Here is a 72,089-nt window from a genome sequence, read left to right as displayed (position 1 = left end):
AACCCTTCTCTTTTAACACCCCTATTTCAAGTTAAGTTCAAATACGAAAAACAATATTGGAGGAATTTTGTCATCTATTCTGCTTTGAAAATTGAAAGCTGATTTATGAATGGACCAAAGTTCTGTTGAATCCAATGAATGGGCAAATGTAAGAGAAATCATTTTTAATCTCTAGGCGGGTACTTCACAGACCAATAGCTCACAATTTAAATCTCAGAGCATGTTTGTAAATTCACTTAGGAATTGAATTTGAGTGTATTTACACAGTTTGGTATTTGTCTGGCAAAACAATTATATGGCCAACATGAAATTGAATGAAATTGGAAAAGTGTAATTACACTTTCCAATTCTCAGGAAACTAAGAATTAGCGGTAATTACAAGGTAATGTAACTTTCTAATTTTTTTAAATTCTTCTTTTTCAAATATACTAGTACTATTATTTTTACAATATTTCTTTTTCGTTTCTCTTATTCTTATTTTTTAACCTTCCAACGTGTTATTTGTGGTGTACTTCCAGAACTTCTCATATTTTTCTTCTTCTTTTTTAATTTTCTTTGTGTTTCTTAGTTGTTAAACATGATTCGTATTTTACTAGCTTTATTTTCTATTCATTAGTATAAAATAATTATTAAAATATACCTTCTAAACTCATATTTATCTTTTCGTTATTTAAAAAGTACAACAAATCATAAATTTTATATTTTACTCATATCAGTTGGTTAAAATTTTAAATTCATAATTGAAACTTTTATTATTTATTTTAAGTTAAGATATTATTTATATGAAAGATAGTCAAGATAATGATAATTTTTTCTGATATTAATTGTTAATTTTAATATTTTTAGTTTAAATGCCAATTATACATAATATCTGGCATTTCTTATATATACATGTATTTATCAAACATTAATTAGTTAGTAAGAAAATTAATTATTATTTTAATTTTGATTAACTAATTTAAGTAGTGATATTATTTATTTGGAAGATCCTTACTACTTTTTAAAGATATAATTTATCAACTTATATTTATCTAACATATTATTTAATATATTTTGATAGGTTAATCTGAAAAAAAAAAATTATTTAACTATGTAATTTCCCATGTCCAACATAACATGACAGTGAAAATTACATTATAATTGCATTATGGCAACTAAATAGATCATTATAATTACTATACTATACAATTACCACTGTATGTAGTTACTAACCTAATAGTTACACAGCCAGAAAATTACACATTATTTTCAAAATAGACTCTTAGGACCCGTTTGGCCATAGATTTTGTCAAAATAAACTTGGATTTTATTTGGCAAACACATGTTTGACCATAGAATTTGCCTACATTTTGGCCAATTTTCTAATCCCAAAACCAGCTCAATAGCTGGTTTTTGGCCAAAATATCACTATTATATTTTTTAAAAATTGCCCCAAACTTTTGTATTTTATAAAAGAGCCCACCATTTATTATTTTATAACGATCTTGCTTCGTCTTCTCGGTCATCTGATAGTGTATCATGTAGTTCATTATAAAAATGATAATTTTGTATCAAATTTATTTATGTTCAGGACTATGGTTTGCGATAATATAATCAATGTTATTGATAATGATACTGTTGGGTATTTTTGATAGTTTTTAGAATTTGTGGGTATAAGTCATGTTTCATGTTTTTCCAAACCAAACTTCACCCAAAATAGATGTCCAAACATATTTTCATCTTCAAACCAAACTTTACCCAAATCAGATTTTTCAGAATAAATTTGAAAATTTATGGTCAAACGCTAGCTTAGTGTTACATGTCGGAATTCCAAAAATCAACACTATTGTCTAGTTAATTCATACTATGTGAAACTCATCCCCCCAAAACAAAAACAAAAAAAAGTACATAGGTATGTATTTAGAAATTTTCAATTCAGCGGGAAAACCAAATTGTTTTGCCAGACCAACTTGGGGGAATTTTTTTTTATGAAATAGATCTTCTAGACATGGCCTGAGTAGATTAAAGAATGATATTGTGGTACTCCCTCCGTTTCAATTTAGATGAGCTAGTTTGACTCGGCACAGAATTTAAGAAAAAAAAGAAAACTTTTAAAACTTGTGGTCTTAAAAGCTTAAGGGTAAAAGCTTTGTGGGGTCATAACATTTGTGTGGTTATAAAAGCTTCTCATTAAGGGTAAAATAGAAAAAATGAAGAGTTTAAAGTTGAATTATTTTTAAATTTAAAAATATATTATTTATTTTGGAACAGAGAAAGTAGCTCATGTGATTTGAAAGAGTCTGTAAAACAATTAATGTACTTCAATGGACCATATGCGTACTACAAGATACTCAAATCTAAAATTGGACACAATAATCAAAATTTGCTCACTCATGAAGTTCAGTGACCAAAAATACAAAGTAGTAAACCTTAAACTATAAAATTTATACACATCGTAGCCTGTTGAAATTTGTCTTTAACTAGGTGAATACAAGGAATCTAGCAAAGGAAGCCAAAAGAAAAAGAAAAAACAGCGACGATAATCCAAACAACCATTATATATAGTATGATGAAACAGAAATATAATGAACTATACCCTCAAGTATTATTGCTTCCTTTCTTTTGAATTTGAACGTTACCTTACTTTAATGGAATAATCATGAATGGCTAGTTGTGAATGGCTTTAGAAAAAGAAGAGAAAAAAAGACTAGTCTATGTTAATTATGGTAGGGTTTATCTGTAAATAGAGGCTAAGCCAAAATTGTAGTTTATGGATTTTGGACCAAAATTCTTCTTCTTCTTTTTTTGTTTATTGGTTCTGATAGATTATTTATCCATATTAAATAAAATCTTTTACACAAATTCATAATTGGAACCAAAGTTATTGGTTTGCTCAATCTGTAACTATAATGATGGCTCCCCCCTGCCGACAAACAACTTATTTTTTTCCTGAATAAGAGAGATAGACAAATTTCAACAGGCTACGATAGAATATTCTAGAAGAAAAAAAAAGATAAAATAATTGTCAATTGTGGTCACATTTTACTGCTATTATAACTCCAAAAATAAATGAATATTGATGTTTAATGGGTCATTGGATTATGGATAATCTTTCCTCGATTTGGAAATACAAAATAATTTTCGCTGGTGTTTGGACATAAATTTGGCTGAAACTTGAAAAATAATTTTTGAAGTTGTGTTGAAAAATAATTTTTTGAAGTTGAAGTATGTTTGGACATGTATTTTATTTGAAAAAAGTTAAAGTTTGTGAGTTGAAGAAAAATTGTCATCCAAAAACTTTCTTTGCCCAATTTTTGGGAACCTAATTTTTTCAAAAATTGATCATATTCGACGAACAAACAGTATTTTCAAAACAAATAAAATAAAAAACCGAACGGGAGCGAACTACTTCTAGACTACGAGCATATTTTGGGAAAAGAAGAACCAAAAACAAAAAATGAGACAGAAACGGACACTACTAGAAATTCGGTAAAAATCGACTAAGGTCGACCGATCAACTTTGGTCGGTCAAAAAACCGACCAAAGTTGGTCGGTTTTTCAAAAGATTTTATTTTTTAATTTTTTTTTACGAAACCGACCAACTTTGATCGGTTTTTATTTGCGAAAAAATACGGAAAACTATTTTTGGGTCCCGCAAAATTTATTTTTCAAGAAACCGACCAACTTTGGTCGGTTTTTCAATAAAATAAATAAAATTTAATATTAAAAAAATGACCAAAATTGGTCGTTTAATTCGGCTGGTCATTTAAAAAATCGACCAACTTTGGTCGGTAATTTTACTTTTTAATAAAACCGACCAACTTTAGTCGGTTATTTTCGTGCGAAAATACAATTAAAGAGTATAAATCAAATAAAAGACAGTCTTAAAACAAAATGCACCAATGGTCTAGTGGTAGAATAGTATCTTGCCACAGTACAGACCCCGGTTCGATTCCTAAATGGTGAATCTTTTGATTACATAATTAAAATACCGACCAACTTTGGTCGGTTTTTTTTTTTTTGCAATATTTGTTTTTGAATTTAATTGACCGACCAAAGTTGGTCGGTAATTTCCGACCAACTTTGGTCGATATGCCTTTCCGACCCCTAAAATACCGTCCACACGTAAATCGTCGCGTTTTGGTCAATTATTGGCCATTACCGATCAACGTTGGTCAGTCTTTTGGTCGGTTTTTACCGAATTTCTAGTAGTGAGATTAGTAGATTACCGTGAGCGGCACGTTAAATCTACTCCTAAACTTATACCACTAGTTGGGACTTGGGACTCGAGGCCTAGCAATAGTAGGATAAAAACCGTGCTATATCAAATCGTCCTAATTTACTTTGGTTAAGTGGACGTTTCGATATAATAATTGTGAAATTCCGAAAAAAGGTAAAAACAATTTCAAGTAAAAGTTACATTTGAAAAATAGAGTCGTATTTCGATATCAATACAATTTGGAGTTGTTTTTGAATTATTGTGATTGATTTGAAGTGAAAGTTTTGAAAAACAGCTTTTTGAGATTTTTCAAAATTTCCAAACATTTCGAAATTAACGTCAAGTAAAATTTAAAATTTTCATGACCGCACTGATTCCGAAAAAAAGTAAAAAAAAATTCGAAAAAAATAATTTTTTATGGCCAAACGGGCCCTTAAATTATAAATTAAGGTAAGAATATATAATATTAATTATAATTTAGTAATAAGATTGTATGTAAAGACACGTGTCATATGTTCATAAAATTGGGGTAAACACCAAGTGCAAGTAATTTTTTACCAACTAGCAGCATTCTTTAAACAAATTTTGTGCTCCATTCTATGAATAACAATGCTATTGGTTTAGCAATTAATCCGTCAGTTTTAATCGAATAAGGATGACACTTAAGTGCGCTTCGTCCAGTTTCAAATATAAAGATTTTTACAAATTAAATTTATTTCAAAGAATTTAACGTTTTAAAAAATAAGAAGTTATTTTAATTTTTTCTGAATTTATAATTACTGTTCCAATTAGTAAATATTAATCAAGCGGGACATTTAGGAGAAATAAATAGTAATTTAAATAGATATTCTTATAATTAAAATTATTATATCTTTCTTTCAAATGACAGATCAGGCAATTAGCGTATGAAGGATGCAATAGCGATGCTTGCCAAAATCAAGGCTGTCTTGAGAAACCCTAAAGTGTAGCAGACTATATATATATATATATATACTGAGGAGTCGTTTGGTATGCGGATTAAATTATTCCGAGATTCTAATTTTGGGATTATAATCCCAAGACTAATTTATACCACATGAGAGATAGGATAGATTAATCTCACATTTGATGGGAGAAGGTGGGATAAGATAGAATATTCTGGATTAAGTCTGAGATTAAATTTATATCTTATTTGGTCGGAGGTATAAATTTATAGCCAATCAAACACAGTATAAATTTAATCTCAGATCTTATCTCACCTTAACCCTCGTACCAAACGATTAGTAAAGGTTTGGTGCTGGACCTTGGTTTGTGCCTTAATCGTCTAAATTTAGTGCTTCAAAAAATACAAAAGTGTTTTTGAGCAGTGAAAGTAGTTTTTTCTGCTTTTAGGAAGAAATTATAAATTCAAGCTTTTTTCAAGAATCAGAAGCAGAAAATTAATTTTTTTCAACACAAAAATATCATTACCATGAAATTTTATTTCTTAAATTATTCCTTGTTAATGTAACCTTTACTTCTTTTTTTTTTTAATCTCTACCATCCATTTCTTCTCTTTTTTATTTTTACCATATTTTTATTCTTCTTCTCTTATTCCTATTTGGAATAATCTCTCTACTATAAATATATCTCTTCTTTTTTCTTCCGCCGTTTATTTCTTTCTTCATCTCCTATTTCTCTCTGAAATAAAAAGTCTAATCATCAAATTTGAATACTTTCTTCATAAGGTATGTTTTTTTCTTTTGTAATATACCAGTATTATATGATCTCCAGTCAGTGGCAGACGCACATGGTGGAAAGCGGGTTCAACTGAACCCGCTTCGTCAAAAAATAATACTGTGTATATGTATAAATTACGATTAAAGCTGCATAAATTTTATATAAATATTTTATTTGAACCCACTTGACAACTACTATTTTACGACTAAAGTTATGTACTTCTAAGACTGAACCCGCTTGCATAAAATCATGGGTCTACCACTGTCTCTAGTTTGTAGTTTTATTTATATTTTATTTGGCGTGCATGCATATAATATAGTTGACATAATACAATACTACCTAGTTTATTATTTTCTCAATAATTGATAGTATTATTCATACATGTAACTTGTAACCACATATGTTCCTGCCAATATTAATTGCTTTTACATGCTTATATTTTATATTGATTAAAATCTTTAATATATTAAATTAAATAAAAATAAAAAAATAATTAAATTCTTTTATAATAAATATTTGAAACTTTCTCTTTTTAAAATAATGTTAATTGTAAACTAGACTTTTATTGTCCTTTATCGTAATTTGACTCTCAAAAGTACTTTTTGGAAAGATTGATCAAGAACAATTTATTTATCAAATATCGCAAAAGGTACTTCTGAAATAAATTGGTCAAACACAAACGGTTAATCTATAGAAGTACTTTTTCGAAAAATATTTTTAAACAAAAATACTTTTTAAGATAAGTAGTTTTTGACAGTTTGGCCAAACGAGCTCTAAATACTTGTTAGGTACTGCCATAGTTTGAGCAAACAAGAAGTTATCTTTTGTCTTATTGTATGTGGCATATACAGTATGTTCTAAAAAAGAATAGCATATTTTTATATCTAAAAATAATTTATTTTAAATTTAAATTTTTAATTGACTATTAAATACATAATTTTATAGCAACACAAATATTCATAGCGTGTTTTAATCATATGCATAGTTCAAAAGTGCACTTTTTTCTCATAACTTAGATCCTTAATGACACGATTTTATAGTCACACAAATGTATAATGTGTTTTAGACTAAAATTTTATTTTTTTAGCCTCTATGCATGCATAGGGTAAAATATGTTCATATTTAATGATCGCATGAGAAAACACGTGAAGTTGAATACAGAAGACAGTCGGGCCCGGAGGCAATGATCTCACTTGTTATCAGAAAGAATGATATTCATAAAGGAAAAATAAATGCTGGTCACCCGGTAGCATTCAATGAAGAATATTCTACAACATTAAGTACATGGTCCGTTACAGAAAATATGGCATTCACTGCCCACCGTTACACATTCTTGGCCCTCATAATTGTCATTTAAGAGGGGCTTGATCCTAGCACCTTGTTCCCTAAGTGTAACTATAAATAGTGAGCTTTACCATCATTGTACAAAAAAGAGAATCTGCTGACAAACATATAATGTATTCTATCAAAAGCTCAATAACATTTTATTTTCTTGCTTACTTTTGTTGTTCTTACTACCTCCGAAAGTTCTGTGCCCGGGACTAAGATATCTATAGTTTTATCTCAATTTCAAAGCTAAGTCTTATATTTTTGTCTAATTCATTTATAGTTTTAGGATCAAATTGATTCACATGTCTATAAACTACGTATAAATTCAACTGTACCAATTTACGGGTAAACAGTTTGGCGCCCACCATGGGGCTTAGACAGTTGTGTAATTGATTTAATCCCCGCATCTATTACTAACTTGTTTGGTTCTTTGTTCTTATCAAAAATCATTAAAAATGGCCGATAACGATGTCGATATCATACACAACATTGAGACCCGAGGAAATCAGCCTCAGCATGAAGATTCTATCAGTGATACCTGCAACGAAGGGGACGAGGGCACGCCGGCTCACGACGATCCATATCCACGGAGCGTTCGAGAGACAACTCCTGATGATGTTGAAGACGAGCACGTCATTGAAATAGTAAGGATCTTGAGGGAGCAACAAAAGGTCATTATGGGCCATCTCTCGCGGCAGGAGCAGGTCATGATAGAATTCAAGCAGGCATTGTCGGGTGCTTCCAACTACACGAATGGACAAGGTCAAATTCCTCTCAGTGCTCCCACAAATCAAATAACACAAAGGGTCGATAACAACACCCCGAGGGGCGAAGTCGGCTTTGATAGGGCCGGGGGACGGTAACGGTTTCGGAAACAACAATGAGAACGATCCCTTTAAAATCAAACTCTTGCGGTTTATGATAGAAATAAACGCCTGAATAGATCAAATTTCGGGCTAACGAACAGTACTAAAAGGACTGGATTCAAAGAAATACACCCAGTTGTCGTTCAAACCAAGCGCGGCACCAGAGTTGATCCCGAAGCGGTTCAAAATGCCGGATATGCCGAAGTATGACGGGAATTCAGATCCTTAGGAGCATATCACCACTTATACAACAGCGGTGAAGGGAAACTATTTGGCTCTGCACAAGATTGAGTCAGTTTTATTAAAGAAATTCGGGGATAACCTCACGAAGGGGGCCCTGACGTGGTATTCACTCTTGCCCGAGCATTCCATAGATTCCTTCGAGATGCTCGCGGATTCTTTCATTAAGACCCATGCCGGAGCCAAGAAGGTACAGGCCCGAAAGGCCGACATATTCAGGATCGCACAAGGAGAGTCTGAATTAGTTCCGGAGTTCGTGACCAGATTCCAGAAGAAAATGATGCTACTACCGGCCGTACCGGACGAATGGGCAGCTGAAGCATTCACTAAAGGTCTGAATCCGAGGAGTTCTGATTCTTCTCAGCAATTGAAGGAAAGTTTGCTCGAGTTCTAGGCTACAACATCGCCAGATATTCACAACTGGTACGAATCAAAGATAAGAATTGAGGATGATCAGCTCGGTTTCCCAACATCAACCAAAGGTCCAGACCAGTAGAAGAATAAAGAGAAGTCAAGAGATGATTTCGACTCTGATCGACGGTCTTCGAGGGGTCGGTTTCTGCCCTATGAACGGGCCAAAGTATGCAACATAGGTTTTCGGTCGACAGTTAGAATCGCTACAGATAGGAGAACCAATCGCGATCGGAATAATAGGTCATTGCAGGATAAGGAGACATCTAGTTCTCGAGATTCCTCCTATCCCAGGCTTTCCGAGTACAACTTTAACGTTAGCGTGGTAGCTGGTGTCAGTTATGAGGAACATCAAAGAGGCACGGTTCCCGAAGCCAATGAGATCTGATCCCAGCCAAAGGGATCCTAGTTTATGGTAAGGCTGTCCAACGGGACGGGCCGTCCCATCCCGTTCCGTCCCACTTAATTTTAAACTAAGGCTGTCCAACGGGACGGGACGTCCCGTCCCGTCCCACTTAATTTTAAACGGGATGGGCCCATGTTAAACAGGACACGGGATGGCCATTTCGTCCCGTTTCGTCCCGTCCCGTCCCACCTGTCCCGTCCCGTCCCGCGTCCCTTTTTTTTGAATTATAGCCGTTGGGCAACGGCTATAATTGCAAAAATAGCCGTTCCCAACGGCTAAAAACGGCCATATTTGGCCCTCACCCCCCCAAAACACCCGTACCCCCAAACTTTTAATATAATCCCTAAGTTTATTAAATTATACTTTGGCCCTATTTTCTACTATAAATACCCCCATCCTTCTTCATTTTTTCTCACAAAAATAAATCATTCTCTCTCAAATCTCTTACATTTTATCTATATTATTCTCTTAATTTTCTCGCAATCAAGTGATAAGTTTCAAGTATTTGGGCAAATATTTGGAGCAACTTTCAAGCTTCAAATTAATTCGTCAAGTATTTGGAGAAATATTTTGGACAATTTGTTCAAGTTTCAATATTTAATCACGGTGCACTCGTTCCATCTCCTAATTTTAATATATATTTTTTGCGCATTATTTTAGTGCTTAATTTTTGTGTTTACTTTACGTGTTCTATTTTCGTATTTTATTTGTGTTAAATTTTTTAGTTTAATTTTGTATTTAAATTATGGCATCTAAAAATGTATTTGGCGTATTTAAAAAAACTAGTAAAAAAAGTAGTAAAGGTGAAAGTAGTAGTAATCCTAATCCTAGTCCTCATCCTAGACCTTCTCCTATAATTAGAAAATATATAGATGAAATGACTCATGTTGATGAAACTTCATTTTTCCAACCCTCAGCATGTTATAATATTAATTTCAGAGAACAACTAGATCATGAAACTTTACAAAGACAATTTGGCAATGATATTTTTATTGAGGATGAAGAAAATGAGGAAGAAGAATTAGATGAAACACCCACTAGTCCCGCAACAGAAGCTCCAACTCAGAGTTAATCTCGGTCTGGAGCTTTACCCCCTGTACCTCCTGTAAGGGGTAAGCCTAAGGGTGAACGTCCCAAAACATCACTTGTATGGAAATTTTTTAAACATGATAAAGTCAATCAACGTACTACATGTGAAATATGTAAGCAACAATTTGCGCACACCAAAAGTGGTGGGACAGGGGGTTTATCTAGGCATTTAGGTAGGGACCACAAAGCTTTATGGATACAAGCTAAAATAGAAGCTGGACAAATACCGGATCCTAACACCGGTACTAGCACTCCTAGTGGATCTGGCGGGGGTTCTAATTTTTTACAACAACAGCTTGACCCTGCTTCTGGTACTATTTTACGTCCCTATAACAAAGATAGAGATCGTGAGAACTTAGCAAAAATGGTGGCTGTCTGTGGCTTACTTTTTACTTTTCCTTCTCACCCTGCTTTTGTGCATTATATACAAGAAACTTATAATCCTGCTTTTTAAGATTTTTCTAAGACTACAGTTAGAAATAATCCTGCTCCTTCTACTTCTAAGTCTAGAGTAGAAGTTCTATGGGAAGATATGGATGATATAACAGGTTTTGATTCCTCTATTGATGATGAACTTGATTCTTATCTTAATCAAGGATTCTTATCAAAAGCTGAGTAAAATTTTATTTTCTTGCTTACTTTTTTTGTTCCTACTATCTCCGGAAGCTCTGTGCCCGAGACTAAGATATCTGCGATTTTATCTCAATTTCAAAGCTAAGTCTTATATTTTTGTCTAATTCGTTTATCATTTTAGGATCAAATCGATTCACTTGTGTATAAACCACGCATAAATTTTGTGTATAAACTAAGTAAAAGAGAATGGAAAAGAAACACTTAGGGTATGTTTGGTTTGTAGGAAAATATTTTTCTGAAAATTTTTTCATGGAAAATGATTGGTTTTATCATTTATTTTCTCTTGTTTGTTTGGTGAAAAGTACTTTTTTCTGAAAAATATTTTCTAGTGTCTAGTTAGAGAATATAAAATATTTTTAGAAAAATAATTTTTTATGTTATTCTCAACTCACCTTCCCCTTCTCATGTTTCCTATAATCCTCCCCCCCCTCCCCCCCCCCCATGACTCTATTTTCTTTAAAATTTAATTATTTTTTAAAATTCACATAAACTCAAAGGAAGTAATGTGCTATTTTACTTTTTCATACAAGAACAAAGTTGAAATTTGAGCTCGATAACTAAAAAGAAAATACTTTTTTTGTTGGAAAAGAAAGTATCTTTTCTACAATATGAAAAGAAATTACTCATTTTGTTGAATAAAACAAAATACTTTTTCTGCATCATGAAAAGCAAATACTCAGTTTGTTAAAATGAAAGAAAATATTTTTTCTACATCGTGAAAAGAAAGTATTTGTTTTGTTGAATTAAAAGATTTTTTTTAAATCATGAAAAGAAAGTATTCGTTTTGTTGAAATGAAAGAAACTACTTTTTCTATATCATGAAAAGAAAATACTTATTTTATTGAAAACAATACTTTTTCTATTTCAGGAAAAGAAAATACTTAATTTGTTGAAATGAAAAAAAAATATTGTTTCTACATCATGAAAAAAATTACTCGTTTTATTAAAATGAAAGAAAATATTTTTTCTACATCATGAAAAAAAGTACTCGTTTTGTTGAAATGAAAGAAAATACTTTTTTTTACATCATCTAATAATAGTACTCGTTTTGTTGAAATGAAAGAAAATACTTTTTCTACATCATGAAAAGAAAGTACTCGTTTTATTGAAAAAGATACTTTTTCTATTTCAGGAAAAGAAATATTTAGTTTGTTGAAAAGAAAGAAAATAATTTTTCTACATCATGAAAAGAAAAAACTCATTTTGTTAAAATTAAAAAAAATATTTATTTTACATCATAAAAAACATAGTAGTCATTTTGTTGAAATAAAAAAAAATACTTTTTCTACATCATGAAAAGTACTCGTTTTGTTGAAAAAAATACTTTTTTTTATTTCAGGAAAAGAAAATACGTAGTTTGTTGAAATGAAAGAAAATAATTTTTCTACATTATGAAAAAAAAATACTCGTTTTGTTGAAATTAAAGAAAATATTTTTTTCTACATCATAAAAAAATACTTGTTTTGTTGAAATGAAAGAAAATACTTTTTCTACATCATGAAAAAATATTCATTTTGCTGAAATAAAAAAAAGTACTCTATTTACAACATGAAAAGAAAGTACTCTTAATAATATTTCTATTCAGGGTGGGTGGTGTTTACCCGTAAAATGGTACAGTTAAATTTATACGTGGTTTCTAGATAAGTGAATTAATTTGATCCTGAGATAAATAAATAATTGAAGAGTTACGCAATACTTAGCCGTAAGATATAGACGAAACAGCAGAAGCAACAATTTCGGAAACACCGGACTCAACAACAAAAGAGTCGATAAATCAGAGATAAGATTGGATTGAGCTTTGGATAAAATATAGTACAAGTTTGCTAGAAAATTTCTCCCACTTACAATGACAACTGAGCTCAATATTTATAGTTATGAAGAAGGTCCTAGGGCCGTGTCCTTCTTTAATGTCAATTATCAGGGGCATAGATGAAGATGTAACGGTGAACATAAATGCCAAATTCCTTGTAACGGATAACTGCTCTTAATGCTGTGAATATTCTCTATTGAATGCTAGAAGAATATTTATCACATCTTTATGAGCATTATTCTTTCCGGTGACAAACAATTGTCTTCAGTCTTCAGTCATCCCCCTGTCTTGGGTTCCATGTGTCCCTTTCTCGGACGGCCACGTGTCATAACATATTTTACCCAATACAGTTAGCCCCTTGCTTTTCGGTGACATAACTTGTGTTACCGGAAAGTTGGTAGAAATACTTTTTGGTGGGAATTACTATAATTCCCTCTGAAGGCTTCTGACGGTTGATTAGACGCATGTCCCTATGAATTTAATGTCCCGAACACGCGTCTTCCCATGATTCAACACATCTTTTGCCGATTATCGAGGTCATCCTAGCCATGAATTTAGCCGCCAAAACTTTTACTTATACGTATCAACTTCCACCCTTATACTTCATAACTTTTCGAACTTCCTTCATCTAACTTGCATATTGTTTCTTCATCTTTTTTCTAATTATCCTCAAACGAAAGACCCTTTCTTTCCTACAATGGCTTCTTCCTCGAAACGTACCGGTTTCTTATAAAGCAAAATAAACCCGAGGACTTTGCTCTTCCAACAGTGGGCTTCATCATCCCTAGAAGTCTTATTACCCCAAAAGACTTCGAAGAAAATTCACTACTGCTAATTCTCATACACGGGCTGTTAGCAGGTATCCTTCTTCCATATGTCCTTTGAGTATTCCTGCTGTGAAGGAAGACTGTCGCTGCCATGACTTAGAAATTATCGCTCCTGACCTATCAGAGCGAGTCACCATTCTCAAGGAAGGTTTTACATATGTTTACATGTATCCCTTTACTTTGGGTGCGTTTTATTTTAGCGGAGCGCTTGACTCCGTGATTGCGGAGTTTTGCCTCCATTACCAGGTGTGTTTGGCACAAGTAAGTCCTTATGTGTGGAGGACGGGTGCTTGCCTTTGGCGTTTGTGCCAGGAAACTAGAGTGGAGCTATCCTTAGCTCACATGATGAATCTTTATTCTCCCAAAATCTTCGGCGGGGGAATGATAAACCTCTGCAAGCGTGGACACCATGCTTTATTGTCTAGCATGGATGATGACAATGACCGTGGATGGTTGGAACAGTTCGTTGCAATTGCCACTGATGATATCATTCGGCAACGGCCTCATCCTTTCCGGCCGCTTGGAACCACACTCGTAAGCTCTTTGTTTATTATTTCCTTTTATTAAAAAAATATTTAATGGCCATATTGATCCTCTATCCTTTGTTTGTTTCAGCAACTCGATGGGTCCCACCGGTGATTGAAGGTTTGGACCTTGGATGTTACGACGCCCGTGACTCGCTTGTGGAAAGAACTGGCCCCTAAATACGGGTGGAAGGCCAAGAATCATGGTAATTCAACTTTATCTTGTTTTAATTTTTCATGTAAAGAACTTGATTGATCTCTTCAAATTGTCTATGAAATTAGGTCTACCCGCGTGCTCTTTTACTATTCCCGAGGAGGATGTCTTGGCTGACCCTGCTTTTGCAGTGAGGCTGCTTCAGGAGGCGCTTACTCGAACATGTGGCTCGGGCCTGCTTTGAGAGAAAATACTTCTTTTCGGAGTCACTGACTGGAAGACAAACAACCAAAGAGAAGACGCTCCTCTGTAGTCGGGGAAAAGAATAAAAGGGCGGGGACCGATGCCTCCGAGTCATCTCCGGTAGCGATGGTGATTGGCCCTCTTTCCGGGCCGATCATAGACACCGTGATGATTGATAATGATGAAGAAGCTATTGATAAGGGAGATTCTCTACATAGAAGACAACGATCCTCATCATCTCAACAGGATGCTCAACCTGTTGAGAAAGTTACACCAACCAAGGACGATGCCTCGACACTTTGGGGAGAATTTGATTTAGTAGATAATGTCAACTCCCGTTTTCGGGCCCCAATTGATGTGTCAGGTACTGCGGAGATGAGTACCGGACCCTTTTCGTCTTTGGTTGGCGAGCATCCAACAACCAACACTGCATTTGACGCAGCTGCTTCTCACTCTTTAATTCTATCAGTTTCTTCTCCATCTTCACCAACAAGAGTAACTGCTACATCACTTCCATCTTCATCCATTCTTCTACCAGCAATTGCTACACCACATCCGCTGGCCGCGTCTGACCACGAAGAAGAGGTTCCTCTTCCACAGACACAGATCATAGGAATTTGGTGCAAAATTATGATGCCCCTTCTGAAGATCCACAAAGGAGGAGGAACGTTACTCTTTCGGTCTCTACCAGATGCAACTTACTATCCCGGCCGGTGGATCTTGCTAATTATCTGAAGCCTTTGGCTTCAGAGAAAGACTGGGAAAAGATTCAAGCACTCTCGGGAGAGTGTTTGTTGAACAATGCTATGAATAATGCCGCATCGGTACATTCCTTTATTCCTTTATTACTTCTCCTATTTTTAGATGTGAACATCTCCTGAATTTTACCCTTATTACTTTTGTAGGCCAACATTCTTGCTTCTGAGGGCCTTCAGAGATTGATACGTGAAAAAGAAGAGATTATCTCCGCACGAGATCAGCTTTTAGTAGAGCAAGAGCAACATGCCGCTCGCTTTTCCAAACTAGAAGCCAAAGCCGTTGAGGTTGTTGTATTGGAAGCTCGTTTGCGGTAGAGTGAACAAGAAGTAGTAACCCTTAGCCAAAAAATTGGCCCTCTGAGGGTTAGATTTGACAAAGACAGACCCACATGGGTTGAAGTCCATAACAACATTGTTGCTGCAATCGAACGTGCGGTTTCCTCCGCTGAAAGAGTGATTAACTTAGAGGCAGCCTTGAACTCCAAAATTGAAGAGCTTGCTGCAGTGGGAGCGAAACACGCCCAGCTGGAAGAGAAGTACGGAAAAACTATCGAGCATAATAGGCTCTTTAGTTCAACTGTCCGTGACCTTGATGTCAGCCTTAAATCTGCTAGGTCTGCCTGGGAAAACCTTTTTGCCGAGGTAACCCAACTCAAAGAAGAACTCAAGAGCCGAGCGGCTTCCCTCGTTGTTGAAAACACTTATTCCATGTATAGCATGAGGAGAAAAATCTTGGAAGAGGCCAAAGCTGGTGTCATTAACTTTGATGCCGAAATTGCTAAGGTCCGCGAGCTTGAGTTAGCTGCAAAAAGTGGACTCCCATCGAGGTCTGATGCACATGGTCCTTCTGGTTCCGGTTCCGAGTTTTCGGGAACTGAAGAAGAATCGGAGGAGGATGATGTCGAAGGCCAAACCGGTGAAAATGTTGAGCCATCGGTGGATCCGTCTACTTCTTCCGGGGGCGCGGACACTTCTCTTCCTCGTGGTTCCGGAGACAATGCAGTTTAACTTTTCTTTTCTTTTTCCAGTTCTCATATCTATGCCATTTTGTCATGTTTTTGTAAATAAAAATATCTTTTGCTCAAGTATTGTTTGAGTCTTATCATCGTTAAAATATTCATGCAAGCCTTTAATCTTTGCATTTTCTTTAAGCATTTTGCGCATACTTTTTTGCGTCTTATTATGTGAAACTTTTGGGTGTATTTTCCCTGAAAGCATTTTTTATTCCGGGCATAAATTCTTCCAGGACCAACCCTACTGTGAGGACTTTTATAAGAGAGGGCCTTCTTATGTTTACGGTGCTGTTGAAGAGGACGTCTCCTGTTCATTACGACACTAGCATTTGAAGTACTTGTTTAACTTTCAAATGACAAAGTTAATTTATCGTTCAGACAAGAAACAAGATAAAAATAAAAGGATTTCATTTTATTCCTTCTATTTTCAAGAAATACATAAGCACTTGCTATGCTGAAAAGAAATTGCCATTACTTGTGGCTAACTTGTACAACTTGTTTCTACGGAGCTATTCGCGCAGTCCCCGGTCCCGATGATGTAATTATATTTTCGGTTTTTCCTTCTCGGTCGAAGTGGCAGTCATTGTTGACGTATCCTCATATCTTTTCCCCAGTGTTCAAATGCGAAGAATACGAATTGGAACACTGGAAGTCTTGTATTTTCGAAGATTCCATTAATGCATTGCTAGATAATCCTTAAATTGGTAACACACTTTACTTCCCCTTAGAAATTTATGCTATCGATCGAAGAACTATCTAACAGTCTTCTAGTGGTTTGTGCTCGTGTATGATCAGATAACCTTTGCTCAATAGCAAACTTAACTTCCCGGTAGGAATTTTCTATAGAGAAAAAGATTATCTAACCATCCCCAAGTGGATCTCTGCTTGTGTGCCTTGCTATAAAAGGTCTTATTGATGCTGTCTTCGTAGTATGCTTTCTGTTACTGCCTCACTTGCCAGAAAAACACAATTGGGACAAAAACTGAACGAAGACAAAAAGAGTGCAGCACATGCTTTCCGATCGAATAATGTTCATCAGCAATAATATCTTTTGAGGTGTGCCGCGTTCCAATTGCTGGGAAACCTCTCTCCATTTTGGTTTTCCAACTCGTAAGAATCTTTTCCGGTGATAGCTGAAACCCGGTAGGGGCCTTCCCATGTTGGACCTAGCTTCCCCACGTTGAGATCCCTGGTATTGTGATTTACTTTCCTTAGGACCAAGTCACCTACTTTGAAATAATGGAGATTGGCTCTTCGATTATAATACCGCTCCATTCTTTGCTTTTAAGCTACCATTCTTACATATGCCAATTCCCTGCATTCATCAAGCAGTTCTAAGTTGACAAGCATTGCTTCGTTGTTGGATTCTTCTTCTGCCTGGAAGTATCTCAAGGTTTGTTCCCCTACTTCCACCGGGATAAAGCTTCTGCACCGTACACGAGGGAAAAAGTGGTTTCCCCTATGCTCGACTTGGCCGTAGTTTGTAATGCCTATAGAACTCCGGGTAATTCCTCGGGCCAATTTCCTTTATCCGCTTCCAACCTTTTCTTGAGGCTTTGAATAATTATTTTGTTTGTTGACTCCGCTTGACCGTTTGCGCTCAGATGATAAGGGGAAGATGTGATCCTCTTTATTTTCAAATCTTGGAGGAACTTTATAACTTTTGCGCTGATAAATTGTGGCCCATTGTCCCATGCTATCTCTTTTGGTATTCTAAACTTGCAAATTATATTTTTCCACAAGAAATCCACCACTTCGTGTTCTCCAATTTTCTGAAACGAACCTACTTCCACCCGCTTAAAAAAATAGCCAGTTAAAATTAAAAGAAATCTTACCTTTCCAGGAGTCGGTGGTAATGGTCCGACAATGTCCATTCCCCATTTCATGAACGGCCACGGAGATAGGACCGAATGTAAGGGTTCCACCGGTTGATGCACCAGTGGCGTGTAGCGTTGACACTTATCACATTTCCGAACAAAGTCCTTGGCATCTTGTTCCATGCGGGGCCAGTAATATCCTGCCCTTACCAGCTTCAACACCAAGGAATCTGCGCCCGAGTGGTTGCCACATATCCCTTTGTGGACCTATCTCATGACATAGTTAGCTTCGGACGCTCCTAAGCATCGGGCCAGCGAGCCTTGAAAAGATTTTCTATACAATTGGCCTCCCTTGAAGCTATATCACGCTGCTTTGGCGCGCAGTGCCCGGGACATTTTGGGGTCTTCAGGTAGCTTCCTATGTTCGAGATAATCGATAATTTCATTCCTCCAGTCCCATACCACACTAGTTGAATTTACTTTGTAGTAACCATCTGTATCCAGGACTGAGTTCATCAATTATACTACCAACCCGGATTTTGATCCCTTTGTTTCTGTTGATGATCCTAGGTTTGACAATGCGTCTGCTTCTCCATTTTCTTCCCTTGGGATATGAGTAATTGACCACTCTCGGAATCGCGCCAGCAGAGCTTGAACCTTTACCACGTATTATTGCATGCGCTCCTCTTTGGTCTCGAAGATCCCGTAGACCTGATTTACCACCAGCTGTGAGTCGCATTTGATTTCGATGACCTCAGAATCAAGTCTCCGGGCCAACTCGAGTCCTGCAATCAAAGTTTCATACTCCGCTTCATTGTTAGTTAAATGGACCGTCCTGATGGCTTGCCTTAGGGTTTCCCCCGAAGGCATGATTAAGATTATACCGAGCCCGAACCCTTTCACGTAGGAAGCTCCATCCATAAATAAGGTCCAAACCCCTGATGTCAATTCTGACATCATCATTGCTTTCTTGGTTGCCTGAGGCAATAATCCCGAACAGAAATCGGCCACGAAGTCAGCCAAGACTTGCAATTTAATTGCAGTCCTCGGCTTATATTCTATGTCAAACTCACTCATTTCGACAGCCCATTTGGCAAATCTACCCGAGAGCTTGGGTTTATGGAGAATGTTCTGCAAAGGGAAAGTAGACACCACAACTATCGGGTGGCATTGGAAATAGGGCCTCAGCTTTCAAGTGGCGACTACGAGAGCTAAGGCCAGTTTTTCCAAATGTGGGTAATGAGTTTCTGCTCCCGTTAAAACTTTACTAACATAATAAATAGGAGATTGCGTACCTTCGTCTTCTCGGACTAAAACCGCACTTACCGCAACTTCCGAGACCGCGAGATAAACCAACAACGTTTCCCCTTCTTTTGGGTTTGAAAGTAATTGGGGGCTTGATAAGTATTTCTTTAAATCCCTCAAAGCCTGTTGGCACTCCGGGGTCCATTCGAAATTATTTTTCTTTTTGAGCAGTGTGATGAAACGATGACACTTTTCTGACGATCGGTAAATGAATCTGCTCAAAGTTGCTAATCTCCCCGTAAGCCTTTGGACTTCCTTCACGCTTGTCAGTTCGTCCGGGATATCTTCTATGGCCTTGATCTTATCGGGGTTTACTTCAATCCCCCTTTGTGTTACCAGAAATCCCAGAAATGTACCAGAGCTAACCCCGAACGCGCATTTCTCGGGATTAAGCTTCATATTATGCTTCCTTAGGATGTCGAAGGTTTCTTGCAGATGTTTAAAATGATCATATGCATTTGAAGATTTAACGAGCATATCGTCTATATAAACTTCCATAGTTTTTCCTATTTGAGTTTCAAACATCTTGTTCACGAGTCGTTGATAAGTGGCTTTGCGTCTTTCAACCCGAAGGGCATCACATTGTAACAATATATACCGAAACTCGGTATAAACGAAGTTTTTTCCTATCTTTCGGGTTCGTCTGAATTTGGTTATACCCGGAATAAGCATAGAGAAAACTCATTAACTTGCACCCGACTGTGGCATCAATCATTTGATCGATGTTTGGTAGTGGGAACGAGTCTTTCAACACGCCTTATTAAGATCTTTATAATCTATGCACATGCAAAACTTATTGTTCTTTTTAGGACCTACTACTACATTAGCTAGCCAGCCTGGATATCTTACTTCCCGGATTGAACCGATATTAAGTAAGCGGGTTACCTCTTCTTTGACAAATTTATTCCTGGCTTCGGCGATCGGGCGCTTCTTTTGTCTTACCAGAGGTATTTTAGGATCCAAGCTTAACTTGTGTACAACTACCTCTATCGGGATACCTGTCATATCCTCATGCAACCATACAAAACAATCGGCGTTAGATTTAAGGAATTTAATGAAGTCGGGCCTGAGTTCCGCGTGCATTTCTGTCCCCAGGTGGAATTTCCTTTCAAGGAATTCCTCGAACAATGCCACTTGCTCCAGCTCTTCCACTGTGTACTTCATCGCATTGGTCTCTTCTGGAACTTAGAAATATCTCGGCACCTGATTATCTTCTGACGCCTGGCTAATTTCATCTAGTTCAGGAGTAGGTGCAGGTCCTTATAATTGCTATGCCACGTGTTCCTTTCCTTTGCTACTGGAGACCGAAATTGCATACATCTCCCTTGCCACTAGTTGGTCACCCCTTATCTGCTTAATTCCCTCGGGTGTTGGAAACTTCAGCAATTGATGGTACGTTGATGGTACAACTTTCATCTCGTGCAATCATGGTCTTCCCAGAATGATTTTGTATCCCATATCACCATCTACCACTTTGAAAAGAGTTGTTTTCATTACTCCTTCAGCATTTGTGAGTAATAAAATTTCTCCCCGAGTTGTCACACTTGCGAGGTTAAATCTGACGAGGAGCTTTGTGGCCGGAATAATACTTCCGATAAGTTTAGCTTGCTCCAATACTCTCCATTGTATGATATTAGCCGAGCTCCCTGGATCCACTAAAACATGTTTAATCTTACAATCTAGCACATTTAAAGAAATTACCAATACGTCATTGTGTGGTAGCAGCAATTCCTTTGCGTCCTCCTCCGTAAAAGCGATATTTGCTTCTCGAAGCCTTTTGCTATGCGTTATTAATACGTTCATCTTCTTTGCTGCTGAAAAGGTGACCTTGTTAATCTCGTTCCCTCCAAAGATCATATTGATTGTTTCGGGGGATCTTCTCCTGCTTTCAAAGGTTCCGTGTTGTCTCGGTTACGACCATAATTGTTCTTAGCTCGGTCACTCAAGAATTCTCTGAGGTGACCATTCTTTAGTAACGTTGCCACTTCCTCCCGGAGATGTCGACAGTCCCCTTTCTGGTGGCCATTCATCCCTTGATATTCACACCACAAGTTGGGATTCCTCTGGTTAGAATCAGATCTCATCGGTCTTGGGAACCGTGCTTCTTTGTTGTTTCTCATGGCCGATTCTAATTCCACTATACTGACGTTGAAGTTGTATTCTGATAATTTGGGGTAGGAAGGATCCCGTGATCCTTCCACTTCTTTATCCTGCATTGATCGATTATTCCGAGCGCAATCGGTCCTCCTGTCGATCGTGAACCTGTCCGCTGTCCGAAAACCTCTGTTGCGGCTTCGGTTCGTTCGTAAGGCAAAATCCGGCCCTCGAAGTCCGCTTGTCCGTGTCATAATCATCCTTTGATTTTTCCTTATTCTTTTCACGTCCTTTGGTCGACGATGGAAAACCAACCTGATCATCTTCGATCCTTATTTTTGATTCATACCAGTTGTGGACATCCGCCTAGGTCGTTGCTTGAAACTCGAGTAGGCTCTCTTTCAATTTCCGAGAAGCGTCTGAACTCCTTGGATTCAATCCTTTGGTGAACGCCTCAACCGCCCATTCATCCAGGACAGCCGGGAGCAATATTTTCTCCTTCTGGAATCGGGTAACGAACTCTCGTAGTAGCTCTAACTCTACTTGCGCTATCCAGAATATGTCGGTCTTTCGGGCCTGTACTCTTTTTACCCCGGCATGAGCCTTGATGAAATAATCCGCAAGCATTTCGAAGGAATCTATGGAATGCTCGGGTAACAACGAATAGCATGTCAAGCCCCCCCTCGTGAGGGTTTCTCCAAATTTCTTCAGCAGTACAGATACAATTTCACGAGGAGCTAAATTATTCCCTTTTATCACTATTGTGTAAGTGGTAATATGCTCTTGGGGTCTGAAGTTCCATCATACTTTGGTATTTCAGGCATTTTGAACCGTTTCGGGATTAACTCCGATGCCGCACTTGGCTTGTACAAAAATTGAGTATACTTCTTCGAGTCCAGGCCTTTCAGCACTGGTGGCGCACCCAGGATCTGGTCCATGCGGGTGTTTACTTCCCTCATGAATCGTAAAAGTTCGTTCTTGAAAGAATCATTCTCGTTGTTGAGACCGGATCCGTTCCCCCTGCCCCATCGGAGCCAATTTCAACCCTGGAAGTGTTTTTGTCGATCCTCTGCGTTGTTTGATTCGTGGGGATCCCGGGAGGGATCAGATCTTGTCTGTTTGCATTATTTGAAGCTCCCGACAGCTCTTGCTTTAATTCCCTTATAACTTTATCTTGTCACGTGAGGTGGCCTAGAATGATCGCTTGTTACTCTTGCAAGACCCTTACCGCGTCGACGACATGCTCTTCATCAGCGTCATCGGGAGTGGTCCCCCAAACATGTCGAGGATACTGCTTGTCATGCATTGGTGTAGCGTCACTCCCTTCGTTATGGGTATCGCTGATTGAGTCCTCGGAATGAGGTTAATCCCCTCGAATCTCGGGGTTGTGCATGTCGTTAACAGTGTTATATGCTATTTCTTATGATTTTTTCTAAGACAAAAATGATCAAAACGCGTTAGTAAAAAAAGGTAAGGATCAATTTAATTACACGGCTATCTAGGCCCTACGGTGAGCGCCAAACTGTTTACCCGTAAAATGGTACAGTTATTTATATGTGGTTTATAGATAAGTGAATTAATTTGATTCTAAGATAAATAAATAATTAAAGAGTTACGCAATACTTAGCCTTAAGATATAGACGAAATAACAGAAGAAATAATTCCGGGAGCAAGGTTTCCGGGCTCAACAACAAAAGAGTCGAGAAATCAGAAGATAAGATTGGATTGAGCTTTGAATAAAATAAAGTATAAGTTTGCCAGAAAATCCTTTCCACTTACAATGACAACTGAGTTCATTATTTATAGCTATGAAGAAGGTCTTAGGGTCGTGCCCTTCTTTAATGTCAATTATGAGGGGCATTGATGAATATGTAACGGTGAACATAAATGCCAAATTCCTTGTAACGGATAACTGCTCTTAATGCTATGAATATTCTCTATTAAATGCTACCGAGAGAAGAGCATTTATCACATCTTTATGAGTATTATTCTTTTCGGTGATAAACAATTATCTTAGGTCTTCAGTCATCCTCCCTTGTCTTGGGTTCCATGTGTCCCTTTCTCGGACGGCCACGTGTCATAACATATTTTACCCAATACATGTGGTTGACGAGGTTGGGGTGTGGTGGGGAGGCAGGAGTTGGGGTGGTTGGGGTGGGTGGGGTAGGGGTGGGATGGATATGAGTGGGTTGTGGGGATGGGGAATAGGGTGAAGAATGTTGAAAAAGAGTTTTGGAAAATATTTTCCCTTCTTTTGATAGGGAAAATATTTTCCTTCAATTAGAAGAAAATGAGTTCATGAGGAAAATGTTTTTCAAAACATTTAAACCAACCAAACATGAAAAAATTTAAAAATATTTTTCAAAAAACATTTTCTTTCGTATCAAACACAACCTTAGAAAAAGATCCTTTTCTGCTATATCGCTCATAGAGAATTATATAGCCCACAAGACCACACCGCTACCACGATAATAGAAACTTGTCTTCAATTTTAAGCAAAAGCTAATGATAAAAGCAAGGGGTGCTTTACTATTCATAAAATGTTCAACCTTACCCTACTTTTATAAGAAACTAAAGAGCCTTTTATTTGAAAAGAAAAGCAAACCCGAAAAGAGAAAAAAAAACAACGAGAACCTTGCATTTTGCAGGAAAATGATCATTCAAGTAATAATTAATTAAAACACGAGGCAAGCAATCAAACTGATAAGTAGTCGACAAATGATGTGCATTTCCAACGGCTCGGTTGGTGAAGTGGGGTGTCTCATGATTCGTGACTTGTTACTTTAGTTTTATTTTTCGAAATTTTATAAACCAGTGTAGTAACAACCAATTAAATAGTACTACACGAATATGAGTACAAGCTGCCTACAATTTGATTATTTTTTGGCGGAGTTTAACTTACTTTGTTTGTTTGGATATTGACATAAGCCATGAGATATGTTTAATAGCCATAACTGCAATGTTGGAGAGAGGACAAATTCTTTGATTAACTTATCCAAGGCTCTTGTCCACTTCAATTACATCATTAGTAATTGTCAGCTAAACTATCAAGTCAAAACCGGAAAAGTTGATAATTTATGAAAATTTATGAGCTATTGTTAAAACAAATTAATTTACCAACCACTATAAATATTTAAACACACCAATATTACCATTCATTATTAGTTATCCATTAATTAGCAAAAAATAATCCCGTCTTCGTTCAAAGTGCATAAAGAGTTTAAAACTGCTACTATATGATTTCTTTCTCTTTTTTTCTCAACTGTAAGACATATAAAGCGATAAGCGGAGCATAGAAGAAATTCTAACTTCGAGCCATTTTCATCATATTCAGTCGAATTTTAATTCAACCTATGAGGAAGAGAAAGATACAATTTATACACGGATTTTAATTGATTGCATGAACTAAGGACCCATTTAAGACATTTTTGTTTAATTATATAAACACTTCCGTTCATCAGAAAGTGACTGATTATTCAAAATCGTCGTCTAATACAAACAAGTCACTTAATAAATGTAACAAAAGAAAGAAAAAATATAAATATATATATATACATATATATATATATATATATATACATATATGTATATATAGCCTCATCAATATATATATATATATATATATATATATATATATATATATATATATATATATATTGATGCGGCTTAACTAAGTTAGTTCAACAACTAAACTAAACTGGAGTTAATAATTTTTTTGTTGTTGTTTTTGTATGTAAAACACGAGGACTGCAAATTATTAATGGTGGCCGGTTACGTAGTCAATTGCCATTGCTAAGTAAATAAGCTAATCCTTTTATTCTTATGATTACTGAAAAAAGAAATATTTCATCTTAAGCAAACATTGTTTCCACTACAAGAAATGGGTGACATATACGTGTGTTTGTCTCTATGTGTTAAGAAAGACGTTTGGATAAATTCCTTTTAATTACAAAGAAAGAGTGCATGATAATCTAATTAAAATTCTACTCATTTGAGAGCTCTAATCTTGAATGTATTTATTATCTATATTAATTCTAGTTTACCTTCTGTAAACTGATCATTTATTAAAAAAATTATACGCTCTCAAGTCATCTAAAAAACCAACTACATATGTAATAATTCATAATAAGTGATTTTAATAACCTGCAAAATAGGTAAGGCATGTAATTATCTACTAAAACAATTTAAAATACGTTGATAATATAAAATTCTTTACTATATATAAATAAAAATTATGTATACGTGAAAAGCACCTCCAGTATGTTCATTTTACATGCGATTACCTTAATATGATATTTAAATATCGTGCATTCTAAGACAATTAGAGCTTAAGTTAATTAATAAATGAGAACCACCAAATTAAAGAGCTAAAAGGAAAATGAAATCTTGCTAACATAAGTTAAATTTCATGAAACAATGTTTGAAACTCCAAAGTCCAAACTTAAGCAAGGGTCTCAGCAAGGTTACAGATAAGGTAATTAAATCTAACCACTTTTACCATTCTTTTCCCTTTTTTCTTTTTCCTTTTCCTTTTTTGTCTTAATTATCTTTTGAAGTCTCTTTGGTTTCATCTACAAACATACTTATTCTAATTGGATTACTATAGCAAAAGCATTGTCCTTTTATACTCTAGTTAAACTCTTTAATTCTTCTAACTAACAATTACAACTCCACATTCTCATGTTCAAAGAGTTATTAAGGCTTCTCTTTGTTTTTTTTAACCACCAATCGAGGATTTTAACCCTAGAAATTCAACCAATCTCCTTTTCTTTACTTTTTTTCCTATTAACAATCTCATTTCTTTGCCAGCATTTCACAACTTAAAAAAATGCAAAAAGAAAAAGGAAAATTGACTACGATGCTTTTTTCTATATCCTATTGGCTTGCGCCTCTAGATTTTATGTTTACTGTTCCCGTGATTTGGAAGAAAATCAATATGTTTTTTTTTTTAAAAAAAAAATAACATTATGCCCGAATGGAGATCTCATAAAAATATTTCTATCTCTTATGACATAGATTAAGATCTTTTGGTTTAAAACAAAATTTAGAAATTCTATTAAGAAATTAGGGGAAAAAGCAGCGGTTAATGGAGTACATCTTAAGAGTTGAAACCAAATAGTACTAGTTTAAACGTTGAAATACAGGTTTGAAAATGTATTCGAAGAGAAATTTTGACTTTTAGTTGTAAATCTGACAATGTTTCTTCAAGTAAAAATTCATATCAACACAGTTTTAAAAGATGTGGGCGAGAGGCGATGCATTTTATTTAATACGGGGCGACGCAATAGCCGTGGGGCACTGAGCGTGAGCCCCATGAGTTTTTAGTATTTAATATTTTTATAAATTAATAAATAAATGTATAAATAAAAAATCTATTAAAATTGTAAAAAAAAATTCAAGAAAATTATAAAATTAGTATATATATATATAAATATTTTTTGCTTGAAACGTAAAAGACATAAAGATGCGTTACACTTATAACATGTTTATGATAGAACATACTTAGAGTTATAAAAATGATATTCTAGTGAAAATAAATAAAGTTATTATTTAAAAAACTTCAAAATAGATAATAAATTACAAATACTCATTGTCTAATATAAATCGCCATAATACAGTCATCAAAATAATATAAAATAAAGCGATACCAAAAGAAATTCTAAAATTTAAAACTAATTTGAAAAGAATGAATTAAAAAATAAAATAAAAAAGCATAAATAAGGAAAATGTAAACGTAGAAGTAGATTAAGAATTGGAGGACAGAACTCTTCGCTTTTAGTTAGTACTTTGTCTAAACTCTAAAGTGTATTTGTTACTTAGTAGTAAATGACAAAGAAAAGATTATAAAATTATGCTAAACAATTAGAAAAACCTTTGGTTTTTGAGATTTTTAGTTTAAAAATTTATTATGCGTTAACTTTTAGACATTTAAGTTAAAAAAGATTTATTAAGTAATTTTTGGCTTAAATTTGAAAAAGTTCTCGGGGCTTACGCACCAAATGAACGCCCAAAATATTGGACTTACGCCTAGGCGAACGCTCGGAATATTGAGGCTTATGCCCCATGATACTTACCCCACCGCAACGCCTCAGTGCGTTTTTGGTATGCCTCTCCAAGGATTCGGATCTTGCCCAAAAAACGTCTTTTAAAACATTGCAAATTAATATAATTCAACTTCAATTTTATACTCCCTAAAGAATCAAACACTTTCCTATTTATGGTATAACCATCAGTATTTGGTAAATATGGTCAGACTAATTCAAATAGCATTTTGTAAATACTGTCCATATGGGTGCTGGTCTGAGTTGGACAATGAAAATCGAGAAATCTCACATTAAATTATAATGGCTTTATCTTAGATTCCGACATTAAAAAGTAAGACGACAACCTGATATATCCAAAACACTTGTACTAGTCAATCAATATTCGTATCTAAAAGCTCCTCCTATAGGGCCAACATTTCCCACTATTTCTCCTCCTCCTGAAAAATAGAAAGAGACTAGCACAAAAGAACTACTAATTCAATAGCCTCTACCTCTTTGTATAAGAATTTGAGGATTCTTTAGTCTCCCTTTTGATTTTGGTTGAAGTACAATGGCTGAAGAAATCTGTTTCTTTACAAAGGTTTGTTTTTTTCCCCTTCAAATTCCGCTTTTTAATTAATGGTTCCCTTTCCTTTCTGTTTTTTGTGCTTTGCTTTTTGCTGAGTATATTCTGTAAGAGATCCTGCTAAACATTTACATTCTTGTTGAAGCTGGAATCTCCTTCCCTTCTTCTAATTGGTTTCTTAGGAAACTGTGATTTGTCCAGATTGTATATTTATGGTGGTTTAAAGATGTCTCAGATGTATTTCATGACAAAATTTTAACTGTTTCTTGAACTCTTTGATCTGGGGTTTTGATTTTTTGTACAAACACATTAGTAGAGGCAGGTGCAGACATCTGTGAGCTAAAATATGTTTTTGGGGTCTCATTCTTTTGGGTCTGTATTAAGCTGAGTGGGAGAAGATTTTTCATTTTTTTCCCCTGTTTGTTCATAGAGTTGTTGTGAAGAATCAATACTTCACCTGAAATACTTAGTGGGCATTATGAAATTCCAGAAAAAAGTGAAAAAAAAATTCAAGTTGAAAATGGTATTTTGGAAATGGGAGTTGTGATTGGACATGAATACAAATTGTAGTTGTTTTTAAATTTTTGTGAGTGATTTGGGGTGAAAATTTTGAAAAACATCATTTTTTAGTTTTTCGAATTTCAAAAAATTTCGGAATTCAACTTCAACTTGGATTTGTAATTTTCATGGCCGAATAATGATTTCAGAGAAAAGTGAAATTTTTTATGGCCAACGGGCCCTTACTACTTACTAGTATGAATTAACCTCTTAAAGAAACTAACTATACATCTTCCACTAATTGAGAATGTGGTTCATGACTTCCCGAAGGTAAATTTTTGATTTTAAGTTGTATACACTAATAGTGCAAAAATATTTACACGATCGGGTCACATATAAGGTATTAGAGACAAAGTTCTACCATTGACTAATAACCTAATAAAAATGATAAGTAACCTATTACAAAGATTATATGTAACTTAAATCCAAATTTTATAGACTCACTAGATTGAGTTTTCTGCTTTATATCAATAATAGCAGGTGGTTCTCTAATAACAGTAATTAGTTTTTTTTCACTTGCCTTTTGTATGAGTTGATTTCTCTATTTGTTTAGTCAACTGGTATTTACTTAAGATGTTTAAAATTAATCGCCCTAGAAACGTGTTCATTGCTAAGGCTGTGGTCTAATTTGAGGTCAATTCATGTTGCAATTTTATTTTCCACTTTTGCGTTAATCTAGTTCATTGGCATCTGTGTTTTCATTTTAATTCCAGGATACTATTATTATAAAACCTCCCAAGAAATCTCCAGCATTATTGAGGATGATTGTTGTAGTGTTTGCAATGGTTTGCGGTGTTTATATCTGTTCAACCTGTCTTAAGCAAACTAACAACGAGAAAACGAGCAAATTCTTGAACATTGAAGTTGTAGAAAGGCCGTGTCATGAATATGACACCGACCGATCCCAGATTCCATACTTTCATTATCCTAAACCGAAAACCTTTAACAGGTAAGTATTTTTAGCTCAGTCTTTTACAAATTTGTCTTATATTCATTTCATCTCCTTTGGCCATCTATTGTAGGGCTGAATGTGGCTGTAATCCTGTACGGCTGTTTGCTGTTCTGTCAACGCAGAGGTCTGGGAGTGGATGGTTTGAGACACTACTAAATAGTCATATTAATATAAGCTCCAATGGTGAAATTTTCTCCGTCAAAGGGCGAAGAGAAAATTCCTCCTCAATATTGAGGACATTGGACAGTGTTTACAATATGGACTTGTTTACGAGTGCTTCCAAGAATCACTGTTCAGCTGCAGTTGGCTTCAAGTGGATGCTTAATCAGGTAAAATATTTTTCGTTGATTTACATGTTTTAAACTTAAAAGTTTCGCTGAGATGTAGGCAGGGATAAAAATGTCGTGGAATGGGAGACAGTGTGCTCCAACTTCTCAAAAATCTTCTCAAACTACTTAGGGGGAGGGGTCACAGTTGTTTCAGATTGCTAGGCACTTTGCATCCTACTATCTGCCATGTGGGAGGTATACCTAGCTTAAGATTACGCTGCTTGAGTTGAGATGCAACCACATGACTCTTGCCTTTCCTCATGAGACAGGGAAAGCCTTTGCTTTTTGAAACACTGGTTGGCAACTTCATTAACTATTTTGAGAGACGGAAAGGGTTGAGAACGCTGACCTAGATCTGAAATACCGCAGTGGAAAAAGAGTTTTATCACATGAAACTTTTGTTACAATGTTCCGAATATGCCAAGTTTAGGTGCATAGTAACTGGGTGTTATTTTGGTCTGGTCTTATGCTAAATGTAGACTTACCTCTCTTTGATTTCTTTTGACTTGCTACTGATTATGCAATATGAAAATTTTGGCTAAGTTGGATCTGGTTAGGTGGTGCCACTTGGATAAAAAGGTTTCTCTACAAACCAGATTTTTGTTGTTCTTGAATACCTTTAGCCTTCTAGACTTCAAATTATAGAAATAAATTTCTTTCGGAGATCCACTCAGGGTTGTAATATTAGCAAAATAATTTTTTCCTATGGGTGGTATTTTTTTTAAAGTCCTTTGCTTTATTGCTGCGACTATGCTGAGCCGAGAGTCTATTGGAAACAGTCTCTCTATCTGCACAAGGTCGTAAGGTCTGCATACACACTATCCTCCCCAGATCCCACTTGTGGGATTCCACTAGGTCTGTCGTTGTTGTGGTACTTTTTTTAAAGTAGATCATGCATCAAACTTGGGTCTTTCAATATTTTCTTACAGATTGAGCAAATTTGGATCTTATCAAATCAGTTGGCGAATTTATCCACACAACTATATGTCACATAAAAGAGGACGTCTGTGTATGGTGGAACTAGTCTCGTTTCAAAACCACTTCGTATACTAATAGCACTTGTTCAAATAGAGGAAAGTCTGAAAAGGATAGCATTTGTAATTGTTTAACACTTCATTTATTAGCAGCATTTGTTGCGCAAGTAAAATCTAGCAGAATATTGTGATATTGCTGGTCTTCATCAGATAAAAGAGAGTTCTCATTTTGTGCAAGACCTCATTGTTTTGCTAGTGGAGAGGCATGGAACTATTGCTTTATTCTGGAAAATTGACTTGGTTAATCGTGGCAAATGCAGGGGCTGATACAACACCACAAGGAAATTGTCGAGTACTTCAACAACAAAGGCGTTTCCGTGATATTTCTTTTTAGAAGAAATCTGCTGCGTCGTATGGTTTCCATGATTGCAAATTCTTATGATCGATACGCCAAACTCTTGAACGGAACACACAAGTCTCATGTGCACTCACACGAAGAGGTATCTTCTTAAATCCCTCCCTCCCCATAGTATACACGGACATAAAGTTAATAGAATCTGATCATTTTGCTGCTTCTCCTAGGCCTCTACTCTCGCGAAGTATAAACCAGAAATCAATACAACATTACTGATCACAGATTTGAAGAAAATGGAGCTGGCAGCCACTGAGGCATTGGAGTACTTCAATAGCACTCGACACCTAACTCTATATTACGAAGATCTTATCAGAAACCAGACTGTAAGAAAATACGTTTCTGAAGTTATAATTACCTTGTCATGCGTCGTTGCATTAAAAGCCAAGAAGTTCTGATAGTTTCTCATTTCAACTATATCTAGTCAAGTTTCTTAATTTCGCGTATATTCACCAAACATTTTTCACTATAACTGTGAAGTCACATAACTACTTTTTGTCATATTAAAGTAACTGGTGTTTACGCACTATAACAGTAGAGTCACAAAACTATTTTAATTGTAAAGTGATAAAACTTTGCTCACTGTAATAGAAGAATCACCTTGATGGGTATAAGTCTAGTCGTTATGATGGGTAATGTTTAGTGATTTTACTAAGTTACTTTAATGCGGCAAAAAACAGTATTGTGTTTTTACGTAAAGTTCATTTACTTTAAAGTGTCAAAAAGTAGTTTTAGTACTTTACTATTAAAGTAGTAGATAAAGTTTAGTAACCATACGAGAAATTAACCTATATGCACTCTGTTGAAGTTTCCTTAAGCAAAGAAATTCAAGATCTATTGTTTGGTTTCTTTATATGACGAAATGTCAAGACACTATATGATTGAAGGGCCCATTTATTCTTTTTCCTTTTGCTATCCAGAAAAATACTCAAAATCTTGTTCCTTTCTGTTGCTCATTGTTTTCTGGATTTATTGCAGAAATTGGGAGATGTACTAGATTTTCTAAAATTACCACAAATGAATTTAAGTAGCCGCCAAGTTAAGATACATAGTGGACCTTTGCGGGAGCATATCAAGAACTGGGATGATGTGAACAAGACATTGAGCGGAACAACATATGAGAGTTTCCTTCGATCTGACTGTTAAATTTCCACCTTCATTGATTGATGAAGGAGGTGTAGATATCAACTTGGAAATCTTTCATACTGCATTACAACAGCAACTGCTTCTCCTGAAACCCAAGCAGATTGAGGCCGGCAATGTGAGTAAGCTCACATAGACGGTGCATTGGTCGATGTAAATCAACAGAAATCCAGTTTAGCCCAACTTTTATCTGTAGGTTCCATATTTGTTTTTTCCAAATTGCAAGTGTAATTAAGCTGAGTGTCAAAGGTCAAAGATCTTATAGGCAATACTTCTGTCTTCTTGTTAACCCCTCCCTCCCCCCACCTTTTTTTTGGGGGGTTTCACTTTTTCTTTGTAACTTTTCAATGTTCTTGGTTTCTGTAACTTAACTAGGAAAGGTTTCCAATTTATTCATTACTCAGTCTTTTTGGTAATGTGCATTTCTTTTGATGTGCTTCTTGGTTCCTTCTAAGATGAGCAGAAGGATTGCAAAAGCCTGTCAAAAAATGATGCCAAATGGGTGCAAAAGTCTAGCATTCACTTCTGGTTTCATCTCTAGCTCTTTGATACTCAGAGTTTAACTCTTGTACACTGACAGTGTATAATTTATATACACCATCAAGTTAGAATGACGTACAATAATAGGTAACTCTTGATAACAAGCCTAGCTTAGTAACATAGAAAATAAAGTAAATTGTATGTTATAACAAGTTAAAATGCACCGATAATGTAAATTAATACCATTGTATATAAGTGAAATCCTTCTTCTCTATCTTTGACCATGTAGATTTCATGTGCACAATAAATCCTTGACTGCTCCGGTCTGAATTGGGAGAAAGTCCAAACGATATTTAATTTGAAAAGATATAGTGTTACTTAGCTTTTTGGTAGCTTGCATTTCTACCACTGAATCACCTCAGTTTTCTCTGACTTTTATGTAATCCGTATAAGTTTTTATAACACACAAATACTTATGTTAACACGGCGATAATCGTCTTCTATCTCCTACGATAGTAGCGTGTTTACTGAGACTAGTAAAAATTAGGAAGACATATAGTATCAGCCGAGAGCCATTTTAGTTCATTGAAACACCAAACATCAGTCGTATGCAGCAAAAGAATGTTCCTAGATTTGACCTTGAAACCTTCTGTCATAGCTCCCCCCAACTTAACTATTGGAAGTAAGCATTTTTAGCAACTATTTTATTGTTTAAGTAACTAAAAAAATGATTCTTAGCATGTTCATTGCCTTTTTAATTTTTAATACATTTACTAAGTAATTGAAATTAATTAAGGAGAAGGCTCATTTAGTCATTTTGTCAAACCCTCCAGTTTAGGAATGAAGTCAGAAGAAGTGAAGAACAATTACAAGACAGTGAACTATCATTTTTATTTCAAGGGTGGGAGGACTAGGAGCAGGGGCAGAGCTAGCATGCCGATTACCGGTTCAGCTAAAAACCTTACATTTGTTTAACAAAAATCCATTAAAAATGTATAAATTATTAATTTAGAATCCAATAACTTAAAAAGACTAGAATTCCAAACCCTTAAGCTTCAAATCTTAGTTCCGCCTCTTATTTGTTTACTCAACTCCAAGATCATCATGTGATTCAGCTGACAGATCGTAATAATAATCCAAAGGACAGATCTTACCAGTTTTAGTTTAGCCCCTGAATGTACCAAAGAGCTGTTTAACAATGTAGGCACCAAAGAACAAAAGAATACAGCCAGAATCTACAGTTGGAAAGTGAAGCATGCTTAGACTAAAAATAAAAACAACTATCAAGAGGGCATGCTGCAGTCAGTGGAGCGCATGTAAACTATATTTATGTGAGTACGTGTATATATAAAGAAAATACAATATTTTTGTAATTGAGTGAAATTCATTTTATATCGTACAAGAAAGGAATTTTATTTTGTACAAGAAAGGAATTCGATTTGTTTATTTTAATACCATGTACGTTGGGCTCTCAGAACTCTAGTATATATATGCCCTTAATTTGAAGTTTCCCATTTATTTTAGTTAGGTTTGCGCGTGTGAATTCACCAAACCGTGGGCTGATGATGGTGTTAACAGTTCACTTCAAACAGATCGGACGGACGAACACCAAATTAAAATTCTTCATGCTTGTTTATCACTGAGAATACATTAATCCGTTTGTTCCATTTTATATGATACTTTTTTTTTTTTTTAATTCTAAAAGAGAACACTTACTTTTGTATTTGGATTTGGAAGCTATTCCACTTTAAACTTGAGGTTCACCCTCGATAAAAACACTCAAACTTTAAACATTGCAGTTTATCCTAAATATAATGCTCTTATAAGCATAGAATGCCATTTCAGATCATATACAAGTTTTAAGAATATTTCTGCTACGTGTCAAGCAGGGGCGGATCTATGTAGTGGACTGGGGTGCCACGCCACCCGACACTCGAGTAAAATTTTATGTATGTATTGATATTTTATATGTAACGTTTATATAATTAAGGGTGGCACCCGCAGTCACAAATGGACTCTAGGTGCCGTGGCTAATGTGCCAAACCCCCAGATGCTAATTTCCAGCTATGTACTTGCTAATTTTAATTTTCTTATTACTTTTAATCACACTGAATCAAGAGAAATTGATTAAATTGGACAAAACTTATTCGGCTTGGTGATCACGTATTTATTTATGAACCAAATATCATGTACATCAAACTGAATTAATTCAAAACGAATCGAATAAACTAAATGTAGACCCTAATTCAATCTCATTCATTAGTGGTAGATTCTCATTAAAGACCGTGGCACCCATAGTCAGCACTCATCAAATCCTGGATCCGCCTCTGTCAAGACTTTTTTTTTTTTTTAAAACTTTAATTTGTATATGGGCAGATATAACCATATAAAATGAAATACGGAGAATCTTAAAAGGGCTGAAGAAAAAGAGCGTGGGGGTGGAGACATGGAGTGGCAAGTTATAATCTTGCATGGCTTAACAACACTATGGACAAACTAGCATTGCAGCTTTTACCACGCATTATATTTCAAGTTTTTAAATTTAATGAATTGGAAAACGTTACTACATCTCCAACTGATTTTTAAAGCACATCATGAGAATCTCCAACTAGTATGGACCAATAACCCTCATGTCACTTGCTTTGCTATATATATATATATTACAGTAGAAAGAGAGCATAAGCATCCTGTATTAGTTCTCTATCTCCTTCTCCCTCCCTTGAGTAGCTTACTCTCTCGACTTACTCTCTCGACTCAAGAATTCGTTCAGTGTTTAAATTCTGAATCCGACACTATTTCTCGAATGGCTCAAAATAAGGTTATGGTTGCTTGCCTTTTCTTTTTAGTGTTCTTCTCCCACATTATCCAATCTATTGAAGGAAGATACATGAAGTTCGAGCATATTAATAATAACTCGAAACCTCATAGTCACGCTATGGCGCCGAAAAGAGAAACTGGGAGGGGAAACAATTACAGTGAAAACTCGAACGTTTATGCCGCAAAGAAGGAAATATTTGAGAATGAGCCAGAAGTTAGAACACCAATGGCAACAACACCGCCGAGTCCTGTGCCATTAGTGTCTCGGCCCACAACACCAGGTCAAGTAGATGGCTTTAGTCGTTCAGGACCTGGTCATAGCCCTGGGATTGGTCACTCTATTCAGAACTAGGTTTAATGTACCGGTACTCTTAGTGAATACACTTGTCCCTTATTGGTTCTGTAAGAATTCCCAAAGTGCTTTAATTATCATGTATTTTTTTGTATGTATAAAATGTAATTTATCTTCTCTCATAACATGAAATATTGACATTCCATAGACTTATGTGGAGTTCTTATTCAAGTTCCATAACAGCGAAAGAACATTAAAAGGATGTTTTTTGGTTTTCACTTTTCTTGTTTTAACTTCCTTGATGCATTGAAATTAGGAACCACCCATAATAAGTAATTACACTATCAGGTTAGTAAATTGGTAATTACACATAACTCACAGTAGAATTAGTAACCCAAAAAATAAGGTAAGTTGATATATAAGTTAAATCCTAACTATATGTTATTTTTATGTTTACATAAATGTACATATTTTGTGAATATAATGGAGCATGATCCTTGGAATGATCCGTAATGGAGCATGATCCTTGTGAATATAATGGAGCACGATCCTTGGAATGAGCAATACGAGGTCTTACGGTGAATTAGCACAGTGAAATACATCTTGACTGAGTGCTAATTTACTTGCACGCGCGCAAGTGTAGCAATAGAGCAAAGAGAAGCTTTTACTCCATTGAAGTAGTGATACTTAGCTTAGTGAGATACAAAGTTTCCAGATTTGATATGATGGATACTAGCTAGTTCTCTTGCTGATATTTTATTGGAAGTTTATCAGAATTTAAAACGGGTTATATGAAGATCTTTGGTTCAAGGAAATATTGCATATTCTATTTTCTTATTGGTATCGAATGAATAGAAGCCAAATATTTACTCTCTCTATCACAATTTATGTATGACACTTTTCGCTTTTCAAGATTTAAATTATATGAACTCTGACCATCATTTTAAGATGTATTTTTCAATCAAATTAGATGAGAAGAGTACTTATAATAATTTGTGTATAGTTTTTAAATATATAAACCTTAATTTTAAATTATTGAGTTAATCTAATTCAATTTAGCTTCAAAGATTAGTCGATTTGATTCTCGATAAGCGAAAAGTATAGCATAAACTAGGACGGATGAAGTACTTAGCTTTTACAACGCTGATGGCTGATAATGAGTGATTGCCAGGAATGACCCTGCAAGGGGTTGGTCTTTAAACATTATCCTCGTTTCTAATGCATTTAAAGAATGACCTATGAACTCGTGCATCTATTCAGGAATTTTTTTATCTGAGTGATAGAATTTATGCTATATTTACTCTACTTATTTTGTTAATTATTTATAAACTCTACCCAGTTGGTATGATTTTATACTTGTTCAATTATTCACAAAACTCTACCAGATCAGCGTAATTTTTTATTTTCTGTAATCAACCTATTTGTTATATTGTTCATCAAAATTTATCCGATTGGCATAATTTTTCTATGTTGTTCAACAAAATATTTTCTGAATTAGCAATTTCAATTTTGACCAAATCATCCCAAATTTGCTCCAAATGATCTCAAACTTAAAACAAAACTTCCAAATACCAACAAAAGGATCCCAATAAGCAATTTAGTCAAATAAACCAAATCAAGAAGATCTACTTTGTCTTCTTCAATATTTTCTGAGGACCAACAATGGAGTTTTAAGATTTTTAAAGTAAATCACTAAACTAGTGTTTAAACTAAAAAGTTTAAGCATAAATAATCAACACTCAAACAATTTTAATAGTAATTATATTAACTTCAAGTTTTCAACCCCAAATAAGAATTTTAAGCTTAAAAAATTAAAGAATTATGGTGTTCTTGGTAAAGAAGAAGAGATAGAAAAGGAGCTGACGGGGCAAAGATGCAGAGTCCATATATTAAATACCGCCAATTACGGGGATATTCAACTATGATTAATATCATTAGGGACACACTACATAATTTTCTGGCTTATAATTGCCTAATGATTTTTTGCCCTTTTCCTTTAGAAAAGGCACCAGATGCATTCAAGAGCTGTAATGATCCGATCAATTGTTTTGAGTTTGAGCATTCTGTTCAGTGGTCTGAGCCCTTAAATAGCTTCATATGATGTATTACGGCTTGCATGTATGGTTGATTTTGATGTTCGTAAGGTAATTTGATAGAGTGAATCTCACTTTGTAAGCTTAAAATTGGAAGAGTTTACCAAAGTTTAAATTTTAAGTAAATGACCTCGGAATTGGGATTTGATGGTTTCAACAGATTCATATGGTAATTTTGGATTTGGGTTTATGTTCATATTTGAATTTGGATGATCCTAGAAAGTTTGGCCCTATTTGTCAAAAGTTGGCAAATTAAAGAATTTGAGAGTTCATAGGTTTGACTGGAAGTTAACTTCAGTATTATCAGACTCCTATTGTGGTTTGATTGTGATCCATAACTTTGGGACCTTGTTGGGTTCATTTAGTTGATTGGAACTTGCGTGCAAAGTTTGATTGTGATCTAAAATGTCTTAGTGTGATTCAGATGCGTTCGATGAAGCTTCAAGGTTTGAAAGTTATAAGAATGATTTTGATCTTCCGTTATTGGTTTTGATGTTAATTGTAGTATTTTGATCCCTTGGATAAGTTTGGATAATGTATTTAGACTTATTGGTATAATTGGACGGGGTCCTGGGAGCCTCACGTAGTTCGGGGGGGGGGGGGGGTCAAACCATTTTTCTTGAGCTTAAATTGCTGATTTTATGGTGCATCTGATGAGCTTTGCGATCGTGGAAGGAGCTTCGCGATCACGTAGAGCGTTGTTTTGGTCGTTGATGGTTTGTGCATCATGTTCGCCTTATCGGTATCGCGTTTGCAGAGTAATGTGGAAGTTGGATATCACGTTAGTGCTTGTTGCTTCACGTTCGCGATGTGTTAGGGGAGGTTAGTCGACAGAGGTTCGCGTTAGCATACGGTCTCTCGCGTTTGCGTAGTGGTGAGGCAAGTTGGCCTCGCGTTCGCGGACTATTGGTCGCGTTCGCATAGAAGGTTTTAGCGGCATTGTTGATTTTTGAATCGCGATGCATACTACTAGACAGAGTATATAAGTTGTCATTTTCAATATTTTACTCATTTTTTTATAGTTTGCGCCCTAAACTTCGAGAATAGGAGATTTTAAAGAGCAATTTCACTACTACCTTGGAGGCAAGTGATTATCACTTGAATTTAGTTTTATAATTTGATTACTAATGGATTTTTACACCTAAAATTAAGAATTTTAAAGCAAAATTTGAGATTTTTGTCTACACTTTAAGAGGGTGTATTTTGGGGATTTGAGTACCGATTTCGACTCGATTTTGAAAACTAATTATATATTTGGACTCGGCAGGTTATGGATCATCGAAATTTGGTATTGGTTTTGAATTTTGGGGACACGAGCCCGGTTTGAATTTTATTGACTTTTGATGGTAGGCTAGGAACCCGTATTTTAGCTGAATTTTACACTCTAATTACTGCACTTTGTTCGTGTTTGAGCTTAAATGACTATGATTTGCACTTATTACATGTATTATGCCTTGTAGGAGGTGATTCCGAGTTAAGAAGCGATTTTGGAGCTAAATTGGATGATTTGCAACTTTGAAGTCTGAGTAACAGCCCAAGAAATTAAATTGGGATCGCGTTCAGGGATCGAGGACCAAGGCTGAATGTTAAAAATTGAGAAGAAATTCTACTCTGAAAAAATTACACTACTACACTGCATGGGGCAACGCGAGGTGCGGCGCGACAGTGCAACGAAGGCATGCCTGGCAAAATTTCATTCTCTGAATATCTCCACTAGCGCGGTGCATAGTGCACCGCTAGACACGCTGCGCCTGTGCATTTTGACAATCTAGTTTTTCCTCCTCGGCTTGGAAAGTGTAATCCTGTCCGGGCCCGTTTCTATGTGGTATAAATACACCAAAAATATATTTTTGAGAGGACGTTTGACCTATAAAAGATTTGAGGAGCAACTAAGGCAAGGAGATACATGATTTCATTAAGATTTCAACCAGCACTAGGTGCAATATGGAGTTTGTATCAGATCATTAATGTCGATGTTGCCTATGTCTTTTAACCTTTTTGAGATGAATCTTTTTCATTGTTATGGAGTAGTTTACTATAGGGTTTGAAGGATATGGTGTTTTGATTGATATTTGTGGATTTAACTCTGTGTCAGTTGTATGAATATGTTGATGGAGCTTTAAATTATTGCAATTTTATTTACCGATTTATTTAATCGAAAGAGGAATACTTGATGATTATCTTTGCTTATTTGATTTTGTTTAATTTAGTGATTCTTCTAAGTAATCAAGAGAGCTTCTTGAATTAGTGATTAAACCAAGTTAGAAGAATATTCGAGAGACGTTGTCCTAAAGATTAGTCCATTAATTTGTTCTTGCATATCTTCACAGTGCTTCATATTAGTTTATTTTATAGATTTCAGATTTAATCAAGAGATGAATATTAACCTTACTTTTAAGCTAATTATCGAGCTAATTTGTGATAATTATTAAAAAATTAGAAGTAAACTCAACCAGAGTTAGATCCCGAATAGCTATCTTACGCTTATCCTGTTGCAAACCTTATTTCTCATATTACTGACAATCTATTTTAGTTCAATTCTCACTCTCTATGATCAAGTCTAATTAGTTACAGTTTTTATTTAAATAGTTAATTGTAGTCATAAACAACTTAATTCAAGCGTTAATCATCATGGATATCATTCGATCAGAAATTACTAGGACACTATTAAAATCCAATGCCTATGGAGATGATATTTACTATACTATCTTTGACTAGAGAGAATTAATTTTCTGTTTGTATTTTGCGCTCGTCAAGTTTTGGCACCGTTGCCGAGGATTGACAATCAATAATGTTCAAAATAGTTTTTGATGCTAATTCAGGACCCAATTTTATTTTCTTGTATTCATGTTTTCTCACTTTTGTTCAGGTACAAGTTTATTTCTCTGGTGTATTACTCGATCTTCTTCAAAGGAAGTGATACCTTATGAACCGTAGTTAGAGAGACACCTGCGATAGCTGAGAAAAGGAAGAGGACTCACCAGAAACTTCTTGGGGCAGTCTTCGACCCAATAATACAGGGCTAAAAATGCTGATGATAGAGTTGATTTAGCTGCAAGAGAAGCAGCCCAACAACAAAAAGCAGCCGCATGGCAACTGCTGAAGTAGCTTATAGAGCTGAGAAAACAGTTGCTAGGGAAGAAGGAAAAGGATTCAGCATGAACCGACCTCTAGTTAAAGATGCATTCGAAATATGGAACCCTAGTTTGGCAGATCATTGGGAGGCTACGATAGACCAGTCTACAATTAGGGACTGTCGAGTGTCATACCTCCACCCATAGCAGAAAATAATTTTGCATTGAAGCAAGGCTTGTTTCAAACCATCCAAAATAACTGTCTTTAGAGACAAGTTGAATGAAGTTCCAAACACTCACTTGATGGATTTTGAGGAAATCATGAACACCTTCCAGTGCATCAGAGTGTCAAAAAATACATTATACTTAAGGGCATTCCCATTTTCACTGAAGGATGATGTGAAGCACTTGCTGCAAAGCTTACCAACTGGGTCGATCAGGACATGGGAAGATATAACAAAAATATTTCTAGACAAGTACTTCTCATCTGCAAAAACAGGAAAATTCAGAAGGGAGATCCATAACTTCTGCCAGAAGGAAACTGAAAAAGTCTTCGAAGCTAGGAAAAGATAAACAGAGATAGTGAGAAGATGCCAGCACAACGAGATTTACTTAGCCCTTATGCTTGTGGATGATATTTGGGGTGTAATGGTGACACCATTATTATTTTTTGATGAAGTTCGGTGGGGATTGCATTATGGCCGAAAATTGGCGGCTTTTTGGTTACATTTTGTGTATCTTGTTCCATTGTTATATTTGGTGGTGTGGTGGTTATTGTTGCTTGGTTGTTGGTAAGAATGTGTGGGGGGATTCATGCCCAATTTGAGTTGAAATTCTAAGTTGAAACAATGACTACAACATGTTTGATAAAATGACCCAATGACATAAAGTGGAAGTTTTGTGTAATAATGTGAATAATGTGGGCTTAGTAATGAAGTTGATGTTAAATGTGAAGTGTGGAGTTGGCGGTCATGTTCTACTTGTTGCAATTGTGAAGTGTTGGCCCCGAGTGCTAATCGATCCCCATGCAAGTGTCATATGAGTGGATAATTGAGTTGTCTGATTCATGCCATATACATGTGTATTTTAGTAGTATAACTTCTTATTTGTGTCAGTGGTTAATTAGTCTAACTTCTTGCTTTTAGTTGCATAGTTGGTCGTTTAGCTTCTTGGTTTTTTATTTTAGCTTAATGTGGTGTAGTCCTTGTGTTGTTGTTATTGTAGTAGTAGTAGTAGTTAGGTGGTTAGGTGGGTTGGTGATGACTTGTCGATTGATTATTATGGAGTAGTCTGAGTCCCCGATATATATCATACTTGTGAACATGCTAATAACATAAGTGTGGGTGTGATGACCCGATATGTCACTTTGAGTTCTAGCCCTTATTTTTGTATTCTGAGACCTAGATTAGCTCTGTTTAGTATTTTTTGATTTACGTGCACAGTCTGTGTCTTTTTTTGAAAATATTTTATGTGAAAAATTGAAGAAAACATGAATTTTAGCTTGAAAAATGACTTGAGTTGACTATGATCAACATTTTATATAAATAACCCCGGATCAGTATTTTGACGATCCCAGTGTGTCCGTATCGTGATTTTGGACTTGGGCGTATGCCCAAAATGGAATTCGAAAGTCCCTAACGTGATTTGACTTGATTTGTTAAAAACTAGTAATTTGAATGTTCAAATATTTCCTAGATTTGACCATAGGTTGACTTTATGGCTACCAGGTTCAAATTTCTATTTCAAAACTTGATATAGGTTCATTTTACAATTTAAAACTTGTCTGCAAAAATTGGTGCAAAACGGAGTTGATTTGATAGGATTCAGATGCTCGGTTGTGAATTTGGAAGTTCTTTAGTTTCTTTGAAATATTTCATGCATTTTGATGCCCGATTCATAGTTCTAGGTGTTATTTTGGTATTTTGATCACGTGAGAGAGTTAGTATGATGTTATTACACTTGTGTGCATGTTTGGTTTGGAGCCCGAGGGGCTCAGATGAGTTTTAGATAGGCTACTGGTTATTTTTGGACTTAGAGTTGCAAGCTTCAGCTATTTTTCTAGTATCTGATGTTATGTGCTTTGCTATAGCGAAGGGTAAACTGGGACAAGGGCGGATATTTTCTATGCGAATGCGGAGAATGGATCGCAAACGCGAAGCAGTGGAGGGATTACCCTTCGCGAACGCAACCATTCCCTCACGAACACGATGGGTTAAGGGGATTCTAGGAAGGCCGGGCTGATGCACTACGCGAACGTGAGTCTAGGCTCGCGAACACAAAGGACAGGTGGGTGAGACCATCGCGAACACGGAGCGTATCTCGCGAACGCATAGGCCATTTAGGCCGCTATGCTTCGCGATCGCATCAGGTCCTCCGCGAATGCGAACAAGACATGACGCCAGTGATTTAAAATAGTCCAAAATTGGGATTCTTCCCATTTTTTACCATTTTCAAGTTTGAACTCGGCCTAGATGCAATTTTGAGGAGATCGTTCACCCTAACTTCATAGGTTAGTAAATTTTAGCTTGTTTCCTTACATTTCCATAAACATTCATTGATTTTTAACCTTTAATCGATGTTTTGCATGGAAGAAACTAGGGATTTAGGTAGAAATTGAGGATTTTTAGAAATTGAGATTTAGACCTCAAATTGAGGTCGAATTTCAAAACTGATCACATAATCGGGCTTGGGAGTGAATGAGTAATTGAGTTTTGGTCCGAATCTCGATTTTTGACCAAGCAGGCCCAGGGTTAACTTTTGTTGACTATTTCTAAAATCATTAAAGATTGAATCCTTTTCACTCGTGGGTTATTTCTAAAGCTTATTTTGAATAATTTGAATTATATTTGGTTAGATTTGATTGGTTTGGAGGCTAATTCTAGAGGAAAAGCTGCGGTTGAGCATTTATTTGGTTGTGGAGCGAGGTATGTATCGTGGTTAACCTTAACTTGAGGGATTAAGACTTGTTGGTCTATTTTCTACGTATTTTATGTGTGTGTGTGTGGGTGGGTGGGGGGGGGGGGATAACGTATATGTGAGGTGGCGAGTACCTATGCATTGTCATTGGGTTAAAGCATGCAGGTGAAAATTATTTCTTTGTGTTATATTGTTTCGTTAATTATGTTATCCATGCTTAGGTTAGATTATTTTTCGTTTTTATTATTCGTTTCGTATTTATTGTTTATTTTAAAGATGTTAAATATTTTGAAAGTTGAAGTTTGATATCATGGCAGTATATTTGAAGTGAAATTATTCCCTACCTTGTCTTTATTATTCGAATTTGTATTGTTGCTTGGTGAGGAAGAGAGAAAAGCACGAAGGGTGTTATCGTGCCTTATTTGCATTCACTATCATATATTGAGAGAATTGAGAATAAAAGAACGAAGGGTGATGCTGTGTCGATGAGTAAAAGCACGAAGAGTGATGCCATTCCATTATATGGTGAGGATGAGAGTAAAAGCACGAAGGGTGGTGGCGTGCCATTTTCATATCATTGCCTTGTTTGATTTCCAGTTTTGGGTGATTTACTTGCTTATATAATGGTTTATTTCGTAAGATGTTATTTTGTGATTTCCTATTTGCAGTTTTTATGATATCTCCCCTTTCGCATGTCCCCTCCCAGCTAATATCTTATCGTTTTATTTGTTATTTTATTGCTTTATATATATATATTTATAGGGTTTTTACGTAGGTGTCTTGACATAGCCTTGTCACTACCTCATTGAGGTTAGGCTCGACACTTATATAGTATATTGGGTTGGTTGTACTCATACTGTACTTCTGCACTTCTTGTACTGATAATGGTATTGGTCCCAGCGGTGCTTGAGGTGGTCGGCTCGGATTACTTTTACTGCGGAGACTCAAGGTAGATCTGCTGGCATTAGCAGACTTTGAAGTCCCTTTCCATTTGCTATCTTTACTGTTTATCTCTTTCAAATAATTGTATTTACTTCAAACTATGTTTGAAGATTTCTAGTTGCTTATGTATTTGTGACTTCGTATTTCTGGGAGTAGTCGGTATCACGTTGCTTGTATTCACACTGCATTAAATTTGGAGTTATTTACCCGTTTATCGTCACTACTTTGAATTAATTGTTAAAATTGGTTAATTTCTTTATTAACATTGGCTTGCCTATCAAGTGGATGTTAGGCGCCATCACGGTCCCGAGGATGAGAATTCGGGGTCGTGACTAGTTGTTATCAGATACCTAGGTTGCTTAGGTCTCATAAGTCATTAGCAAGCTTAGAAGAGTCTGGAGAATCGGTATGGAGACGTCTGTACTTATCTTCGAGAGGCTATGAAGTTTTAGGAAAACATTCACTTCTTTCTTTTTCTATCGTGCAATTTTATTCTATCATTGATGTTTGAGTCATTCTATTCTTGTTCTCTCGCAGATGGTAAGAACACACACAACATCTACAACTAGACAGGAGCCGGAGCCCCATATTGCATCCACTACTAGGGGCAGAGGCCGAGGCCAAGGCAGAGGTAGAGCTCAGCCTGGAGCTCGTGCAACAACACCCACCGTGGAGCCTCAGATTAATTATGAGGAGGAGATCCCATCTTTGACTGCACCAGTCAGACCCGCTCAGGTCCCGGAGCTGGAGGGATTTATCGCCATTCCCATGCTTCAGGATGCTCTAGTCTATTTAGTGGGCCTTATGGAGAGTGTGGCACATATCGGTTCATTTCCGGTGGAACCAACCATCTCTCACATTGGGTGTGGAGCACAGACTCCCGCTACTCACACTCCGGAGCATATGGCTCCCATTTATCAAACTCCAGCAGTCTAGCTAGTTGGGGTAGTTCAGCCTGTTATTTCTGCACAGATCGAGGAGAGGCCGCGATGTTTTCTTAGGGATTGATGATGTTGGATAAATTCACAAAGCTCTTCCCTATTCACTTCAGTGGTGCATCTTCTGAGGACCCACAAGATTATTTGGACCGTTACTTTTAGGTGCTAAACAACATGGGTATTGCTGAGTCCAATGGAGTAGTCTTTGCAATATTTCAGATAACCGGTTCGGCCAAGAGATGGTGGCAGGATCATGTGCGGAGCAGACCAACTGGTTTACCGCAACACACTTAGGAGCAGTTTTTGCAGTTGTTTCTAGAGAAGTTTATTCCTTTCACTTTGAGAGAGGAGCACCACAGGCAATTAGAGCGCCTTCAGCAGGGTAGTATGACTGTTACCCTAGTATGAGACCCGATTCATGGACCTAGCTCACCATGCAGTTATCTTACTCCCTACTAAGATGGAGAGAGTGAGGATATTCATTGATGGACTTACTTTCGGTCTTAGGATACAGATGGCCAAGGATACCGGGGATGATATTTCTTTTCAGAGGGCCGTAGAGATTGCTAGACGGATAAAGATGATTTATGGTAAGATAAGGAAGGCAGTATCTGGGTTAGCAGTCACAAAAGCCGAGGGCTTGTTATACTTGTGGAGATCCGAGGGACATTGCTAGGTTTTTCCCTAGGTCACAGGGCGGCATGCCACAACAGAGTTCTCGTGCCATGGTTCCGGCACCGGTTGCTTCACCGCTGGCTCAGCCAGCTAGAGGGCGGGGTCAGGCTACTAGAGGTAGAGGTCAGGCCATTAGAAGTGGAGGCCAGCCAACTAGAGGTTGTCCGAGAGGCGGAGGTTAGAGTGGTGGGGCCTAGACCCGTATTTATGCATTTCCATCTAGACTTTAGGCCGAGTCATCTAACGCCATCATCACAGGTATTGTTCCAGTTTGCCATAGATATGCTTTAATTCTATTTGATCCGGTCTCTACTTATTCCTACGTGTCATCCTATTTTTCTTCTTATCTAGTTATGCCTAATGATTCTTTGAGTGCTCCTGTATATGTGTCCACGCCCGTGGGAGATTCTATTGTTGTAGATCTTGTTTATCGCTCATGCGTGGTTTCTATCGGGAGCCTTGAGACTAGTGTAGATCTCCTACTTCTTGATATGGTGGACTTTGATGTTATTTTGGGCATGGGTTGGCTGTCACCTTATCATGCTATATTGGTCTGTCATGCCAAGACGGTGACCTTAGCCATGCCAGGGTTGCCCGATTAAAGTGGAAGGGGACTCCTGGCCATTCTACCAGCAAGGTTATTTCTTATGTGAAGGCTCGATGTATGGTCAAGAAGGGATATCTAGCATATTTGGCCTATATCCGTGATCCTAGTGCGGAGTTTCCTTCCATGGATTCAGTACCAATTATGCGTGAGTTTCTAGAGGTGTTTCCTACAGATTTAATGAGGATGCCACCCGACAGAGATATCGACTTCTGTATTGACTTGGCTCCAGGCACTCAACCCATTTCTATTCCACCATACCATATGTCCCTGCCTGAGTTGAAGGAACTAAAAGAGCAGTTGCAGTATTTACTTGATAAGGGATTCATTCGACCTAGTGTCTCGCCTTGGGGTGCAACAGTGTTGTTCGTGAAGAAGAAGGATAGTTCGATGATGTTGTGTATATATTATCAGTAGTTGAACAAAGTCACTATCAAGAACAAGTATCCCATGCCGAGGATTGATGACTTATTTGATCAGCTTCAGGGTGCCAAAGTATTTTAAATAATTATTTGAGGCCTGGCTACAATCAATTGAAGATTAGGGCATTGGATGTCCCTAAGACAACTTTTCGGACTCAGTATGGGCATTATGAGTTCCTAGTGATGTCATTTGTTTTGACAAATGCCCCAACAACATTTTTGGATTTGACGAATCTGGCATTTAAGCCCTATTTGTATTCCTTTGTAATAGTCTTCATTGATGATATTTTGATCTACTCCCGCATCGAGAGGATTATGAACAATATCATCGGATTGTACTTTAGACTCCGAGAGATAGTCAGTTATATGCCAAGTTTTCAAAGTACGAGTTTTGGTTGGACTCAGTTGCCTTTTTGGAGCATGTTGTATCTAACGAGGGAATTAAGGTGGATCCTAAAAAGATTGAGGAAGTTCAGAAATGGCCTAGACCTACTTCAACTACAACGATTCGTAGCTTCCTAGGTTTGGCAGTTTATTATGGCCAGTTCGTGGAGGGGCTTTCATTTATTTCAGTCCATTGACTAGATTGACCAAGATGGGTGCTCATTTAGGTGGTTCGATGAGTGTGAGTTGAGCTTTGATAAGCTCAAGACTGCTTTGACTACAACCCCAGTATTGGTGTTGCCTACATGTTCAGGATTCTACACTGTGTATTGTGATGCATCACATATTGGGCTTGGTGCAGTATTGATACAGGATGGCAGGGTGATTGCATACACATCTCGGCACTTGAAGATTCATGAGAAGAATTATCCTATTCATGACTTAGAGTTGGCAGCTATTGTTCATGCATTGAAGATTTGGAGGCATTACCTCTACGGCATGTCGTGTGAGGTATTCACGAATCATTGGAGTCTATAGTACTTGTTTAAGCAAAAGGATCTCAACTTGAGGCAGCGAAGGTGGTTAGAGCTGTTAAAAGACTATGATATCACCATTTTGTACCATCTCGGGAAGGCCAATGAGGTGGCCGATGCCTTAAGTAGGAAGGCTGTGAGTATGGGAAGCCTTGCATATATTCCAGTTGGTGAGAGACCTCTAGTGTCAGATGTTCAGGCCTTGGCCAATCAGTTCATAAGGTTAGATGTTTTGGAGCCTAGTCGAGTTCTTGCTTACACGGTCTCTCATCTTCTTTGTATGAGCACATCAGAGAGTGTCAGTATGACAATCCTCATTTGCTTGTCCTTAAGGACACAATGCAGCGCGGTGATGCCAAGGAGGTTTCTATGGGAGATGATTAGGTGTTGCGGATGCAGGTTCAAATTTGTGTGCCTATGTGGATGGGCTTCGTGAGTCTATTCTTGAGGAGGCCCAAAGTTGGCGGTATTTCATTCATCCGGCTGCCGACAATATGTATCAAGATTTTAGGCAACATTATCTGTAGTGAAGAATGAAGAAAGATATAGTTGAGTATGTGGCTCGGTGTTTGAACTGCCAGCAAATGAAGTATGAGCATCAGATGCCTGGTGGTTTGCTTCAGAGACTTGAGATTCCCGAGTGGAAGTAGGAGCGTATTACCATGGATTCTATTGTTGGGCTCCCGTGGACTTTGAAATTTTTTGATGCAATATAGGTCATTGTAGATAGGTTGACCAAACCGGTCGCATTTTATTCCGGTGGAAGCTACCTATTCTTCGGAGCGATTGGCTAAGATCTATATCCGCGAGATTGTTCATCTTCACGATTTGCTGGTGTCCATTATATCTGATTGAGGCACGTAGTTCACATCAAATTTCTGGAGGTCCGTACAGTGTGAGTTAGGCACACGAGTTGAGTTGAGCATAACATTTCACCCCTAGACGGACGGGCAATCCGAGTGCACCATTCATATATTGGAGGATATGCTTCGCTCCTGTGTTATGGATTTTGGGGGTCCTTGGGTTCTGTTCTTCCCACTTTCGGAGTTTGCCTATAACAACATCTATTAATCGAGTATTCAGATGGCTCCTTATGAGGCCTTATATGGGAGGCAGTGTTGTTCGCTAGTTGGTTGGTTTGAGTAGGGAGAGGCTCGATTGTTGGGTACTGATTTGGTGTAGGATGCCTTGGAAAAGGTCAAGATGATTCACGATCGACTTCGTACAACACATTCTAGGTAGAAGAGTTATGCCAATCAGAGAGTTCATGATGTTGCATTCATGGTTGGAGAGAGGGTTTTGTTCTGGGTTTCACCCTTGAAGGGTTTGATGAGGTTTGGGAAGAAAGTCAAGTTGAGCCCTAGGTATTTCATACCCTTTAAGATCTTTGAGAGAGTTGGTGGGGTGGCCTATAAGCTTGTATTGCCATCTAGCTTATTAGCAGTTCACCCAGCATTCCATGTTTCCATGCTCCAAAAGTATCACAGTGATCCGTCCCATGTATTATATTTCGGCTCAGTCTAATTGGACAAGGATTGACTTACAATGAGAAGTGGGTGGCCATTCTAGTACGGCATGTCTAGAAGTTGAGGTCTAAGAGTTATCCTTTTGTAATAATGCAGTGGATAGGTAGCTACGTCGGAGTCCAAGTTCGATATGCGGAATAGATACCCCCACCTTTTCACCAGTTCAGGTATCTTTCTATGTCCGTTTGAGGACGAACGTTTGTTTTAGAGGTGGAGAATGCGATGACCCGATATGCCACTTTGAGTTCTAGCCCTTATCTCCATATTCCGAGACCTCAATTAGCTCCATTTAATGTTTGTAGATTTGCATTCGCAGTCCGTATCTTTCCGGAAAGATTTTATGTGAAAAATTGAAGAAAATATGAATTTTAGTTATAAAAACGACTTGAGTTAACTACGATCATCATTTTGTGTAAACTACCCCGAAGCAGTATTTTAACGATCCTGGTGGGTCCGTATTGTGATTTTGGCCTTAGGCGTATGCCCAGAATTGAATTCGGAAGTCCCTAACGTGATTTGTTGAAAACTAGTAATTTGAAGGTTTAAATATTTCCTAGATTTGACCATAGGTTGACTTTATGGATATCAGGTTGGAATTTTTTGGTTTCGAAACTTGGTATAGGTTAATTTTACTATTTAAAACTTGTATGCAAAATTTGGTGCAAAACAGAGTTGATTTGATAGGATCTAGACGCTCAATTATGAATTTGAAATTTCTTGAATTTCTTTAAAACAATTCATGCATTTTAATGTAAGATTCACAGTTCTAGGTGTTATTTTGGTAACTTGATCTTGCGAGCGAGTTCATATGATGTTACTACTCTTTTGTGCATGTTTTATTTGGAGTCCGAAGGGCTCGGATGAGTTTCGGATAGGTTACGGGTCATTTTTGGACTTAGAGTTGTAGGCTTCAGCTATTTTTCTGGTGTCTGATGTTATGTGCTTCGCGATCACGAAGTAGACACTGGGACATGGGAGGATTTCTTCTACGTGAATGCGGAGAACGAATTGTAAATGCGACGCAGTGGAGGGATTACCCTTCACGAATGCGATGGGTTAAGCGGATTCTGGGAAGGCTGGGCTAATGCACTACGCGAACGCGAGCCTAGGCTCCCGAACGCGAAGGCCAGGTTGGTGAGGCCACCGCGAATGCGGAGCGTATCTCGCGAACATGAAGGCTAGTTAGGCCGATATACTTCGCGATCGCGTCAGGTCCTTCGCAATCGCATCAGGTCCTTCGCAATCGCGTCAGGTCCTTCGTGAACGCGAAGAAGACCTGACACCAGTGATTTAAAACAGTCCAAAATCGGGGTTCTTCCCAATTTTTCACCCTTTTCAAGTTTGATCTTGGCCTAGAGGCTATTGTGAGGAGAGTTTTCACCCCAACTTCATAGGTTAGTAGATTTTAACTTGTTTTCTTACATTTTCATAAACACCCATTGATTTTTAACCTTTAATCTATACTTTTTCATGGTAGGAACTAAAGATTTAGGTAGAAATTGGAGATTTTGAGAAATTGAGATTGAGACCTTAAATTGAGGTCGGATTTCGAAACTAATCACATAATCGAGCTCGGGGTTGAATGGGTAATTGGGTTTTGACCAAGCGAGCCCGGGGTCGACTTTTTTCAAAATCATTAAAGATTGAAAATTTTCACTCGTGGGTAGTTTCTAAGGCTTATTTTGAATTATTTGAACTATATCTGGTTATATTTGATTGGTTTGGAGCCTAATTCTAGAGGAAAAGCCGCGGTTGAGCAGTGATTTAGTTGCGGAGTGAGGTAAGTATCGTGGTTAACCTTGACTTGAGGGGTTATGATTTGTTGGCCTATTTGTTACGTATTTTATATGTGGGGGCAACAAATATATGAGGTGATTAGTACCTATGCATTGTCATTGTCTTAAAGTATGCGGGTGAAAATTATTTCTTTCTATTATGTTGTTTCGTTAATTATGTTATCCATGCTCAGGTTAGATTATTACTCTTTTCATTATTTGCTTTGTATTTATTATTTATTTTAAAGATGTTGAATATTTTGAAAGTTGAAGTTTGATATCATGGCACCATATTTGAAGTGAAATTACTCCCCGCCTTGTCTTTATTATTCAGATTTGTATTGTTGCTTGGTGAGGAAGTGAGAAAAGCACGATGGGTGTTGTCATGCCTTATTTGCATTCATTATCATATATTGAGAGATTTGAGAGTAAAAACACGAAGGGTGATGCTGTGCCGGTGAGTAAAAGCACGAAAGGTGATGTCGTGCCATTATATTCATGACATTACATGGTGAGGACGAGAGTAAAAGCATGAAGGGTGATGCTGTGCCATTTTCATATCATTGCCTTGTTTGATTTCCCGTTTTTGGTGATTTACTTGGTTATATCATGGTTTATTTTGGAAGATGTTATTTTGTGATTTTCTATTTGCAGTTTTTATGATATCTCCCCTTTCTCATGTCCCCTCACAGTTAATATCTTATCGTTCTACTTGTTATTTGCTGCTTTATATATTTATATAGGGTTTTTACGAAGGTGTCTTGTCATAGCGTCGGCACTACCTCGTTGAGGTTAGGCTCGACACTTATGGAGTATATTGGGTCGGTTGTACTCATACTGCACTTCTGTACTTCTTGTGCAGATACCGATATTAGTCTAGCGGTGCTTGAGGTGCGTCATCTTGGATTACTTTTAATGCGGAGATTCGAGGTAGATCTGCTGGCATTTGCAGACCTTGAAGTCCTCTTCCATTCCTATCTTTACTGTTTCTCTTTCAAACAGTTGTATTTACTTCAAACTACATTTGTAGATTTTTAGTTGCTCATGTACTCGTGACTCTGGAATTCTGGGAGTAGTCAGTATCACCTTGCTTGTATTCACACTTCATTAAATTTTGAGTTATTTTCCCGTTATTGTCATTACTTTGAATTAATTGTAAAATTGGTTAATTTCTTTATTAATGTCGGCTTGCCTAGCAAGTGGATGTTAGGCACCATCACGGTCCCGAGGTTGGAAATTCCGGGCCGTGATGGTGTGGTAGTCACTATTTTGGTCTTGTATTTTATTCTAAGTGTTGTAGGTAATTGTGTTCGTCTTGTGCAGGTACAATGTCTCGTCAGGTGAGCAAGCGTGCTAACACCAGTTCCTCCAAAGTTGCTTCAAGTAGTAGGAGTTAAGGTAGGTGGGCGGAACCCTCTACTCTAGCTGATGAGGAGATAGAGAAAATTGACCTTAATGCTGGCATGGTCTCTAGGTATAGGTTTGGCATTCGGGCTGTTCTGGCGCTTGCTAGGAATTGGTTAGGACCTTTGTTCCTGATGTGAACCCAGATCCCAAGGTAACAATTGATAATGGGAAGCTGTACCGGAAGTACTCGGTGATCTATTAAAACATCCGGGCTTTGGAATTTTAGATATTGTTCTATCCCGATGATGCGGTGAACGTGAACATGGTAAAAGTATTTTACGCCAACTAGCAACCTGAGGCTAGTTTAGATATTGTGTATAAGATGGAGGTTTGAGGCAAAATGATCCTTTTTCCTAACAGGTGATCAACCGGGTTATGGGGTTCACTTGGCATTCCCACAGGTTTTTTCAGAGGTTTCTTTGTTGGCCTGACTATCTAGATATCCGTCGCCGTATGTGTGGAGCTAATTTTGTTGCTACTTGTACGAGGGATGAAAATAAATGTCACAAGGATATGAAGAAGGGAACTTTCCAGTGTCAGACCAAGGTTTTGTTGCATTTGGTCAATGCATAAATCATGCGTACTACAAGTGAGACGGATGTGTCAAGGGTGAAAGTCTTTTGATCTATGCTTTCTTGACCCGGATGGAGTTTGATCTTGGGATGATTATGCTGGACCACATGGATCGAGTGCGGCCTTTTGGGGCTCGCTGACTTTTTTACCCGAGTATGATCACTCGGATGCTGAGGAGGCATCATGTAGATGAGGAGTATCACCATGATCGGGTGATTCCAGTCCCGCAACCTACTAAGGTCTTTGATGTTATTTCCATGATTGACCCTCCTGGTTCTGCTGCTACTATGGACCAGAAGATGGTTCTTGTGGAGGAGACATTGCAGATGATATTTGCGGATATTCACATTCGCACCGAGAGAGGGGTGGTTAACTTGGCTCAGCTGTAGCATGATCATCCCCTCTCTGCTATTACACAACAGTGGTTGGTTTTGGATGAGGAAGGTGGGTTGCCACCTGATGAGGATGTCAACTCTATGCCATCAGATGATGAAAAATATCTGCGCATCTTTGAGGATACTGATGATTAGGCCTAGGGCCTTAGGAAGACCCTTTTTTCACCCTTGTTTTTGTTGCTTTGCATTGGGGACAATGCAATTTGTGAAGTGTGGGGTGGGGGTGCTCCTGTTTGTTTGTACTTATTTGTTTTGACTTTGCCACTTGGTGTTGTTTGATTTTTTTCGTGCTTTCTTAGACAATTTGGACTGTAATAATCTTAGCTCTAAATTCTAGTGGCCTGTAATAATTAGTAATTATTAGTTTGATTTTGTCTGATGATGGATTTCTTTGACTGTCTTCTTGAGGGATTTAAAGTCGAAAGGAAAAAATAGAAAAATAATTAAAAATATAAAAATATGTCTTTTATTTTATTAATATTTTTTGTTTATTAGATAGAGTAAAGCTTTCCCCTTGATTTTACTTTGTGCCGCGATTCTTTTCCAAAGGTTTTGCTTGAACCGGGTGTAGTTAGTTTGTATTTTGATAGGAATAGAAAAATCTTGTGTCATAGTAGTAATTGGAGATAATGTCTCTTGACTTTATTGTGCCGTGAGTTGTGGTGAATGCCTTAGTTATGACGCTTAGGCTCATTTCATGACTCGCGTATAAGTGCCTTAAAATGTTTGATTTTAATTATGCTTAACTGCTTTGACTAGAGAGTCAGGATATATCCGGTAAGGAGTGAGTTGTGTGCCAAGGTGTGAATAAGGTTTGTTGATAATTTTATATCTATCCGTTGATGTCTAGAACTTTCTCCGTGTATTTGTAAAGCAAAATAGCAGCATTGTTCAGTTTAGAAAGTTATGGCATTTTGTTATTGAACCAGATAGATGCCTGATTTCCACCTAATTATATATATCCTAGTTAGCCCCTTTGAGCCTGTAATCCTATTTCTTTGATAACCACATTACAAGCCTGACCTCTTTATTTGAATTGACATTCCGTTTGAACCTTTTACTTCTCTTGAGCACCTGAAATTATTATGAGCTTGTTAAAAGCTAAGTGAAGGTATTTTTGGATTTTTGAGTGAAACCCAGAAATTTGGAGAAAGGTGCATTGTTTAAAAAATTATGAGAGCCACTTGTAGGGAATTGAAAATAAAAAGTGAATTTGCTAAAATAATGACGAAGAAAAATAATAACTTCAAAGAAAAAAAAAACAGAGATTGTGTATGTATTAGGAAAGAATAAAATTGATTCATTGCTAGTGGTAGTTCTTATCTTGTTTGTGATTAAAGAAATTAGAATTTTGGTGCTATTATTTTGTGAAGATTGAGGTGTGGTTCAACACAAGTATGGGGTTTGAAATGTTAATGTATATGCAATAAAGTTCTTAGGGAGGTGTTGTCACTATTATCCAAATATGTCCTACCCGTCCCGCAACGCACATTTTAATCAAATTAAGTCCTACTTGATCCTTGACTAAATAAGCTCAAATTAATAGAGTATTACACTACGAGCAACCCTATGATATGTCTTCTGTGACATATAAATTTTATTTCTGAGAGTAAGTGAATTTTTTCTACTTTTGAGTTCCTAATTGTGCTTGAAATTTATTGTGTGGGAACTACTCCTCCATTGTTGGTGCGAGGGCACATGACTTGCGACGAAAAAGTAATGTCTTTGGCCTCTGTGTTAGAGTAAGTGAGCAGGTTTTGAAAAAATTACTTGGTACTTTTGAGTTGAGTCTTGAGGCAAAGTTTTTATGATGGGATATTTGGTCTGCTTTAAATATTATTCGCATGATGAGTTAATGAAGTTGTTTGAAAAATAAATCATCTCTATTTGAAATGTAGTTTGATTGCTTGAGGACGAGCAATGGTGTAAGTATGGGGTATTGATGATAGGCTCCGTGTTTTAGCCACATTTACTAATTACTGCACGATATTCGTGTTTGAGCTCAAATGACTACTATTTATACTTATTATGTGTATTATGACTTATAAGAGATGATTCCGGGTTAAGAAGTGATTTTGGAGCTAAATTGGATGATTTGTAGCTTTGAAATTTGAGTAAAACCACAAGAAATTAAACCGCATTGTGTTTGGAGTCCGGATGTTTAAAATTAAGAAGAAATTATACTCTAGAAAAATTACACTACCGCGCCGCATGTGGAGACGCGAGGCATGAAGCAGCAAAACACACAATTTGGAGGGGACTTTTGACCTATGAAGAATTTGAGGAGCAACTAAGGAAAGGAGACATATGATTTCATCAAGATTTCAACCAACAATCGATGCAAATGGGAGTTCATATCGAATCATTAATGTTGATGTTGCTTATGTCTTTGATCATTTTTTAGATGAATTTTTCCATTGTTATTGATATGTTGATAGAGCTTTAAATTGTTGTAACTCTATTTGATGATTTATTTAATCGAAAGAGGAATATTTTAGTGATTATCTTTGCATTATTTGATTTGGTTAAATTTAATAATTCTTCTAAGTGATCGAGAGAGCTTCTTGAATTATTATTAAACTAAGTTAGGAGAATATTCAAGAGACGTTTTTCTAAATATTATTCCATTAACATGTTCTTGCATATCTTCATAGTGCTTCAGACTGGTTTATTTTGTAGAGTTCAAATTTAATCAAGAGAGGAATCTTAACCTTATGTTTAAACTAATTATTGTGTGAATTTGTGAGAATCATTAGAATATTTGAAGTGAACTCAAGCAGAGTTAGACCCCAAATAGCTATCGTACAACTATCCTATCACGACCCTTATTTCTTATATTGTTTACAATCCATTTTAGTTCAAACTCACTCTCAATGATCAAGTCTAATAAGTTGAAATCTTTTTTTAGGTCGTTAATTATAGTCATAAACAACCTAATTCAAGTGTTAATTATCCTAGATAGCATTTAATAAGAAATTACTAGAATATTATTTAAATTCAATCTATGTGGAGATAATATTATACTATACTATCTTTGACTAGTGAGCATTAATTTTCTGTTTATGTTTTGTGCTCATCAAATTTCTTCCAAGATCAAAGCTTTATGGATTGGGATCGCTTCCTATGGCATTGCTGACTCCTTTGGATGATGATTGGAGGGCTAGAGCGAGGTTTTGAGGTGAACTGAGGTTGAACACTAGCTCGGATAATGTAAGTATCTTGCTTAGTCTTGGACTAAGGGTATTTCCCTGTTGGCTATAACATTTGTTATATGTTGGGGTTAACGTATATGCGAGGTGACGAGTGTATATGCGTGCACCGTGGTTATTCATGAACCGGGTATATCTTAGGCTTATGCCTTGTTTTGCTATCATGCTTCTTTGATACCGTGTTTTCTCTATTTGTATGACTACGCGAGCTATTATTCATGCTAGAAATCATGTCTACGCTATTTGCTTATCTGTTGATATATGATAGGGCTATTTATTCTATATTGAGCTATTTGCCTTAGCGGTAGTCGTATTTTCAGTTATGATATTATATTCACATGTTATATCTCTGTCTCTATGCACTTTTTATATGTTATCTCACATGTTATTGATATTGTTGTGTGTTACACGTGTTTAAGTTGAGTTTGACACATTGGTATATTGATTATGATTATGTGAGATTTTGGCATATGAACACATGAGTGGACTGATGATTGATCTTTGCTCATAGAGCCGCGTTAATATTGATTGGGAGGAAATGTTTGTCTAGGCCCTATATTGGGTTGAGTGGCATTGGTTGTTGAGTGTTGATATGGATTGTGGGGAGACACTATGTCAGGCTCTATATTGGGCTTAGTGATTAATCGTTCACTTTGATCAAAGCAGCGCTTGGGCTAGGATCTATCCCTCCAGAGTCAAGTTATAACTTGTGAGTGCGAGCACTTGATATATAATTAGTGAAGCGCATTATACCAGGAACACGTACAATGCTGAGTGTTTGTGCGTGTATGTGATGATTCAGGGGCGTTTTGCCAGATATCGTAAGAGTGCTGAGAGTATGATAGAGGAGTTCTTGCACCAGATACAATAGATGTGTTGAGATTGTGTATACTTGATGATTATACTATAGTGTTGTTGATTTTGGCATCTATAATTGATATGTAGGCATATAATTGTATTTTCCTTATGCTAATTAGTATTTGATGTCTCTACTTGATGTTTAGAGCTTGAAGACATATTTTACCTTGGTAAATCTCTGTCTAAGTGATTTCTGTGGAAAAGTTAATACCTTGACTGATATACCTGAAAAGCATGCCAACTTCCTCTCTTATTGTGCTAGAGTTGAGCATGTATTATTTGAGCTGCTTTTATTTATATGCCATCATTCTGCTGTTACTGTTGTTTTTTATTGTTGTAAGTGAGCATCGGACCTTACCAAGCTCGTCACTGCTTATAGCTCGAGATTAGGCTTGCTATTTATTGAGTATATGAGGTCGGTTATACTCATACTATACTCTGCACTTCATGTGGAGATCCAGGTGTTGCTGATCGTGGTAGTTGACAGTGAGCTGTATCCGAATTGCTTGGAGATTTAGAGGTAGCACCGTTGTCTCGTTCGCAGGCCTTGAAGTCTCCTCTTTTATCTTATATACCTAATTTCATTCTTCCAAACAATATCATATTTTGTTCAGACTTTTGTGATGACCCAATAGGTCATTTTGAGTTTTAGCCTTTATTCTGTGTTTTGAGACATTGACTAGATCCGTTTAGTATTCCTCGATTTGTATGCGCAGTTCATGTCTTGTTCTGGAAAGTTTTGCTGTGAAGAATTAAAGAAAATGATAAATTTTTGCCTTAAAAACTAATTTGAGTTAACTACGGTAAACATTTTGTATAAACGAATCCGGATCAGTATTTTGACGGTACCAGTGGGTCCGTATCATGATTTGGGACTTGGACATATGCCCGGAATCGAATTTGGAAGTCCCTAACTTGATTTAACGTTATTTGTTGAAAACTAGTAATTTGATGGTTTAAAGAATTTCTAAGTTTGATAATAGGTTGACTTTGTTGCTACCGGGTTCAGATTTTGGTTCCGGAACTTGGAATAGGTTCACTTCACTATTTATGATTTGTCTGCAAAATTTAGTGCAAAACGGAGTTGATTTGATGTGATTCGAACAGTCTGTTGTAAATTTGTAAGTTCTTGAGTTTCTTTGAAAATTTCATACATTTTGATGTCCGATTCGTAGTTCTAGGTGTTATTTTGGTAGTTTGATCATGCGAGCGAGTTCATATGGTATTTTTAGGCTTGTGTTGATATTTTGTTTGGAGCCGCAAAGGCTCGGGTGAGTTTCGGATGCGTTTCGGAGTGTTTGGGAGAGTTTTACTGTTGCTGGTGCTAACAGGTACTGCAGGCCTCACAATTGCGAGGTGGGAGTTTGCGTTTGCGATGTTTGACTTCTTCTACTAGGCTCATATTTGAGAACATTGTGTTCGCATATGCGAAGGTGGGGCTGGGTGAGCTTTCTGGCATTTGCGATCAGCCTGGTCGCATTTGCGATGTGTCAACTGTTCGCAACTGTGAACTTTAAGTCGCATTTGCGACTGTAGCAAGGATATGGGTTCTTCACTTTTGTGATGGATTTCTCGCATTTGCAGGGTTTGTATTTGCGAACCCGAGGTCATAATTGCGGCATCTGCGACTGGGCAAAAAGTTGAGGGACAATATTTTTAGCCTCATTTTCATATTTTGGAACCCTAGGATCGGTATGAGGTAATTTGGAAGAGGGAATTTCATATACAAACTTTGGGTGAGTGATTATAATCTATTTCTAATCATATACCATCAATTTATCTTAGATTTTAACATCAAAATCATGAGAATCAAAGTGAAAATTTGTGCAACCTTGTTATGTTTTTGAGAAAATAATAATTTGAGTTTTGAGAGTCGATTTTGACTCAAATTTTGAAACTAATCACATAAATGAACTCGTGAAGTCATGGATAGTCGGAATCTACCATTGGACACGATTTTTGACCGGGCGAGCCCTGGGTTGACTTTTTGGAAAAAGTATAAAGATCTTAGCTTTATCTAGTGTAATTGATTTACCTAGCATTGTTTGATGATATTAAGTTGATTTTTGTTAGATTCGATTGGGTTGGAGGCGAATTTTAGAGGAAAGGCCCTGTTTGAGCTTCAATTTGATTGTGGAATGAGATAAGTGTTGGGTCTAACCTTAATTTGGGGGAATTAGGTACCCTTGAACTATATGTTATGTGAATTACATGTGTTGGCGTATATGCAAGGTGACGAATGTATATATTTTGTCAAAATAATAGTTTCCATGTCTTCTCGTATTTCATGAATTATCTCACTCCATGCCTTTACTTGTACTTGCTTTAATTGCTTCCTATGCCGTAATTTATTACTTGTCATTAATTATTCCTGTATTGAATTGTTCGTCCCTTCCCTGATTCTGTGATTAATTGCTACTTGCCTTAATTGTCTTACTTGCACATCTTAATTGTCACGTACTTGACTTGTCTTGTTACTTTCGTATTACTTGTAGCATTCCTTTGACTAGTACGTGGTTCCCTTATTGCTTAACTTTCATATCCTTTGATTGTACATATTCTTGCAAATTGAGCTACTGGATTGATTATGTTTATTGAGATTGTTTTTGGATTAGATTGCACGCCGCAATGGTTGTGATATGGTGGACTACGGGAGGATTATGACAATGATTCTGATGATATGGTGGGATTGGGTTGCGCGCCGCAACGGTTGTGTACGTAATACTTGATATTGATAAATTATTATATGGTTTAATAAGGGAGGATTAAGATGTTGATTATGATAATATGATGGGATCGGGTTGCGCGCCGCAACAGATTGAATACATGATTCTTGATATTGATAAATGATGCAAAGGTGAAATAAATGAGGATTGTGTGCGTACGGTGGGATCGGGTTGCGTGACGCAACAGATGGTGTATGGTGTACTGTTGTTGTTATTGTGTTGGTTTTCAACATTCTTATATGAAATTATGAGATCTGTTTTTCTGGTTTCTTTGATTGTGCGGTTTTGAGCACATTTTCATAAATTAACTGCCTTACATTCCTTCCCTATTATTATTATTATTAATGTTACTACGTATATGTTTTTGTAAGTGGACTGTTCTAGCCTCGTCACTACTTCATCGAGGTTAGGCTCAGCACTTACAGAGTACATGGGGTCGGTTGCACCCATACTACACTCTGCACTGCTTGTGTAGCTTTTAGAGGTTGGGATTCCGGGTCATGACAAGTTGGTATCAGAGCACTAGGTTGCCTAGGTTTCATGAGTCATGAGCAAGCTTAGTAGAGTCTGGAGGATCGGTACCTAGACGTCTGTACTTTTCTTCCAAAGGCTATGGAGTTTTAGGAAAAAATTTCACTCCTTTCTTTCTCTATCGTGTGATTTCATTCTATCATTGATGATTGAACCATTCTATTCTTATTCTCTCGCAGATGGTGAGAACACGCACAACATCTGCAACCGGAGCCTCATGTAGCAGCTACTACCAGGGGCGGGGGCCGAGGCAGAGGCAGAGCTCAGCCTAAAGCTCGAGCAGCACCACCAATAGTGAAGCCTCAGATTGATCATAAGGAGGAGGTCCTAGCTCAGACCGTGCCCGTCGGGCCAGCTCAGGTCGCGGAGGGATTCATAGCCACTCAAGTACTCTAGGACGCTCTAGTCCACTTGGTGGGCCTTATGGAGTGTGGCCTAGACCGGTGCATTTCTGGTGGCACCAGCCGTCTCTCAGGCTGGGGGAGGAGCACAGACTCCTGTTACACATACCCCAGAGTAGGTGGCTCCCCTATATCAAACTCTAGTGGCCCAACCTATTAGGGTAGTTCAGTCGGTTATGGAGGCACATGCCTAAGATAGGCCTGCTATGTCTTATGAGGCCTTGTTGAGGCTAGATAACTTTACCAAGCTTTTTCCTATTCATTTCAGCGGTGCACCTTTTGAGGACCCACATGACTACTTATACCATTACCACGAGGTGTTGCGCAACATGGGTATTGTTGAGACCAATTGGGTCGACTTTGCAGTGTTCCAGATGACCGATTCTGCCAAGAGATGGTGGAGAGATTATATGTTAACTAGGCCAGCTAGATCACCTGCACTTACCTGGATCAGTTTTCACAGCTATTTCTAGAGAAGTTCAATCCTTTCACTCTGAGGGAGGAGTATCGTAGGCAGTTTGAGCACCTTCAGTAGGGTGGCGTGACCGTCACCCAGTATGAGACTCAATTTGTGGACCTAGCTCGCCATGCCATTGTTTTCCTCCCTACTGAGAGGGTGAGAGTGAGGAGATTCATTGATGGGTTCACTTTCAGTATCAGACTACAAATGGCCAAGGGGACTGGAGATAATATTTCTTTCTAGAGGGCCGTAGATATTTCTAGACGGATCGAGATGGTTCGTGTTCAGGAGAGGGGGCCTGTGTGTGATAAGAGGCCTCGTCATTCTGGTGGTTTCAGTGGTACCTCATCTGGAGGAAGGGGTACTTTTGGTAGAATCCATCCACCAAGGCCATTTCAGTCAGCGCTTCAGGCATCCCACAGTGCCTCGAGTAGTCATGGTCCTTATGTATCTCATTCTGGGTTTCTAGCCTACTGTGCACCATCAGCTCCTATTAGTGCTCTCCGATCCAAAGCTACCACCGTGGTTATCTGGCTCGTTCGGGTCAGCTTCAGCATTAGTAGCCACAACAACAAGAGGGGTATTTCCAGTATGGGGGTACTGGTCACATCAGGAGGTATTGCTCGAGATTGTTGAGCATCATGTCACAACAGAGTTCTTATGTCATGGTTCCGACATCAGTTGCTTCACCGCCCACTTAACCAGCTAGAGGCAGGATTCAGTCTGCCAGAGGTGGAGGTCTGGCCGTTAGAGATAGAGGCCAGGCCGTTAGAGGTGGTGGTCAGCCAACTAGAGGCCGTCCAAGAGACGAAGGTCAGGGTGGTGGGGCTCAGCCCCAATTTTATGCATTCCTAGCTAGACCTGAGGCTGAGTTATCTAACGTCATTATTATAGGAACTTTTCTAGTTTTCCATAGAGATGCTTCAGTTCTATTTGATCCTAGCTCTACTTATTCCTATGTGTCATCCTATTTTTCTTCATATCTGGTTGTGCCTCGTGATTGTTTGAGTGTTCTTATATACGTGTCCATGCCGGTGGGAGATTCTATTGTAGACTGTGTGTATCGCTCGTGTGTGATTAGTATTAGGAGTCTTGAGACTAATGTAGATTTCCTACTTCTTGATATGGTAGACTTTGGTGTTATTTTGGGCATAGATTAGTTGTCACCTTATCATACTATATTGGATTGTCATGCCAAGAGGGTGACCTTATCCATGCCGGGGTTGCCTCGATTAGAGTGGAGAGGGACTCCTGGCCATTCTACCAGTAATATTATTTCTTATGTCAAAGTTAGACGTATTATAGGGAAGGTATGTCTAGCTTATTTGGCCTATATTCGCGATTCTAGTGCAGAGGTTCCTTCCATTGATTTGGTACCTGATGTGCATGAGTTTTCAGAGGTGTTTCTTGCAGATCTGCCAGGGATGACACCCGACAGAGATATTGACTTCTGTACTGATTTGACTCTGGGCACTCAACCCATTTCTATTCCACCATACCGTATGGCCCCGTGTGCGTTGAAGGAACTGAAGGAGCAGTTGCAAGATTTACTTGATAAGGGATTCATTAGACCTAGTGTCTCACCTTGGGGTGCGCCCGTGTTGTTCGTGAAGAAGAAAGATGGTTCGATGAGGATGTGTATAGACTATTGGCAGTTGAACAAATTCACTATCAAAAACAAGTATCCGTTATCGAGGATTGATGACTTATTTGATCAGCTTCTGGGTGCGAAGGTGTTTTTGAAGATTGATTTGAGGTCTGGCTATAATCAGTTAAAGATTAGGGCATCAGATGTCCTTAAGACAGCATTTCAGACTTGGTATAGGCACTATGACTTCCTAGTGATGTCATTTGTGTTGACAAATGCCCCAACAACATTTATGGATTTGATGAACCAGGTATTTAAGTCCTATTTGGATTCTTTATTGATCGTATTCATTGATGATATCTTGATCTAGTCCCGCAGTCAAGAGGAGCATGAACAACATCTTCGAGTTGTGCTTCACACTCTAATAGATAGTCAGTTATATGCCAAGTTTTCAAAGTATGAGTTTCGGTTAGACTCGGTCGCCTTTTGGGGTATGTTGTATCGGCCGAGGGCATAAAAGTGGAACCTAAAAAAATTGAGGCAGTTTAGAACTTGCCTAGACCTACTTCAGCTATAGAGATTCGGATTTTCCTTGGTTTGGTGGGTTATTATCATCGGTTATGGAGGGGTTTTCGACCATAGCAACCCCATTGACTAGATTGACCCATAAGGTTACTCCATTTAGGTGGTCGGATGAGTGTGAGCTGAGCTTTCAGAAGCTCAAGACCGCCTTGACTACGACTCTAGTGTCGGTGTTGCCCAAAGATTCATGATCCTACATAGTGTACTGTGATACATCGTGTATTGGTTTTGGTGCAGTATAGATGCAGGATGGTAAGGTAATTGTATATGCGTCGCGACAATTGAAGGTTCATGAGAAGAATTACCCTGTTTCATGACCTAGGGTTGGCAACCATCGTTCACACGCTGATGATTTGGAGGCATTACCACTACGACGTGTTGTGTGAGGTGTTCATGGATCATTGAAGTATGCAGTATTTGTTCAAGCAAAAGGATCTCAACTTGAGGCAGCGGAGGTGGTTGGAGTTGTTGAAAGACTATGATATCACCATTTTGTCTCATCCCAGGAAGGCCAATATGGTGGCCGATGTTAGTAGAAAAGCAGTGAGTATGGGTCGCCTTGTGTTTATTCCAGTTTGTGCGAGGCCGTTAGCATCAGATGTTCAGGGTTTGTCCAATCAGTTTGTGCGGTTAGATGTTTTAGAGCCCAACCGTGTCCTAGCTTGCATGGTCTCTCGATCTTCTTTGTATGAGCGCACCAGAGAGCGTCAGTATGAAGACCCCCATTTGCTTGTCCTTAAGGACATGGTGCAGCACGATGGTGCCAAGCAGGTTACTATTGAAGATGATGGGGTGTTGTGGATGTAGGGTCGGATTTGTGTGCCCAATGTGGATGGGTTTCATGAGTTTATTCTTGAGGAGGCCCACAGTTCACGGTATTCCATTCATCCGGGTGCCGCCAAGATGTATCAGGATTTGCGGCAACATTATTGGTACAGAAGAGTGAAGAAGGATATAGTTGCATATGTGGCCGGGTGTCTGAATTGTTAGCAAGTAAAGTACGAGCATCAGAGGCCTGGCCATTTGCTTCAGAAGCTTGAGATTTCCGAGTGGAAGTGGGAGCGTATTACCATAGATTTTGTTGTTGGGCTCCCACGGACTTTGAAGAATTTCGATGCAGTATGGGTTATTATGGACAGGTTGACCAAGTCGGCATATTTTATTCTAGTAGCAGTTACCTATTCTTTAGAGCGGTTGGCTGATATCTATATCCGCGAGATCGTTTGTCTTTACGGTGTGCTGGTGTCTATCATTTTTGATCGAGGTACATAGTTCACCTCGAACTTTTGGAGGGCCGTACAATGTGAGTTAGACACAGGAGTTGAGTTTAGTACAATATTTCACCCTCAAATAGACGGACAGTCTGAGCGCACCAATCAGATATTGGAGGATATGCTTCGCGCATGTCTTATGAATTTGGGGGTTTTCAGATCGGTTCTTGCTGCTTGCGGAGTTTGCCTACAACAACTACCAATCGAGTATTTAGAGGGCTCCCTATGAGGCATTATATGGGAGATGGTATCTTTCATTAATTATTTGGTTTGGGCCGAGAGAGGCTTGGTTGTTGGGTACCGATTTTGTTCAGGATGCCTTGGAAAAGGTCAAGATGATTCAGGATCGACTTCGCACAGCTTAGTCTAGGTAGAAGAGTTATGCCGATCGGAGAGTTCGTGATGTTGCATTCATGGTTGGAGAGATGGTATTGCTCCGGGTTTCACCCATGAAGTGTGTGATGAGGTTCAGAAAGAAGGGCAAGTTGAGCCCTAGGTATATCAGACCCTTTGAGATTCTTGAGAAAGTGGGGTCGGTGGCCTACAAGGTTGCATTGCCACCTAGCATATCAGTAGTTCATTCGGTTTTCCATGTCTCCATGCTCCAGAGTATCACAGTGATCCGTCCCATACGTTGGATTTCAGCTCAGTCTAATTGGACAAAGACTTGACTTATGAGGAGGAGCTGGTGGCCATTCTAGCCCGGTGTATCCGAAAGTTGAGGTCTAGAGCTATCCTTAAGGTCTAGTGCGGTGGAGAGGTCAGTTGATCGAGACAGCCATGTGGGAGTGCGAGTCTGACATGCGGAGTACATACCCACACTTTCACCAATAGAGGTACCTTTCTATGTCCGTTCGAGGACGAACGTTTGTTTTAGAGGCGAAGAATGTGATTACCTGATAGGTCATTTTGAGTTTTAGCCTTTATTTCTGTGTTCTGAGACTCGACTTGCTCCATTTACTATTCCTCGATTTGTATGCTCAGTCCGCATCTTGTTTTGGAAAGTTTTTATGTGAAGATTTGAAGAAAATGTGAAATTTTACCTTAAAAACTAATTTGAGTTGACCTGTAAACATGTGTAAACGAACCCGGTTTAGTGTTTTGACAATCCGAGTGGGTCCGTATTGTGATTTGGGACTTTGACGTATGCCCGAAATCGAATTCTGAAGTCCCTAACTTGATTTTACATGATTTGTTGAAAACTAGTAATTTGAAGGTTTATAGAATTCCTAAGTTTGACCATAGGTTGACTTTGTTTCTACCAGATTCAGATTTCGGTTCCAAAACTTGGTGCAAAACGGAGTTGTCTGCAAAATTTGGTGCAAAACGGACTTGATTTGACGTGATTCGTACGTCCAATTTTTTATTTGAAAGTTATTAAGTTTCTTTGACAATTCATACATTTTGATGTCCGGTTCATAGTTCTAGGTGTTAGTTTGATTTTTTGATCAATCGAGCGGGTTCGTATGACGTTTTTAGGCTTGTGTTGATGTTTAAATTTTGGAGCCCCGAGGGCTCGGGTGATTTTCGGATGTGTTTCAGAGTGTTTGGGAGAGTTTTAGTATTGCTGGTGTTAACAGGTACTGCAGGCCTCGCAATTGCGAGGTGGGAGATCGCATTTGAGATGTATGACTTCTTCGGCTAGGCTCACATTTGCGAACATTGTGTTCGCATTTGCAAAGGTGGGGCTGGGTGTGCTTTCTCGCATTTGCGATCAACCTGGTCGAATTTGCGATGTATCAACTGTTCGCATTTGCGAACTTTAAGTCGCATTTGCGACTGTAGCAGGGATGTGGGTTTTTTGCTATAGCGATGGATTTCTCGTATTTTTGGGGTTCGCAAATGCGAACCCCAGGTCATAATTGCGACACCTGCAACTGGGCAAAAAGATAAGGGACGGGACTTTTAGCCTCATTTTCATATTTTGTAACCCTATGCTCGGTAGGTGGCGATTTTGAAGAGGGAATCTCATCTAAAAACTTAGGGTGAGTGATACTAATCAATTTCTAATCATATTCCATCAATATATCTTAGATTGTTCCATCAAAATCATGTAAACAAAGTGAAAATTTGCGAAATCTTGTCAAGTTTTTGAAAAAAATAAGAAATTGTGTTTTGAGAGTCGAGTTGGACTCGGATTTTAAAACTAATCACATATATGAACTCGTGGGGTCATGGGTAGTCGGAATCTACCATTGGAGTCGGGTTTTGACCGGCGAGGCCCCGAGTTGAATTTTGTTGACTTTTTGGGAAAAGTATAAAGATCTTAGCTTTATCTATTGTAATTGATTTCCCTAGAATTGTTTGATGATGTTAAGTCGATTTTGGTTAGATTCGATTGGGTTGGAGGCACATTTTAGAGGAAAGGCCCCGGCTGATCTTTGATTTGATTGCGGAACAAGGTAAATGTTGGGTTTAACCTTGATTTGGAGGAATTAGGAACCCTTGAACTATATGTTATGTGAATTACGTGTGTAATGACGTATATGCGAGGTGACACGTGTATATATGCTGTCAAATTAATTATTTCCATGTCTTTTCGTATTTCATCAATTATCCCATTCCATGCCTTAACTGTTACATGTTATAATTGCTTCCTATGCCATAATTTTTTACTTGTCATTAATTATTCCTGTATTGAATTGTTCGTCCCTTCCATGATTCCATGATTAATTGCTACTTACCTTAATTGTCTTACTTGCACATCTTAATTGTCACGTACTTGACATGTCTTGTTGCTTTTGAATTACTTGTAGCATTCTTTTGATTAGTACGTGGGTCCTTTATTGCTTTGCTTTCAAATCCTTTGATTGTAGAGATTCTTGTAAATTGAGCTATTGGATTGATTACGTTTATTGAGATTATTTGTGGATCGGTTTGCACGCCACAACAGTTGTGATATGGTGGAATGAGGGAGGATTATGACAATGATTCTAATGATATGGTGGGATCGGGTTGCGCGCCTCAACGGTTGTGTACGTAATAATTGATATTGATAAATGATGATATGGTGTAATAAGAGAGGATTATGACGTTGATTATGATGATATGGTGGGATCGAGTTGCGCACCACAATGGATTGAATACGTGATTCTTGATATTAATAAATGATGCAAAGGTAAAATAAGGGAGGATTGTGTGTGTACGGTGGGAGTAGGTTGTGCGCTGCAACAGATTGCGTGTGTTGTACCCATTGTTGTTATTGTGTTGGTTTTCATCATTCTTATATGAAATTATGAGATCTGTTAGTCTGATTTCTCTGATTGTGAGGTTCGAGCTCATTTTCATAAATTAACCGCCTTACTTTCCTTCCCTGCTATTATTATTGTTACTGGGTACAGGTTATTGTAAGTGGCCCACTCTAGCCTCGTCATTACTTTGTCGAAGTTAGGCTCGCACTTATAGAGTACATGGGGTCTATTGTACTCCTACTATACTCTGCAGTTCTTGTGCAGATTTCGGAGTGGGTCCTAGCAGCGTTCAGTAGATTTGCTCGGATCCAGTGTTGCCGAAGATTTGAGGTACAACTGCACGCCGTTCGCGGCCCTGAAGTCCCCTTCCTTCCTATCTTTACTGCTTTGTGAGTTTCAAAATAGTGTATTTTATTCAGACTATGTTTGTAGTAATCTAGATGCTCATGTACTCGTGACACCAGTTTCTGGGTTATGTTTAGACTCGCTATTCAGTATTATTATACTATACTTAAGGCTTGCACAATTTTCATTGTTAATATCCTGTAAACAATTGGCAAAATTAGTTAATTTTCTGTTCGCATCGGCTTGCCTAGCAAGTAGATGATAGGTTCCATCATGGCCCCAAGGTTGGGATTCCGGTTCGTGACAAGTTGGTATAAGAGCACAAGGTTGCCTAGGTCTCATGAGTCATGAGTAAGCTTAGTAGAGTCTGGAGGATCGGTACAGAGACGTTTGTACTTATATTCTAAAGGCTATGGAGTTTTAGAAAAAAATCACTTCTTTCTTTCTCTATCCTTCTATTTCATCTTATCATTGATGATTTAACCATTCTATTCTTGTCCTCTTGCAGATGGAGAGAACAAGCACATCATCTGCAGTCGGAGCCACCTGTGGAAACTACTACCAGGGGTGGAGGCCGAGGTCGAGGTCGAGCCAGAGGCAGAGCTAAATGTAGAGCTTGAGCAGCAGCACCCGCAGTGGAGCCTCAGATTGATCATAGGGAGGAGGTCCCAGCTCAGACTATCCCCGTCGGGCCAGCTCAGACCCCGGAGGGATTCATAGCCGCTCAAGTACTTTAGGACGCTCTAGTTCTCTTGGTGGGCCTTATGGAGAGTAAGGCCCAGACCGGTACATTTTCGGTGGCACCAGCCGTCTCTCAGGATGGGGGAGGAGCACAGACTCCCACTACTCACACCCCGGATCAAAGCAGGTGTCTCCCCTATAGCAGACTCTAGCGGCCCAGCCAATTGGGGTAGTTCAGCCAGTTGTGGTGGCACAGGCCGAGGATAGGCCCCTTATGTCTTTTGAGGCCTTACTGAGGCGGGATAAGTTTACCAAGCTCTTTCGTATTCATTTCAGCGGTGCACCTTCTGAAGACCCACAAGACTACTTGGACCGTTGCCACGAGGTGTTGCGCAACATGGGTATTGTTGAGAATAATGGGGTCGACTTTGCAGTATTTCAGATGACTTGTTCTGCCAAGAGATGGTGGAGATATTATATGTTGACTAGACCAGCTGGTTCACCTACACTTACCTGGGATCGGTTTTCACAGCTATTTCTAGAGAAGTTCATTCCTGTCACTCTGAGAGAGGATTACCGCAGACAGTTTGAGCACCTTCAGCAGGGTGGCATGACCGTCACCCAGTATGAGACTCGATTTCTGGACATAGCTCGCCATGCCATTGTTTTACTCCCTACTGAGAGGGAGAGAGTGAGGAGATTCATTTATGGGTTCACTTTCAGTATCAGGCTACAGATGGACAAGGAGACTTGAGATGATATTTCTTTCCAGAGGGCCGTAGATATTGCTATACAGAATGAGATGGTTCGTGGTCAGGAGAGGGGGATGTTGTTTGATAAGAGGCCTCATCATTCTGGTGGTTTCAGTGGTGCCTCATCTGGAGGAAGGGGTACTTTTGGTAGAGGCCATCCACCTAGGCCATTTCAGTCAGCATTTTAGGCATCCCACAGTGCCTTGGGTAGTCGTGGTCCTTATGTATCTCATTTTAGGCAACCAACCTACTATGCACCATCATCTCCTATTAGTGCACTCCGATCCAAAGCTACTACCGTGATTATCTGGACCGTTTGGGTAGCTTTAGCAGCCACAACAGGAGGAACGATGTTGCAAGTTTGGGGGTATTGGTCATATCAGGAGGTATTGCCCGAGATTGTTGAGCATCATGCCGCAGTAGAGTTCTCGTGCCATAGTTGCTTCACCGCCAGCTTAGAGGCTGCCAGAGGTGGAGGTCATGCCGTTAGAGGTGGAGGCCAGCCAACTAGAAGGCATCCGAGAGATGGAGGTCAGGGTGGTGTGACCCAATCACGATTTTATGCATTCCCAGCTAGACCTAAGTCCGAGTCATCTGATGCCATTATCACATGTATTGTTCTAGTTTACGATAGAGATGCTTCAGTTTTATTTGATTCGGGCTCTACTTATTCCTACGTGTCATCCTATTTTGCTTCATATCTGGTTATGCCTTATAATTCTTTGAGTGCTCATGTATATGTGTCCATACTAGTGGGAGATTCTATTGTTGTAGACTGTGTGTATTGCTTGTGTGTGATTACTATTGAGAGTCTTGAGACTAGTGTAGGTCTCCTACTTCTTGATATGGCAGACTGTGATATTATTTTGGGCATGGATTGCTATCACCTTATCATGCTATATTGGATTTTTATGCCAAGACGGTTACCTTAGCCATGCCGGGGTTCCACACCTTTTCACCACTCCAGGTACCTTCTATGTCTATTTGAGGAAGAACGTCTGTTTTAGAGGTGGAGAATGTGATGACATGATAGGTCATTTTGAGTTTTAGCCTTTATTTCCATATTCTTAACCTTGACTAGATCCGTTTACTGTTCCTCAATTTTTTTGCGCAGTCTGTGTCTTGTTCCAAAAAGATTTGAAGTGAAGAATTGAAGAAAATGTGAAAATTTTCCTTAAAATCTAATTTGAGTTGACTACGGTTAACATTTTGTGTAAACGGACCTGGTTCAATGTTTTGACGGTTTGTAAGTCCAT

At 37.7% G+C, this 72,089-nt stretch overlaps 1 protein-coding gene across 1 annotated transcript; it reads left to right on the top strand.

Moving 5' to 3' along the window:
• The first annotated feature begins 27,860 nt into the window (after positions 1-27,860).
• LOC107773328 (uncharacterized) lies at positions 27,861-32,788 on the top strand. The gene is made up of 6 exons (XM_075229728.1): positions 27,861-28,039; positions 29,296-29,531; positions 29,605-29,863; positions 31,158-31,337; positions 31,420-31,575; positions 32,228-32,788. The coding sequence occupies exons 1-6, from the start codon at positions 28,010-28,012 to the stop codon at positions 32,393-32,395; spliced, it is 1,029 nt and encodes a 342-aa protein (XP_075085829.1). The 5' UTR covers positions 27,861-28,009; the 3' UTR covers positions 32,396-32,788.
• Positions 32,789-72,089: the final 39,301 nt, after the last annotated feature.

The sequence above is a fragment of the Nicotiana tabacum genome, chromosome 14 (assembly GCF_000715075.1).
Source record: "Nicotiana tabacum cultivar K326 chromosome 14, ASM71507v2, whole genome shotgun sequence".
Taxonomy (NCBI): Eukaryota; Viridiplantae; Streptophyta; class Magnoliopsida; order Solanales; family Solanaceae; genus Nicotiana; species Nicotiana tabacum.
The sequence above is the reverse complement of the archived record's forward strand: the minus strand, read 5'-3'. Positions and strand labels throughout refer to the sequence as shown.

Bases quoted from the DNA above. Each gene is read 5' to 3' on its own strand.
- LOC107773328 (XM_075229728.1), top strand. From the start codon at position 28,010: ATGGCTGAAGAAATCTGTTTCTTTACAAAG. The intron at 29,864-31,157 runs GTAAAATATTTT...TGGCAAATGCAG, and splicing joins TCAAGTGGATGCTTAATCAG to GGGCTGATACAACACCACAA. The intron at 31,576-32,227 runs GTAAGAAAATAC...GATTTATTGCAG, and splicing joins ATCTTATCAGAAACCAGACT to AAATTGGGAGATGTACTAGA.